Below are 72,089 nucleotides of genomic sequence, written 5' to 3'. Positions count from 1 at the left end.
GTAGCTGCTGACTCAGATTTAACAATGCTAAAAATAACAAGCAGAAAGTGAAAACAAAGCACTTATGATCTGAAAAAAAGTAGCTTGGTGTTTGTTGGATTATGGCCCATGAATCTATTTTTTTCCTCCCACTATTTTTGTTAATCCAAGAGGGCAGCTGTTGCCAAATCTCTGTCATAATCTATGTCCTTGTCTTCCTCGGGATACTGTTGACCCTACAGTTTTAAGCACTGCAGTGTTTTGTAACTAGACTGACAGCCAGACAGGCACTCAGACAGACAGATGGACTGATGGGTGCGTGTCCACAGTGTCAGCGTACACTGAATCTCCTCTGAAGGACCTGTCAGTGATTATCTACATACTGTAGGTGTTAATATGTGCTATAGTCTTATACCAGGGTGGCAAAGTGCTGTATGAATATTAATCCCAGTTATCTCAATTATCTGCTCTGTCAAGATGATTTGTGTGGAAAATGACACTACACCAACCTGAGGTGATTTGATAATAAGTGTGGACTGGGAACCCACTGAGCAAATGCTTTGACAATTTATCTAATTGACAGTCTATGACTCATTCTGTCTGGCACTTCATTTCGATTACTAAGTCAGAGTCCCTGGCAGTGTTTGGAAATGGCTAAAGGGGAAGTTCAAGATTGTTCTCTTTTTTAATCCTATTTGACAATAAACAAATGCCCTGCTTTATTAGAGTGCATACACTTGTTGCTTGCTCTTCTCTCTGCTTATATCCTTCTGCTGATATGTTTTTTCTGCTAGAAATTATGGACACTCGCTCCTGGATACTTTGAAATCACTGGGACTATGAACACACTTTTGAACACTTTTATTCCTGTTTCAGTATTACACACCTATCAACAGCCCAAGCCTTTTGCCTGAACCACGGTGACTGGAGCTAGTTAGTTAGCAAGATGCCCCCCTCCACGGATGACTTCCACAAACTTATACAAAAACTTGCAGTGCTTGAAACCAAAATCCACCAGTTAGAAGTGAATGTGGAAGTGAATGGACTGTGTGGGAATGACACCCCTTTACCATGGACTCAAAACAGTGGACAACAAGAGATTGTTAACACATGGCTAATAAGCACCAACAAGACTACTAAGAAACAGGAGGGCAGCCTGTCAGGCAATAAATCTGCAAATAGTAGTCCTCTCTGAAACTCTCTTGGTGCAGAGCCTAAGAATAAATAATTTCCCTGGGAAATGGGAGGACGAGTGATAGCCAGAACCCATGCGCCCTCAGATTTGTGACGCCACTGGCTGGCCTGCACTACCATTCAGACAGAGTGCCTCATCAACTCCTGTGCTTAGTAGGACACAGCTGCGTAGAAGAGAACTAGCAACAAACCTCCCCAACAACCAAGTGTAGAACTTGAAAACAGATTTGCACTGCTGCTGCAGGACCCTGGATCTCCGTTAGATGACCTGGAAAACCTCTCATCCTCACATAGCAGGGTAAGGAGAGTTATTCTGAAAGCAAAAGGCTACAGCTAATGACTGGGCCTCAAACACTGATTGTGGGTGATTTTGCTGTTAAAGATGTAAAAGGCATAAGCATTAAGAATATCAAAATATACTGCTTTCCCAAGGATAGGGTCTGTGACATGATGACAGAAAGAATCCCACATATTCTGGCTGCACACCCAACTGTGAAAACATCATAGTGAACATGAAACCAATGACATTGTGAAACAGCAATCAGACATACTGAAACAAGGCTTGATCTATTGATCACACTCAGCTATGGCTGGGCGGTATGGCCTAAAATCACTGTATAATTTGAAGCACGGATGGTAACTGAATATATCACGGATATACACATATTAGTTTTTCTTAAAATTACAATATAAATGGTTCTGGAGGGATAAAGAGCTGGTATGGCAACTGCATGGCAGCTATTACTGTTCTCTTAACTGTACATATTTCACATATTTAATCCGACATATTTCACATAGTACATTGGTATTTTAAGAACATTTATTGCGCAAAACTGCAATAATAAATATAAAAAAATACAAAACCGTTTTTTAGTAACTTCCATTTCTGAAAAGCACTTTTCATGCTTCCCACCACTGCTCGAAGATTCACTTGATGTTTGTGAACGATGCTGTCTTTTGCTTTCCTCATATTCCAGAACATGTTTTTATTTGAGTGATAGAAAATATTGCTTGTATTACCACCCCCTTCAACCACTGTCGTCTGACATAATTTGCAGATTAGTGTTTTCTGCTTGTTGTCTGACTTTTTAAACCCGAACCATGTCCATGTAATGGAAGTTGCAATGGACTTTTTTTTACCAACTCCTCCTCCTCTTCGTTATGTGCAGTGCCTTCAGCCATTTCTTTGTTGCCAAACAAAGCAGTATGGGCTCTCATGTTTTCCAGATGATTCGCTGGCTGGTGACGACGAATCCTGCTATGAATCTTGGGCAACTTTTTTCAGCATAGTATAGTCAAAAATCATACCATAGGGCAAATTCATACCAGTGTACTTTCTATACCATCCATCCTTACACTCAGCTCCTTGAATACTGAGGTGTTTCAGTGGCCTACCACCAGTCAGAAGAGGAGATGAGAGTCAACAAGTCAGGAGTAAGTAAAGTTGTTCACCTCTAACCTATTTTACTTCGTGCATCAGCCATCTGCTCCTTCTGCCAAGGACAAGAGACAAGAGGAATCAAAACAACGACAAGACATAACACCACATGCCAACTACCACCTGTGAGGATTCACCTTCTTCAACCCCCCAACCCCATCCAGGTCACCCTCCTCGTCTATCACCCACTCCCCTCCTGGAGTATACTGACCATACCAACCATATGAAAGAGCTGGTCATTGCAGGGACCAAACCTGCTCCTTGTCCCTCCCCTAACCCTCGGTGTTTACCTCCACCACTAGCTTTAAGTCCCCAGCCAGTTTTGACAAATTCGTCTCAGTTATGAAAATTTAACTGAAACTTTGTTAGACCAAGATAACAGGGCAGCATTTCTTAATGAGTCAACCCCTCCCAACTTCAGTTTTATGAGCAACGCTGGACTGCATTAGAAAGGTTGTTTAATAACCCTTTCAAATGCAAGCAGATATCTTATGGAAATTTATATCATCTGCATTGACTTTGACTGTGTAGTTATTTTTGTGATTTTAACATTCATGTTGACAACCCCAAGGACAGCAGCACTAAAGAACTGTGTTGTATTCTGGATCACTAAAAACTGAAAAAAAGAAGTTCGAAAAGCTGAACGCAGGTGGTGATAAACAAATATCCAGGTTCATTATGACATCTATAAAGAGAGACTTGAGAAATGCAAGGTATTCCTCCTTGTCTGATCTTTGCCAAAAACAATAATAATGCACAGTCCTTATTTGCTACTGTTGACCCCCTGACCTTCTATCCACTAAGTCATGCAATTAATTTGCCTCAACCTCTTTTCCTACAAAATTCTGAAAATAAGACAAGCTGTCAGTACATTCATATCAGGTATTGGTTCTGTATTGTGTCCACTTGAAGCCAATTCAATTAGCATAACACAATTTGATCCTATCAGCTATGAAACCTTGAAAGAAATTATGCAACATCTGAAATCCCCCTCCTGCAGCCTTGTTTTACCTACAGGCCTTTTTGAAAGTGTTTTTAACTGCATGGCATCAGATCTTCTGCAAATAGTCAATACTTCTCTCCTCTCAGGCTATTTCCCACAGGCCCTGAAAACTGCAGTTATTAAGCCACAATGAATAATATAGACACCTCACTAATGAACAACTATAGGCCCATATCAAACCACCCATTTTTAAGTAAAATCATTGAAGAGGCTGTTTTTCAACAACTAAACACCTTCCTGGCCCAAAGCAAAATTGTTTGATGTTTTTCAGTCAGGTTTTTGAGCACACCACAGCACCAGGACTGCTCTTGTTAAGGTCTTGAATGACAGCCACTTAAACACAGACAGTGGAAAAGTTTCAGTTTTAGTTTTATTAGATCTCAGTGCTGCATTCAACACGGTTGACCACAACATATAACTAGACAGACTGTTAAACTGGGTTGGGCGTTCTGGCACAGTACTAAACTGGTTTAAATTCTATCTGAAGGACAATGACTACTTTTGTGTCGACTGGTAATTAACATCTGAGCGGACAAAAATTACACGTGGAGTTGCCCAAGGTTCTATTCTGGGGCATCATCTGTTCAACATCTACATGCTCCCACCAGGTCAGATTATGGAAAAAATAAACATTACCCTAATTATGCAGATGACACACATATTTATGTAACAACATCACCAGTTGACTATGGTCCCATACATTACTTAATATTCATGCACTACTTAATATTCATGGCGCACTACTTAATATTCATTGCACTACTGTTCTGCCTGGTCCAATTCATTATTGTACATATCCATCAGTATACTTTTGTTTATAGTAATGCCATCTGTATATAATGTCCATAGTACCACTTGTAGAATATTTTCATAATATTGCTCTATCCTGCATTTATGCACATACTTATATCCTGCACTTGCTTATTGCACTTCTGGTTAGACCTAAACTGCATTTCATTGCCTTGTGCTTGTACATGTGTAATGACAATAAAGTTGAATCTAATCAAATCTAATACATAGGTGTATCGAACAAATCAATGATTGTATGTGCTAAAATTTTCTTCAATTAAACAAAGATAAAACTGACATAACTGGTTTTGGAGCAAAAGAACGATTAAAAAAGTCAGTGCTCAGCTTCCATTGTTAACCTTAAAGACCACAAACCAAGCCAGAATTCTTGGTGCAGTCATGGACTCAAACCTAAATTTCAATAGCTACATTAAGACAATTACAAAATCAGCCTACTACCACCTTGAGAATATATCAAGAATTAAAGGACTCAGGTCTCAGCGGGATTTAGAAAAACTTGACCTGACTTGCAGCTGATTCACAACACTGCTGTGAGAGTCCTCACTAAGACCAGGAGTGTGGATTGCATCATTCGAGTTCTCTGCTTGCTGTCCCCAGAGTCAAAACTAAACATGGAGAAGCAGCATTCAATGTTTATGCACCACATATCTGGAACAAACTCCCTGAAAACTTCAGCTCTAACTCTCAGTTCTTTAAAATCAGGGCTTAAGACTTTTCTGTTCGCCACTTTATTAAATTAAATGTGGGACTATTTATTCATATCGTGCACTGCACTGTCATTTTTTCTCCTGTTTTATTATATTTTCTCTTCAATTATCTTCTATTTTATTTACTCTTTTTAATATATCTTTTTGTATTGTCTTTTTATATTGCCTTTCTTTTTTGATGCCTTTTATGTCTTATGTAAAGCACTTTGAATTGCCTTGTTGTTGAAAGGTGGTATACAGATAAACTTGCCTTGCCTTGCATTGCCTTTTTGGGAATTCTGCGAGTCTCTAAACCACAGTTTTTGTGCCTTTGGTAAGCCTCCTGATAGCAGTTGTTAACCACAGTTGTGGAAGCCAGGAAGGGCAGAAAACCATTGCTCTCAAACTTAAATACAGGCCCTTTCAACCACTTCTACTCTTATTCCTAAAGTGACAACAGCTGTGGAGGTGTACTGATTGATTTCTACACACAGAGAGACTCAGACACAGCAAACTGCTCCCTAAAATGTTTGCACCATAAAAAGGATGCCTTGAAATGTAAATATGTGCTCTCAAAAAGGGGGAAAAGATGTTTCCCTGCCGCCAAAGGATTATGTGAAGGAGACACAACCTAAACAAGCACGATCTTGACATTGAAAGTTTGGTGTAGACAGAATATTGTGGTCAGGGTTGTAGGAAATCTACTTGTTTCTGCTTGCATTTTGTATCAATATGTAGTGAATATGAAGCAGCAGGAATTTAATTGACATTCTCAACCATTTAACATGTAGTTAAAATTTAGCTCAGTTTAACACTAAGCCGTTTATCTTTATCAGGCAAGAGATAATGCACAAATTAGCTTTGTGAGGGAATTAACTTGAAATCAGGAAGCAAGAGGTAAAACAAGGAACAGATACATAAAGTGACTGAATGTAAGTTTTAGAAATCAGAAAATCAGAAATTAGAAACAGGTTTATTGCCAAGTAGGTTTTCACATACAAGGAATGCAAACAAATGGTCTCATCAGTGTATGAAAGTTTGTGAATGGAGTGAATGTGATATGTATTGTGATGCGCTTGAGTCCTTGCTTTGCTTTATTTCCTTGTGTTTTGTTTTATTTAAACACAAAATCACATAATTGTACTTTATGATTGATTTGATAAGTTTTGTCTTGTCAGGTCTAGTCTACTCTGTAAAGTCCTTAGAGACATGCTGCATGATGAAGGCCCCTATAGAACAAACTTGACTTGGGTTGTTTGTTGAATTTGTATATATATGTTAGTTATAATATATAATGAGGATATGTTTAAGCCAAGAAGCTGGTTACGATTTCTGAGCACAGTCATCCTACCATCTTTATTCCTCATCGGGACTACAAACAGACATGCTTGAAGTGGCCTTATTGGATATTATGTTTTGTGTTTGTCTTTTTCAAATCTCTTTCCCCTCTCGATACAAAAATAAATCAGTAGAAATTAAATTTGCATTCTCAATGAGTGTCTGGAAAATAATGTAGCTGTGTCCTTACATTCTGCTTCAACACAGTGACCGTAGAGACTACTTATTTCTCTGGGATGCCTTGTTGGATGTGTGCCCAGGCAATGGTCATTGGCCTACTGGTTTGGCATGGGGCTCCCGTGGGCAGCAGTGCAGCTTCAAATGTGAGTCCATGGATCACAGTCAAAAAACGAACAAGGCTGCCATAGTCTTCATGGAATATCAAATTGCAGCACAGAACAGTAGATATAAGAAACAGCACAGATGATCTCTGTTTAATACAATGCTACTGTGTGATTATTTTTATTATTATCCAGCAAATGTTCCTGGTTTGTTTGTCTCAATACAGTTTGCAAGTTCTCATATCATGTTTGCTTTGATATACATTAATTTATGATACATATTTTAACAGCATGGATCAGAACACGGTGGTGTTTGAGGCAGGAGTGTTTGGGAGAAAAACTCTCCTACACAGACTTTCTTTGGCTGAAAAATTAACAAAAAATAAAAATAACCCTTCCTAGAATGCACCACCATGTTCTTATCACCTTCTCCAGGCAACAGCCATCCTAATTTTTTCCTGCTTTCATCCACCTTCTTGTAGCATTGTAATGTTGCACTGCTGTGAACTCACTAGGTCTGAAAATTAGGAATCAAGAACGAGGCGAGTCCTAATCAAAACCGTGTGGATTTTTTCTAACCTCCTGGTAGAGAGGAAAGCCTGCTACCATCAGAGGTAAGTCTGCTCTCCCCACTCAAGGTCTGGCAGCTCATTAGGTTCTATTCTCGACCATGTGTGAAAAATTGCCTGCAGGTAACCAAGTCTTTCCATTTTTATTTTTTCACTCCAGAAATTTGCACAGACAAAAAGCAATTCTGCTCACTCGTTGTACAAGCTGGTAAAACCTTGGTTGGTTGTATCTACATCGTAACAATATTTGCATGAAAGTATTCCACATTATACACAGTTCAGCTCCCATCATTCACCAGCACTCCTGCTTCCGCCTGCCTCCAAGCCCCTATTTTCTGACTCTCTAGTTAATTTATTTGTGGGGAGGCACCTTTGAATTGGGAATGATGGGAATACAGAGAGTAAATGGTTATTGTGAAAGGTGCCCAACATACCATCACTTCAGATTCACTTTGACTTAGTAGCACTAAGGCACAAAGTAGTTTAGCAAAGTACCAACAAAGGCAATGAAAAAGAAAAAGCCTGCACGCTAGCAAAACTGGATGTAAAAAATGCATAATGCAACATAAGGCATTTTGGCAAGAAACACTGAATGTAAATATAACTTTGTTAACAAGAAAACTCCACAGGGCACATTTAAATGATTTTTTTGGCCACTTGGGGGCAGCGAAACAAGCTGTAAACACAACACTGACATATTATCAACTTATAAAAGTTCTCACGGCGAATGTGCTAGCAAACAGTCTAGCAGGTTGAAGTTTCTGGCCACCTGATGAATATAAGTCCAACATTCTCTCTCCTTTTAGCTTTGTTTTAGTTTCCACCAATCTGGTGCATTAGCTTCTAAATGTTTCCTGATGTTAACCAGCTAGTCGCTAACCTTTCACGTTTTTGTATTTTGCTTCTGTTAAGGTAATATAAAGGTTGATTTGACGACCAAAATCACACTTAATGTGTTCTCTGCACTTGGATGCAATTCAGCATCATTACAGAAATACTTTACACCACTTGACTTTTCTCTTCAGATGCCAAGCAAAAGCAAAGTCTTCAAAGACTGATGTGGTTAAAGTCAGATCTAATGACAGCCCTTAAGACATCAGGTAGGGGAGTCTACTGCCATCTTGGTGTAGACTGACACGAAAAGTGGAACCTATTCATTAGGTTCATATTTTTGTCACCTGAATTTTTAAACAGGTTATGACTTCACTTAAAAGTGCAACATATTTTCTATCTGCTTTTGCTCAGTGATGATTTTGTGAATTAATTCTCTATTTAAAGGCCTAATATGTGCCAGATTTCCACTTATCATTGAATAGGTATTGTTGGTCACCTTGCCTTTATGAGCTCCTGACCCTCAAAGACTTTAATTAATATGGATTTTAGCGGAGACTTTTGTTGTCACATAATGTTCTTATGGCTTTTTCAGGCTTTTCCAGACTGCCAAGAATAGATTCTCCGGGGAAATACTGAATCCATGTAGTTTATTTGGTATTAATAGGAACAAAAAAAGTGGACTACAAAAGGAGGCTCAGCAGAACGGTAATCAACAAAGTAAAGTGTCCTTGAGTATGATGCGGAAAGAACGTGTTGTACATCTCACATGGGGCAGTAAGTACAGCAAAGACTTTGTGCTTGGGCTCAACAGAGACATGAAGCATTTCACAGCACATCTGCCTCATCCTCTGCTGCTCTGAGATTTACTACATTTGGCAAAACCAATCTGTTTCAGTGTGCATATTCCCATTATTTTCCTCTGTATTATATTCAGGGATGTTCTTTTTGGCAAGAATCCTCAGATTTAATGATAGTGAATATCATCTACCAGCATCTTCAGTCTAAAAATATCAATATCCTCCATCAAAAGCCCATATCAGCTGAACCCCACTGTGTACAGGGATGGATAAGTCCACAACAGATTTGATGTCGTTCCATTTGACTGCACTGTGCAGTCTGCATAGTGACTGCAGAGTGTTTCAGTTTACTGATTAAACTGGCTGCTGTTATGTTTCAAACATCAACTTGTCTGTCACAACAGAATCAATTGGCTCCCCTAGAAATAGCCCTGCCCTTGGTGTGCTCCAGACTGGCTAAAGCACGGCATTTAGCATGAGTGACTGTCATCCAATCGAACTCAGTCGGTGCTTTAAGTATTGACCTGCATACCCAAATCAGTCCAAGCAGCGAAAAAGTGTGAAAAAAAACAGTGTGGTACGCTTTAATAATGAACAAAAATGGACAGTTTTATTACCCGTTTCTTTTAGAAGAGTGTTTTTCTTGAGTGTAACAGTAAAGCCGAGAGGGACATGGAGCAGAGAAGACAAACAGAGGAAAATTGGTTTTTGATGTGAGGCCAGCAGGACTGCATGTGGTTTGAGAAGTTGTGAGATTTAACCACTACTTTACCTTTATCTCCTCACAAAGTTATCTCTTTGAGAGCTGTCCAAGCAGTATGCATCATCCATTGGAGCAGCACAGAGGAATGCATCACGCAATCATTGAGGATTGTATCCCCTGTGTAGCGAAGCGAGGTGCCTGATTCTCCTGGCGGGCAGACAGACAGACGTATGTACAAAAAAAAAAGAAAAAGAAATTGAATTGGAAATTCAATCACTTCCATCCTTCAGTTGTGCGTTATTATGATGGCGGATCTGTGTGGGCCCCATTCACAGGGAGCATCTAGAGAATTATCTCGCTCAGCTGGAGTCTCAGTCCCAGCAAACAGATCAAAACCTCGCCAAGACTTCCACACGCTTTCCAGTGCAATGAGATAAATACACGCTGTTCTGAAAGTTTGCTCTCATTTTTATGTTTTTTTTCTCCCTCTGACTCTGACATGCAGAATGAACACAATATTGGCAGATAAAACAACAGTTCTCTACATCTCTGTCTCGCATACACGTATGCTTTCATGCATAGACAAGGTAAACATACATACACTTTTTTCCCTAACCTCACATTCAGCACAATCAGAATCACACTGCAGAAAGGTGGAAAACTCCATACCACATACACTTGTCTGATTCTCTGCAAACTAGAACAGTGTATGAGATTCTGTAATCATTTGGTGAATTATTAACCTTTGCTTCAATGGCAGCGCACCAGAGACACTGTTTTGCACTGTTTTCTTTCCTACATACCCAAACACAAAAACACAAACAAATGTGCACACCCATGCAATGTCACAGGGGTAGGTGGACAGGATATCACACTCATCTGCACTTTGGTATTTTATGAAACATTACTTAGCTCAGAAATATAATACATTGCATAATGCACGCACACTTAACAACCCACACAGGCAAATTACCTGGAAGTGCAGTGAGCTGTGTTGGATTGTGCCACTGTGCTGTATAGCGCAGCTAGCAGCTGAGTGGTTGGTGTGAGGTTAGGTAAGGCCGGCCTTGGCTGCGGTGCGCCGCCGATCAGCCGGGATAGAGCCAGAGGCGGCGGCATGATGGGTACTGGAACAAATGCGAAGGGAAAAGAGGCTCACGGTCCCGCAGTCGCGGCTCGAGATGACTCCACATTGGCTTGACACATGGAGCCCGCATGCCGAGGAAGAAATGAGACACATGAAGGCTTTATGCTAAAACAAAGGGGGAGAGAGGGTGAGGGGAAAGGACTGAGGGTGTTGAGAGTGAAAAAGAGACAGGGAGGTGGTCTGAAATTCTGTGTGTGTTTGAGTGTGCGCATGTCAATAGAGTGGCCAGAAAGGCAGGGAACAGGCAGGCTTCAGCTGCAATGCTCCTTTAGAGCTTCTGACAGACGCTAGCAGACAAAACAAGCACTCTAAATATAGTAGCTTGTACACATATACACACAGTCATATATATGCACAAACACAACACACTCAAACACAATGTGCATGTACGTGGGTATACACACAGTACAGTGTGAAGTCCACCCACACATTCATACAATATGCTTGTGTGGTCAGATTCACACACAGCGGTAATTGTGATCGCTCAAGACCTACACTAAGTGTCAAAGGCACGATCCACTGTTCTCTCCAGCTCTCGATATTTATCCTGGGAAACGTTTGACCAGAGTCAACTTCAATCTCAAACCAAACATTTGGCCTTCCTTTCAATACAACAACGTAATGATCTGCTGCCTCTGTAAAATATTTCTCTGTTCCACAAATGGCCTCAGACTGACCCCCACAAGAGCTTTCTTTTCTGTGTCTGAACCCCCCCGCCCTTTCCCTAGTCACTGTTTGAATAAATAAATATAATTGCCAAAATAAAGCTGCCAAAATAAGCAATCATTAGATTATTTTTTAGCACATACACATAAGATAAGACTGCTGTCATGTGATGATATGCCACTTTTGATGTCTGTCATGAGTGCATACTTGACACATTTGTCTGAATTTCAATACATTTAGCAACCAAAGAGGAAATTCATTTTGAAACATACTCAAATGAATAAAAGGAGGATACAATGCTCCCGTAGGGTTGTCATTGCTTTTTAAGGCTTAATTACAACTTGTAATGCATTATGTTAATAATATATGGCCTGTGTGCATGTTCCCTGATTAAAAATCCTCCCACACTGCCTTTTGAACTGGTGGAGATTTGAAAAAGCCACTCTTAAAACGGTTCTTCACGTTAGAAATGTTGTGGAATATTTGCCCCCGTGGCTTGATCAAACAGCTTGTAGTGAATTATCAAAGTAAAAGCCCCTTCACTCAGACGCTGCTTTTCCAAGGGAGGCATTATTATTATGGAGAGAAGCCTCTTCAAACGAAAGCTTTCTAAAGATATAGAAATAGCAGGGGATGCATGAGGGGGATGTTCATCTCAAAGGAAAATTAGCGAGGAGGAAACGCAAAGGCTTGTCAGTTTGTTGAACTTACTTTACATAGAAAAGGACGGACTCAGTACTGGAGAGGATTAAAGGTACCTGTCCTTCATAAATATTTGCTTGTGCTTACTGCAGTGTTATAGAGGTACTTGTAGATTTATAAAGACAGACCTCTTGTCCTTTGTACAAGTCCTTCTGGATTTTATCTGTGCCATAAAATGTTTTAAGCAGGGCAGAAATCATTTAAGGACATTTAGACCAGATTGACAACACTGTCTGTCTCTGCTGCCCTTGCTATTGTAGCTCCATTTTTGTCATCAATTCCAAACGCTGTGTAAAACATTTCTGCAGCTGACTTTTCAGACTGGTCACACTTGAGTACTTTACCCTTCCCTGAACTCCAGTTAAGCTCCGATTGTTTACAGGCATTAAGCAAAGCTCGAGTTTCAACCTGTCCCTGCTCATTTTTCATGCCGTCTTGCATCTCACCGTCCTCTGCTGTACCCTCCAAAAAAAAAAGAAAAAGAAAAAGAATGGCAGCACAGACATTCATTGTAATGTGAGCTTGAAGTTAAATAAGTTCAATTGTGAGGGCCCGCACATGTAGCCTCCTGCTATTTTTTGAATAATGCAACTGTCAAACATTTTGGCTCGGAGCCATTACATTACTTTCTCTATTCCACTTTTCTTTTTTCATGTAGGTCTATTCCCCACTGCTCTGCCCTGTCTAACCATCTCAGACACTCCAAAGAGATGATACACACAACAAAAAGATCGCAACAAGTGGGCTTCAAAGGAATATGTGCTGAAAAAAATTGATAAATAATAAACCCGGAATATTTCCTCTCTCCACTCTTCCTGGGCATGTAGTGTGAAATATTGATGATTCTACCTGCACTTAGGGATGTGACATTTTGATTGACATCGCTAACAAGATTGTGGTGCAGCACTTATTTCCTCAGTATCATGTCTATTTCCCACAAAATTAGCTTGGAACATGGGATTATGAGAGGATTTACAAGCAGAGTGTTTACCACCAGCATTTTTAGCAATGCTAAATTTCTCTCCAGAGCTGGATACAAGGTATCCTGATGATTTAAAGGCAAAGATGTCTACTCATAAGACAGTGATATTTGAACAGCCAGCATCACTCATTTATTCAGTTATTCTGTGATTTGAAATTCACAACCACAGTATTTTATGATAGTGGCAATTTTAGCATGATTTCAAAAGCTAAACTACTATTAAAACCATCTTATAATAAGTGATCTGTATAAGCAATGTATATGTGAGTACAAATCATTTGGTAACCATGGTAACTTGTGTGTAACAGTCCAATAATAGCCCACTAACAATACTAATAAATACACAAATAAGAAGCATTAAATGCTGCATGATTTTCCCCACATGGGTCCTGACAATGTGCTCACAATGCAGGATGACAATCACAGATAATCATGCAATTTGGTTGGATCGCTGTGAAAGATGGATTGGCATCATGGATGCTGGCTTAGACTGTTTTAAATCATACTTTTAACAGAATGTGTCATTAGTGATGGCTCCTCCTCTTTACTGGCCCCACTGACCTGTGGTGTTCCGCAAGGCTCTGTCCATGGCCCCCTCTGTCTATACAACATTCACTTATGCAGATGACACTCTTCTACCATTAGCTTGTCTATCTAATATCTTGTTTTTCAGATATGAAGTGTTGGATATCCCAAACTTTTCTCCAGCTAAATGAAAATAAACCATAATAATAAAAAAATAAAAATAATTGTACTTGGTCCTCAAAAGTCCATCCCCACTCTACAGAACAGTTTTGGCTTACTGGCTGCAAATATCAAACCTGCAGCCAGAAAACTGTGTGGAGTTTTCGGCTATGAGCTTTTGTTTGACAAACAAGTCACAAGCGTCGTCCAATCATGCTGCCTCCAACTGAGGAGCATCTCAAAAATCAGGCTCCTCTCTCACGCTGATCTTGAGAAGGTAATACATGCTTTTATATCACCACTTCTTGATTATTGTAATTCTTTTGTCAGAGTTAAACAAAAAAAAGAAATCTTACGCCTTTAGAGACAAGATCATATCGGCCCTGCTCTGGCCTCTCTTCACTGTTTATACTGGTTATTATTATTATTATTATTATTTAGACTACACAATCCTTCTTGTTCTCTGAATGAAAAAAAAGACTTTCTTTTTCGTTTCAGCATCATGATCCCAAGACCTGAGACTAATTAGGCTTGTTCACAGCCCTGTAGGAATTAGGGTAAAAAAATAAATAAATAAAAGGCATGAGCTGAATACTGACAATCTGTTTTTCCTTTCCAACTTACTGTTTATGATAATTTTCTGGGACAATGGTTCACAACCTACATGAATGAATCACAATGAACTCTGACAGTTCTCTTATCATTTGAGATGATTGTGTTACTATCTACCCATGTAAGTGCATATGTTGGGGAAAAAAGAAAGTTAGACTAAATAAAATCACTGATGGAAGTGAAATGAAAAACTCTAAAGGATCAAGAGTGAAACAGACAAATGGAGGCTGACAGAGAATTGAGTCTGTGTATGAGAGATTTCCCCTGGAATCCCTTCAATGTCTGGTGACATGGGGAGTCACACATTGTAATGAGTGTCAGAAAGGTTACTGAGGGGCCTCCTTCGGCAACCTGCTCCCTGGAAGACTCTCACCTCTAATAGAGATGGAAAATGAAAAAACTAACTCTTACACACATTTAGATCTGGATTACAATGAAAAGCCCCACCCAACACACACTCACAAAGAATCTCCTACAGGCCAACTCTTGAGGACATTTAAGGATAGACAGACATTATTGGTTGAATTTCCTCCCTGGCTATTATATTAATTATTCCTGTCTAGTTGTGAACTCTCATGGTTTGAGGGTTCATGTATGCTATTTCCTGTTTTATTTTATATCCTGTAATATTCTCCTTCCCTTGTGTGTCTTGTGGTTTTACTTCCTTTCTGTTTGCTTTTCCCGCCATTTTTAAGTATCTGATCAGTTTCACCTGTGTCTCGTTGTGTCTCCTACCTGAATGTATTTAAGTCTGTGTTCCTGTGTTCAGTGTCAGATTGTTATTGTATCCATGTTGAGTGGCTTGAGCCTCATTGCCTGTGGGTTTTGATTATTCTTCTCAGTTTCATTAGTTACTGTGATTTCTGTTTGTCTGTCTGCGTACTTGGTTCCCCACCTTGACATTAACTACAACATGAACAATCTACAGGATGTGGAAATTTAAAAATGAATGTAATTTTAAAAAGGATTTCAATAACACTGAGAGCTGCACAAGAATGGATTTTTCTGTTTAAAAAAATTAAATAAAAAATAAACAAAAATATTCCGGTCTTGTCCTTAAATACCCCCAGCTATGATTCACCATATTTGACGAATTTAAGAGTCAGTTATATGCATTAGCAGGACATTTCCACTGCATACAAAAAGTAATGCATCTGAATTTAAGAGCACAATATAGAAGCCACCAACCTTAGATATTTTGCCTCACTTAAGTTTGTTTTGTGCAAGCCTTTATACCTAAAGGATAAAACTGAAATGACGACCCATATAGCCTTGACAAAATAAATTTGCCACCTCACTGGATAAGGATTGCTTTATGCAATGAAACTGCTTGATAAAGATCGCAGTCAAGGTGAAAATAAAACAGGGACCCCGTTTACACAGGTAATGCACCTGAAGCTGATCAGTCAACAACAACAACACACCTTCTGTGCAACCATGTGTGTTAATCGCTGGAGCTGCTTTTTTCCTGTCGCTAATTTCAGCATAATGTCTGCTGTCGATCAGGGGACAGACTCTGTAGTCAAGTTTTCATCCAAATGTAGCACAAATTTTAGCTGGCTTTCCAGAAAATCGTCAAAGATTTGAATCAATGCGATTTTCCGTTCCACTAGTGTTATGTGTTAATTAGGGGTTGGGCGCATAAAGAGTTGATGGTGCTAATTCTCCAGTCAGTACCATTAAACCACTGCTGAGAACAAGATGATGCAATTAACAGAGCTCAGATCAAACCACAAAATATGGAGAACGTGATGGAAATACGGCATTTGTTTGCTTCATGTATTTATTTGAGGAAGGTTACAGTCTCCTCATCGCTCCACACCAATCTGATGTTTTCATTGGCCGCCATTTTTCATCTCTCCAGTGGAGTGAATGTTTTGGTGTGTAAGTCACATGCTTCATGTACATCATATACATTAGCCAAGTCTGTTTCCATTGCACTTCATTGCATTTTATTTTTTCAAATTCTGGTGTTTCTACTCAGGTGTTTTATGTACAAATTGAAAATGCACATAAAACAGGTGGATGGAATTGCAATGTGAGTTGTTATTTCCACAGCCTGCTTACTGACAGTCACACTTGTGAGAAAAATAAAGATTACATATGTGTCTTGGAGACAGATGCATTTACACCTTTTCAACATCTAACTAGAATGCATCTCAAATGTCAGTAATCTGATTTCGGTCCCTCTAGAATGCTTTTTGGGTGTATTTACACTTAGCTTTTTTAATATCTGACTGCACTCTGATCCATAAACACAGTGTGTAAAGTGACATGGGGTCAATGTTGACTGTTGGTAGCAAATAGCAGCCCCCGGTGTCAAAGTCAGACACTTTGTACCCTCAAGCATCCACCCTGAGGTTTTACAGAACTAGAACATGATGCCATCTCCAGCTTTGAGAGAGCAATCACTCGCACCACCGCAAGAATTCACTTGTCAGGAAAACATAAACATAGGTCATTTGAACCATTTGAACAAATGACTGATGCTGTTTTTTTCCCCTGTTGATATCTCTTTGTGCAGGTTAGTGATGTCACATAGATTTTTTGGGATTTTCAAGTACATTTTTCAAGCAGTTACCTCTTCCTAGAGCTGCCAGTATGCAACATTCACTAGTGCGGCTTGAGAATGAAAAAAGCACAAAAGAGAGAATGTTCCAGAAACCAAAAGATATTCTCTTATTCTATTTTTTTTTCTTGGTAATACATGCTGCTAGAGACTAAATCGTCTAGGATCTTGAAGTGTGCTTTTGTTGGCATCTACATTCTGACCTTGTGAGACCCTAATATCACCCACTCTATATGTACATTGTATACATTGTACCTTGTGTGAAAATGGAATACATCATAGTACAGCTGAGTTTTCTCTTCACCTCTCTCCGAGATACAAAGGCACTTCCTTTTCCCACCCATATATATTTAGGTATGTGTACAAACATGTGCTTACAATCTGTATAGGGTCTCCAATCTCTGAGAAATCTCAAAGCAAACACAAATTGTGTTGCGAGAAAGTTTCCTCCAAAACACATTTTGTTCGGCATAAGAAGAGCTCTACAGTAACTCTATCTCAGAGGAGCAGGTGTGTTGAGGCAACTGTTGTGATTGTCATCTATTATAGAGAAGCCAAAAAAGTCCAAAGTTTGCAAGCACTCCTTAAGAATAGATGAAACTGGAAGCAGGACACACACACACGAGGACCCACGCACATTCATATGCACACTTCTAGTTTGGTTTTACATTCATTTTTTACACCACAATCTGTTGAGATATGTCTACAGGGTCCTATCTTTAAATAATTGATGTATTAGAAAATGGAGCATTTCTACAACTGTAAAAGTCCATTAATAAATCACGATTATGAACATACACCCATGTGTGTGTGTGTGTGTGTGCTGACATGTGTAGCTTACTTGTATTCCTGCAACAGTGCTTGGACTGTTCGTGCAGTACAGCTCCTTATTAAAAGGCCCTTTTACAAGCTTTTCATGTTGTCATCACACTCTGCTCCTCTGTGCTACAATAGATTTTTTCCCCATCCATCATCCATTATGCTTAAGTCTGGTGCGGTTACTTTCAAAATGAAATCTTTTACAAATGAATGATTGGTGCAGTCATACTGAAAGACTAACAGAAGAATGGAGCACCGAAATCAATGCAATTGGATTACTCCAACTGAGCCCCCAAGTGTCATTACTTCATTTTATAGAGCATGAGTTAAATGGGCAAATTATTGCAATATACTGATGCTAATTTTCCCAGTAATTCCACCAGCATCTTTATTTAAAGATTTGTTATAAAATTGCTGTCTCACATTCACTCTAATTACCATTTTCTCTAGAAACATGATTCTGTGTAATCCAAACTGTGATCACACATTATAGCTCTATGGGTGCTTATCCATTTGGTGAGACATTTTCATAAATAATATTACAACACTGTAGATGATATAATCCCCCATACTTTTAAAATATTTCATCATATACACACTTGTATTACTCCTAGTCCCTGCTTCTGTTTCTTTGCTTTGGTACATCATTCTCCATTTAAATTATTAGCTGCAACCTGACAATTATAACTTCAACTTCATCGAGTCCAGTGTGGCATCCATCTTCATTCACGTGGACGTATGGGCTTCCTACTGACAAGAGGTCAAAGGCAAAATGCCATTTAGGTTGACATTTCACCAACCGCTGTGATGATTTATCACTCCAGCAGTGTACAGGTCTTCATTGAAAGACAGTGAAGACAGGTGAGTGGGTAGAATTGTGATCTATGACTGTGTAGCTCTGACTAACATGGTAAATTCATGTGTTTGGGCTCTGCAGTGTTGTGTTTGTGCGGTGTTGCTCTCAAACTCGAAAGTCAGAAATTCCCACTCGTAGGCTGTAACTCCTTCCTCTGTGCGATCCAGTATACCAAACATCAAATACTTCTCTTGTTTCAGCAGCTAATTTTCTGTTGGGAGTGGCTGATCTTTTATGATATTTTCCTTAAGTCTGTTTTTACATTTAAACATTTACCACACAGGTGTTTTGTATGGAAGCAAATAATGGCCATAATAATTAGAATCTTATAAGCAACTGAGCAACTGAATACCTAGATTCAAACTTCAAGATAAAAAATCCAAATCTGAACATATGGAAAGCCAAGGATGAGCAAGTGAGCCTGCACTGAACTGATCAGAACTCATGTTACATTCCAGGTTACATTCATCTAAACATCTAATTTTCAAATGTTGATCTTTGATAACTTGGATTTTTAAGTTTGAATTTTTCATCTTGAATTTTGGCTGATTTTAATTATCAAATCTGAATTTGAGCAACTTGACTATAGTTTTTTTAAATATTGGACAGAGTTTTCTATCTGAATTTGTGAATCCTAAAAAAATAATCTTAAAATCAAGTTTTCAAATTGCACCTAAACCACATAAATTCAGATAGATGGTAAATATTTCAACGTTATAAATTAAGTTGTATTTCAATTTCAAGTCACTTATTCAGCAGACTATTTCAATCAGGAGAGACAAGTGAATAAAGTAAAGAGAGTGTTTATGTAAACAGATGATGTGAGGTGTTAATCTTGACAGAGTCTTTGGCTCTTAGACTCTTCGAGGAGGTTTTGGTGGTGGAGGGTGTCTGCACTGAGCAGCGGCAGAATAAATCCCCCCATGGAGTCCAGACACTGGTGGTGGTGATGGCTGATGACTCTGCTGAGGCTGATGGCTGAAGAGGTTGATGGAATGATGAGCTGATGGATCTGAATCATATTTAAACACGGTAGTAGGAATAGGTTAACACTGAAGGTGTGTCGCTGTGCTACTGGATAGATGAGACCAGCTGATGGAACAGCTGATGTCCTGATTTGACAGCCAGAGATAATGACAGCAAGAAATATAAGTGAGCATGTGTTAGAGGAGCGGATAGCAGGATGGTATGAGAAATGACTACAGCCCAAGCATGCAGAAGTCTAGTCTTCCTGACTGAACTTTGCCAGAGCTTCATTAATTTATATTAAATAATTTGATTTATATAATTTTACAATAAGATTCAGGTTCAGTTGCTTCTAAGACTCAAATTATTACAGCTACTATTTGCTTCCATAGCTTTGATGGGATTAATAGATTAATGGGAGCACTCCACCAATTTTACACTGTTCAGTTTTCTCACAAGGAGCACAACAGCCTGTACAAACAGCTCTGGAGGGGCTTTCTAAAGTTTGAAAGGATAACTGGTGATGCCATCAGGGTTATTTTCCATTATGTGGATTTGAGGATCCAGTGTTTTGTGGAGCTTACTGGGGACTAAAAGTCAGAATATCTCTGCCTTATATTTAAAGTTTTGACCAGTTTAAAGTTTCTTTCTTTAATGTGTCTCTCAAAAGCCCCCAAATGTATATAAGTACCATACTAAATTGCTGGAGTACTCCTTTAATGGTCATGCATTTTTTTAAATTAGTTTTGTGTCTATACACGAGCATCTACATAGCTCATATGACATTAATACAATAAAACATGTGGTATGTTAACTTCCCTATATCTACCACATTAAATCCATCCTCTGGGTCATCAACTATCCCCTAAGTAACTCAATGAATCTGTTCATTGTGTCAAAAGACCAGAAGAACCACAAAATATAATAATAGCAGATGTAGTGCATGGTACAACACACAATGTTGTCCATCAAACCTGAAATAGGCCCTCAACAGCTAATTAAGTTTGTGGGCTTCCTTGATGCTTTGTTTCTCTGCTGAAGTGATTTTATTTATTTATTTATGTATTTTGACATGCACAATAGTTGTGCCTGACAGCAGACGAAATGAGCAGGAAATTGATTAGAGACAAAATAATGGTTTTAGGAAACTAGAAAGATTTGGAAAACCTTGTTGAAATTATACTTGAAGAATGGATGCATGCTGTTGTAAATTTGTGATGAATGCGACTTAATAATGCTTCATGACAATATCAGGCAATATCAGAACAGCAACACTACATGTTCAGAGTTGTGTAGTTGCAGACTGCACTATATAGATACAGTTGGATGCTCTCGCACTGCCCACATTAGGTCATCACAGGGTGACACACCAACAAAGACGCCTGCAGTGTGACTGTCTCACAGAGCAGAACAGCATAAGGCAATACTGTGCAATCACAACAATAAAGAACAGAGTCGAGAAAAGGCACAAAGAGACAACAAACGAAACAAAGATGTGATAAAAAAACCCAGCAGGATTTTACTGCATGATATCTGAGTACAGCGTGTGAAGTGCAGTGTGATCCATCATGTTTGAAAGTCGTCATGTCCGCGTGACACCTGAGGTTGGAGTTGATGCTTCCTGCTGATTGACACCTCACCTGTAACATGCTGCCTCCGCAGCTCAAGGTGAACACTACAGCTCGTCACATTGATTTTTATCCAAGAAACACAAGGAGGCGTGCATGCAAGTCACATGCACACACACACACACACACACACACAAGGTCGTGCAGGCACATGTGTACCGATCAAACACACACGTAAAGTCAATAATTTGACTGATGTCAAACCCAGCTTTAGTCTGCTTCCCTCCCGCTCCTTTGCCCTCTGCTCCTTTTTATTTTTATTTTTTTATTGCAGCATTCCTTCAGCACCAGAACCCCTGAGTATTAATTATTTGTATTGCCTGCGCTCTGATCTACGGTCTCCTGTTAGGATTTGCATGGATGGTGCAAGGCAGGCATGTCTAATCCTTTGCCACAGATAATTCAGCATCTTTATATAATAAGGAACACAAAGAAAAGTTAAAAAAAAAAAAAAAGTTCAGTGGCGTATTAGTTGTGGTTCAGATTTTCTCCAAATGGTTAAAGATGAAGAACTCTGCAGCTGCAGAAAAAGATTGAGATCAGATTTTTAAGCTTTTTACCCTATATCAAACTTTCGGGTTTGGCAGTGGATCACTCAGAGAGAACAAAAAGATTTACTGATGAACTTACATTATTCACACACTAAGGGACACTTTGAGGCCTTAAAGTAAGGCATGAACACCCGCCTAGAGTGATGCCTCAATTAGACACAGATTTTAAATAAAATTACCATTACTGAAATCCCAAGGTCACTGTGGCTTTTGGATGAGGGATTTTAAGACCCATTTTATCTGTGAATCTTTGAGTTCTGTCGTTTGAAGCCTAATAGATGGTGCTGAGGATTCGGAGGGTAGGTGTAATTAAATGCTCCCATACTACTAATAACTGTTACCAGGCATAAATGTGTTAAAACAAAGTGAAAAGAATTGAATGATGAATTATTAGTAAGAATTTTCATTGCCAGTACTGACCTTATATCCATTACAAAAAGCTGATTGTCATGCGCGGAGTGTCTTGTTTGGTCTTGGAGATTTTGCCACAATTTATCTTCTTAGTCTTGTTTCTACTTTGAAAATGAAAAATGAACACTTTTTATTCACCTTTTGGGCAAAGAGGAGGGGGAAAAAGGATGAAAATCACGGTGGAATGACGAGGAGTTTAAAGATGAAATCTCAGACTGATCACCTTGGCCTTTTTGTAAGGGAACTATAATTTCAGCCAGTGGTGTATAGTAAAATCATAAATCAATAATTGTCTGGATTTTGCCTCAGTGTCTATGTCACTGTTATCCTGCTGTGCTTTGCTATCTGTAGCTGACGGACAGGCTTTTCACAGCATGGGGGCTAGTCGACTGGATGCACAACACAATGGAAGACTGCGTTCACATGTTGTAAATCCCACCTTGTGCTAAAAGGTGACTGTAGAGCTCAAGGAAAGGAATCACTACATTTACTCCCACTACTTTGTTGTATACAGTAATTTTACTTTGCATTCATTACTGTGTCAACATATAGTAGGCTCTAAGTAAACACTGCATTCATCTAAGTAGATATTTACATCTTCAAATTTCCTTGAAACAGACAGTTCTTTCATTTCATGAGATCATGTTAGCACTCTTTCCAACCTTCAGTCCTATGTACCGTTATGTTGTAGAAACTCGCCCCCAGATGTGCCTTTGCTTGCCTGGAATCAAACTCCACCAGGCCCTACTCAATAAATTCTCCCCCACTCTTAGACTTTCTCAAGTAGGAAGTACTGCAGCTACTCCCCAGGCATCACAGTTAATGAGAAAGTTCTCTTAATCTTAGCTTTAGTTTTACTTGCCTGCTTAAATAGGGGTATAAACAACAAAGAAAAAGTGGATTTTTTCAATTATATTCTTTCAATAATTCAAAGGAGGCTTTGTCTTAGTAGTTGAACCTGTCTGGCTGGGGATCATATCCCATCTGAATGTCCTCGCTGCTATCTGTCTTCCCTGTGCAGTCCTTCTGATTCTCTTTGTTCTCACTGAGGAATTGTGGGTGTTTTTGAATGCAGCTAAATGAAGCATATCTCTCATCAACAGCGCCAGTCTCTTAGTGGCTCTCATTCTTCCACTATGGGGGCTTTAATTAAATTCAACCAAATGCTTTCCAGGAGGGATGCAAAATGGATCCAAGCTGTGACCAAGCAAATTAATCCAAGAATTGTGTGTCGCTGTCCATGGTGCTGTATCAAGAATTGTGTGTCACTGTACAAGGTGCTAAATCCTCTGAATCTATAAAATGCTATCCATTGCATTTTAGGATTGTTTGCAGAAAGTAGTCTGTGGAAAAGCAAATGGCAGACAGTAAATATAGTGCACTATAACATAAGGTAGGAGTGATTTTGGAGATTTCTAAGAAATGTGCATCACACTCCAATCAGACGCTGAATTAAAGAAAGTATGTTACTGGCCTTCTTCCTATAGCAAGGACTTAAGTCACTGTCCATGGTTCTGATTTAACACTTGTGTGTCTTAATCCATGGCTTTGTCTGAAATGACTCCCTCATTCACTGGGTTACTACTAAATTGACATTTTGGACATAATATTAATCATTATTGTTTTGCGTTATCACTGAGAGCTGTACAGTCACACATGTCACATCTATTAAATGTGACACATTGCATTGTAGAACTGTTAGCAGAAAGTAGAGAGTGCACTACTTTTTTGTTCCACTTTGGGATTTTTTGAGGTCACTCAAATAAAATGGCAGAGTGTAAATATAGTGCACTTCATGGTAAATAGGGGGTCATTTCAGACACAAACACTATCTATGGTTCTGTATGAATTGTCACTATCCTTAGTTCTGAATCAGCTATATGTGTCACTGTCCATGGTGCTGAATCAAGAATTGTTTGTTACTTCCCATGGTTCGGAGTCAGCTACATTTGTCTCTGTCCATGGTTCTGAATCAAGACTTTGTGTCACTGTCCATGGTACTGAATCAAAGAAAGCATGTTTGACATTGAGAAAACATCCTGATTCAGAACTTGGGCAGTTACATTTACTGTTCATGGAGTTAACTCAAGACTTGTGTGTCACTTGCCATGGGTCTGATAAAAGGATTGAGTGTCACTGTTCATTCATCTTAATGAAAAATTGTATATCACTGTCCATCTCCCTGAATCAAGGATAGTGAGTTTCTGTCACTGCCTCCATGGTGCTGAATCAGCATGGCCATATGGACAAAGTGTTTGACAGAGCAGTTGGAAATATTTTTGAAAAACTGTCTCGCAATTGCACATATGCTTTATTTTTCAAACTTCTTTCCATTTGTGTTTAAACGACAATTCACATATTCTACAAATTATAGATAATTATGGAGGACAGAGTTACATTCAGTATCTCTGTATTTCTGGTGGTCATCTGGTATTCAGCAGGAGGTGGCAGAGTATATTTTGAGAATAACCTTTCCACTTGATTATTCAGACATATTCATTTATTCTGCCAATTATTGTGATGTAGCCACGGGTGCTGTCTGGAATGTCAATATATTGCTCTTACCTTGTAACTTCTCCTTAACCTGATTCATTAAATATCTATACCACTGAGGACACTGCAGACTTCCAAGGACAAGATTAGATGGAATATTACAACAAATGTTGGTGTGCTGCCTGTTCAGTACCTCCAGTGGCTGAAATTAATTAATGCAACCAAAACTCTATTATACAGCTATTTTTTTGTTCTGGTGTTGTTTTGTTCACTCAATTGTCCCAGCAGTTCATCTTCAGTTTTTGTCTCTTTGGTTGTGTTTATAAGGCTGTGTAATTTGGTGTCGCATTGACCTCCCCTTTTTGGAAGTTCAGTTGCTGATGGTTACTATTTATTTTATTATTTTTCCTTTTGTTAACGAGAAACCACTCAGTAGCACTTTGTTGTCTTTTTCTTTTCTTTTGTTACAGGTGCTATTAAATTCTTATTCGTTTCTTTCATTGCTCATTCATGTGAGATTAAACTAAGAGTAAAGTAGTTTCTCTCTTGTATCATCCCCGGATTGCTAATAATAAAAATAATAGTAAATATCACAATAATGATAATAATAAAAAAGGCTATAAAATGAAAATCATTATAGTCAAGTCTTACCAATTATGTAGTAAAACAAATCTATTTGAATCTGAAGCAATAATACAAGACATCCAAGCATTAATATTTTGCACTAAAAATGTTTTTTCTAACATTACAAGAGGCTAAAATATTCTACAGAGCAGGTATATGGTGTATAGAACAACCCTTCAGCTGCCTAACTAGCTGTACCACACAGTTCACATGAAAACTGAAAGACTGGCCACAACACAGCATGCCTGCATTAGTTTTGGTAGACTGAGTGCACAATGAAATGAGGATTAAAAACTTTGGAAATAAGCCCAGAAACCATTCAAACAGAGGACAACCTGCTTTTCTACTGTCATACACTAGATGACCAAGAGAAAATGACTGAATGGCTTCCGAGTAAAGTACCTAATTTCATGAGATTGCTGAAACCTAAAAAGATTCGACATTTTGTACTGCATACCTGGAGGCTACATAAACACAATGAGCTATGATTGAGATTTACCACTTTAATAAAGCTGCATTTGTGGCATAATTCAGAATATAAATGATAAAATGAAAGCCATTGCATGCAACAGTGATGTATTTGTTGGCATCACAGAGCACAAATTAAAGTTACAATACATACAAAGGGAAATGGGTCAGTGAGTTAATTTCCTCTGTCCTCTAAAAAGCACATGGCCTTGTTTGAATATCATATAAAAATAAATAAAACAAATGTATTAGTATGAGCATCTTCCATCTAAATAGATATGTTTTTAAACCAAATGGTTGTCTACCCTTCCATTGTGGAAGAGTGGCAAGATGAAGTCAATCTTTTCAAAACATTTCCTCTTGAGAACACTGCAACAGCGCTGCAGTAATTCACTCTTGCATGAAGCGGCATACGGTAAAAAAACATGAGACTACTTATGACAGATACATATGTCGCTGCCATTGCTCAGACCCAATGATTACCACTCCACTACAGGCTTCAGGCTCTAAACTGGTCACATAAATGCCACAATGACACACACACAGAGAGAGAGAGAGAGAGAGAGAGATTGCTGTATATTATCATGTGCTGGCGAGACCATTAAACTGTCCCAGTGATCCACAGTGTGTATATACATGTGTTTGAATGGGCAGAGTTGGTGTTATACATATAAAACAGTAAAATCCTGGGTGGCATGTGAAGGGGCTAAACACAGCAAGTCTTTTATTGCAAGTTGGTATTTATGTTCAACCCGACTTGTTTAGAGCCTATTGATTTTGCAGAATGATGATGTTGTTTGATGAAAACGGAGGTTTAATTGAATGTTCATTCACCAAAAGATCCATTAAGGCCTGTTGCATGTACTGCTAATAGTTATGAGAGTAAATGAAGAAATAATCACCATGATAGAAACTCAAACAAAAGTGAGATCATTAGAAATCCTTTTAAAAGTTTTGTTTATTTATTTATTTTGGTGACACGTAGATCTTTATATTATTTTAGAAGTAAATTTTTCCTGATTTCACTTTGAGACTTGATTGCATAGCTTGTGTCACACTATACATTTTTCCAGTTTAGGTGATTAAGTGCACATACAGTACCTGAAACTTTAATATTATTTGGATAAAAAGGGGAAATCTACAGTATCTTATTTAGGGAAGTTGTGTCTTTTTCTGTTGCATTCCTTCTTTGTGATTTATGCTGATGAAACCAATGAATTCTTACATGACATTTTCAACTAGTGCAGCTTTAAACCTCCCCTTATCGTAGTCCAAACCTTGACATCACCACAGACCTGTATGTCAAATTTCAAAGACATATTAATCTTTCTTTTCAGGTGTGGCTGGGAAAATGAAAGTAACTGTCACTTATCAAAATCATCAATGGAATCCAGGAGGAGGACTAACTGTACATCGCTGTCATCAGAGAAAAAAAAAAAAGATACTGTGAGGGTATAACAAAATTAATTTAAGACTGATTTTAAGAGCTCTGATCACTAACCAGGGGCCCAGATCTGTCAAGCCTCTCAAAACGAGGGCTCTGATCTTTGAGGGAAGAAGGAGGACGGGTGGACAGAGTTGACATGACCCTCAAAACAGGAAGTATGACACATTAGTGGAGCTGCATCTGAAGTACTTCTGTTCACACAGTGTAATTTGGTATCTATTTCGACTCACATTCCATTGCTATAATCGTATGAGTAAGCATTACACCTGAGGTGCATTCAGGGCTGTAGTCAAGGCAACGAGTTGAAGACAAGTCCAAATCCGAGCACAGTCCAAGTCTAAAATCAGGTTTAGACCTTGAAACCAGCAGAAATATTACATGTTAGATAAGTCCCACTGAGATTGAGCTCATATTTCCAAGGTATACAATTACAAAATAAGGTAAGGTATATAAAAAGGCATTATTAATAAATAAAAGAACATTGTTGAGTCCTCTCACAAGGCTTTCAACTAGTGTTGAAGCGTGAAGCATTTTCTTTTCTTCTGACCTCATTAAAACCAAGTATAAGGAAAAGTATTGAAGTGGTAATCCTTCTTTTTGCCACAAATTGGGCTTGCACATTTGATGAAGGTGTAATAACAAGGATTGAAGTTCATTTCTGTATTCTGTCACCAAATAAGGGAAAAATTCACATTGTATAAGTTAAATGGGCTATGTGTGAAGAAATATACATGTTCCTTTTCTTTGGAATATACAAACAAGGAATATACATACATTTGCTGTATAGCAAATGTAAATCCATTGTATTTAACCATGTTTTACAGCTGGAGTGTCTGAGACCCCAAACCAGATTTTTCCGTTAAAATGTACCCTCAAGTTTCTCTCAGGACCATTGGATTTAATGTGTGATGGGACCAGGAAATGACCTTCTATGGTAGTTTAAAGTAGTGTAAATGGAATTTGGTAAAGGGATGATGTTTCCTGTGCGAAGAGTACAGCTATGACTACTTATGTCTACTCTGACAGACTGGGGGAAATGATAACATGTTTAAGACATCTATGTATCTGCAAACAATCATTTAAAAAAACAAAACAAAACAAAAAAAACAGTGGTGCTACAACCCTGAGGTCATGCATTCATAATTCATACATCAACATTAATAATGTACTCATGTCATATGCATCATCTGCATTTCTTCAGAGAGCACCCAGCCCTGGCACTGAGGCTGTCAGGATCATCAAACCCTCAGATGGAAAACAAATATCATGTTGGACAGGATCTTGTCAGGGATCACAGATCACCTCTCCAAAGCCGTGAGCTTCACAGAGGAAAGAAAAAGTGCTTGGCTTTTAGGTCACAGTGAGTAGATGTTGGATGAGATCTTATTACTGACATGTGACAAAATCTCCAACGATTTGAGTCTTAATGAAGACATGAAGTATACCCAAGTGTTTTTATCATATCTTCTGAACACTGTGATTTTGACCCTTGCACTCTTCACTTGTGATTGCTTGTAACAGTACTTGTAAAGAAGATGTAAATGTCAAAGAATAAGTTATACAGTTATTCAGTTTATGTTTGACATTCATTTCTTTTCTCCATACGTACACATTTCTTATTGTAATACAGGCTGCAAGGTTAACCCTATCTTTAGGTGCATTGTGGGCATTTTCTGTCTCCAACCAACCAATCCAGACAAACATCCACTAAGCACTTGTCCTATCTGCTTGTCTCTGGCTCTTAGACTTCTATTTATCATAAATGGCTTGTGGAACTAAGGAGCACTTCTTTTCATATGATTTCCTGCCAATTACCATGAGATCAGGGCTGCTCACTGACTCCTGCTGAATATCTGTTCCAAGTGGGGAGAGAAGAAAAAACCCCACTGATTCAATAGTGATGGACTGGCTGCCATAGTAAAAAGCCTCAGTTGCATTAATTGTGGCATCTTAAAACACAGGACCCAGGCTCTGCCACTTAAAAGAATCGTCGTTTGTCTCACACTAAATCAAGTGTGGATTTTTGGGGCTGGGTTTGACCTGATTGGGGAATGGGGGGGCATGGGTAAAAATACAGAGGCTGACTTTGCTTCATTGCCAGACCCTTAAAAGCGAACACATCACTTGCTGAATACCAGAAAACAAGGTCCCTCAAACAAGATTCAGGCCAGGCTTTTTATATGTAAATTTTTTACCAGATATAGAAAAGGAAAAAAAATATGTTTGGGAAGCAGACAATATGTTGTTGGCTGACTGAGCATGAGAGATGGCAATGCTTTAAAAAACAATTAAGGAATGAAAGCATGGAAATAAACTTCTCCCTTCATAGCATAGTCTTTATCAGGGGGGGGTTTCTATTCTTGATCAAGTGATTTTTCACTTTTGTTTAGTTCATTATTTCACATACAATGGGATCACTATGAGGTTGTAAGACATTTCCCTTCATCTGGACATTAACTAGTCCATAACTGTAACTCCACACTTTTTCCCACATGTGCACACATAGGTACAAAACAGAAAAAAACAACTAATCCCAGAACCATCAAAAAAGCAGAAACAAGGGGGAGAAATATTTAAAAGCTCAATCTAATACATATTATTGCTCATTGAACCAAAATACATGCTGAGGGGCACAAATTCTAAGGTTCCTTGCAATACCCCTGAATAATCTCTCATAAGGAAATATTGATACTAATGTATCACACCACACTAATGTAGTAGTTGGTGGATATACAGTAAATCAAACTAAACATAGGATTGACATTATACCAAACTTTGCACCAAGTCTGGTTATCTAGATGAACACCACCATCCTGTTCCCAGCTATGTTAACATTTATTGTAGTCTTTTCATTCATAAGCAATTGGTCATATGTGTAGGTAATCACTTTCTTATCAAGCGTTGACGCTTTCATAATAAGATCATCAAGACTATTCAACTTTCTGCCACTTTAATAATGCAGTTGACTTCAAATAACTCCTGATTTGTAGGTAGCGATGAAAGAGCATTTGAGGAATATGAAACTCTTCCTGTAAATATTGAAAAGATTTGAATGCATCATAAAATTTTATGATGCCAGCAGCCTTCCAGTCCCTAAACCCCATATTTAAAGTTAGGATTATTAACAGAAGGTGCAAAGGATGAATATACGCTGATTCCAAAGAATGCAATTCAATGTCTAAAATTGTCTTTCATCTTAGCTTGCAAACTAACAAAAGGAAGGTCTGACATTGATACATTATTAATACCTATTTATATACTTTCCATTTCCAACACGAGAGAACTGACTATTAACACTTTTTCTTTTATTGCTTTTTAAAGCGCTTTACTGCTACAGGACACAGCAGTGATAGAGACAATGTCACAAGGCATCAGATGGGGTTGAATGGAGTTTGTGGATAGACGCGTATAGATTTACAGTCAAACATTCTGCTGATTCCCAATGCAGCCTCGCTGCTCAATACATCGGGAGCAGTGCTGCTGCCTCTGCCAATAGCTGTATCGACTTCCAGTCTGCACTTGACCCATCTTTTTCTGTTCATGACACATCTGCAAGACCTTTTCTGCATAATTAAAAAAAAAGGTGTTACAAAGGGATTCAAAAAAAGAGGACCATTTGAATGTCCCTTTTCCCTTTCAGCCACACATGAAATCATTTTTCTCATTGGATGTATTATCCAGTTATTTTATACATGATTACAGATTATCAGTCAGTGATATCATACCTTCTCTGTTACTCATTAACCTACATCTCAGTTGGCTAAAATGATGATTTGGCACCCTGTTCCTGTGTGTTATAAAATATAAAAAATGAAAAGTTTGGCAGGATGTCACATAACACTTCCTCAGTTCACCTAATCTACTTGCTGATCAAACGTTATTTACTCCCAAAGCATGAATCGCCACAAGCCATGCTTCATTTTGAATGCGTTCTGCGCACACTGAGCTGAACATTCTGATGTGAAAACAAGCTTAACATGGCTCCTGACCTTTCTGTAATTACCCATAGAGTATTTCAGTCTCCTGCCTTTCAAGCCCTGGGAGAGAGTACTTCTCCCGAAGATGAGCGTGCACATCTGGAGGAAAGCGGAGCAAAACTGATGTGACATGTGTTTTTTTAATAAAAAAATTAAATCTCAGTGGGGGATTCGGATGCCAAAGGCAAAGATCATATCTGCTGTTTGATGAGACGATTTGCTGAAAACTGCTCACAGGAGAGGTTTTAGATTTAGCAGCAAGGTTTGTTGTTTCTATCCTGGCTGCAAATACAGGTCATGTGCTCACCAAATGTCTTAATCATTTGAGAGAGAAGAAAAATAAGTCTTCAAATGCAGGCCCGAGAGAAGGTCAAGCTGATTTTCCAGCAAAAAAATCTAGTGGCCTGATAAAATCCCAGGATTCTTTTATATGTCTCCCTCAGGAAGGATTTAAAGTCAAAAGTGTCTTAAAATTATCTCAGATTTGACATAAAATAACAGCTTGTTGATAATTACATTTACTCCAGGTGGCAAAAAACATGTGTCAAACCATGACTAGCATGTCACTTAGCGCCACATACCACTAGTGACTGCCAATAATGGCTGTTTAGAAATATCTGCCAGAGTTTCAGAATGGGAAAGGGAAATTACAAGCAATATTGTAGCACAACATTGCTGCCTGATTGAATGCTATTGATTGGTTTTAGTGTTGGTTTTTCCCTATGGCGACTGCACCATGCAAAAGATTACAAAAAGTGTTCGAAAAAGCAATCACTATTAAACTATCTGAATTGTTGGATTCCATGAAGCTTATAATTATCTCAAAGACAGAGCATAACAGTCACTCCAGCATGTCAATAACAATGTTAAAGTAATCTTATAGAGCCAGAAAATTGACAAAACCATCAGGACAAAAACAACATATTAGAAAAAAAGAATAACAACACTAAATACATACCTCAAATCTGAACCAGAAAACTATTAACTTTCTTTCACTAAAAGCTGGCAATTATAATCCACACTCACACATGTTTGTTTCACTATCCCTGTGGGGGACAGTCATTGACAATGCTTTCCCTAGCCCCTTACCCTAACCATAACAACTAAATGCCTAACCTTAACCCTTACCCAAACCTAATTGTAACATGTACCCTAAAACCAAGTCTTAACCCCAAAACGCAGTCTCTATCCATGGGGACCTCAATTTTTGTCCCCACGGTGACACAAGTCCCTGTGGGTGTCCTGAATGGGTGCATTCAGGTTAAAGTCCCCATCAGGATATAAGAACATGACACACACACACACACACACACACACACACACACACACACACACACACACACACACTTTGTTGCAGAGAGTGTCAAGGAGGGTAGAAGGAGAATCAAGGGATTGGACCCAAAATGCAGACACTGAGGCAGAGCAGGTGCAGTTCAGTAATTTATTCAAGAAACACAAAAGGCTTACACTGATTTCAGGCAGTGGTAAAAAAACCCCCAAACAAACAGGGAAGCAGTCCACAAAGTCAAACAAGTTCAAAGAGGCAGACAAATAACATACAAATATCAAAGGCGAGGTCCAAGGGAAGCAGAATCCAAAACACCAGGAGAATAAATGCCGGGACGCTTGACCAAAAGACAAAGACGGTCTGACAAAGAGACAGGGGAAAGGAGATAACAAGACACAGGTGAAACTAATCAGGGTGGAGCAAACAATCAAAACTGGCTGAAAAGCAAACAAAGACAGGAAGTAAAACTACCAGACACATGAGGGGAAAAGAGCATTTCAAAATAAAACATAAATACTATACATAAACCCTCAAACCATGACACTCTTATACACATTTTATTTTTACCAAGATGCAGTCCATTGCCTGCATATATTTAAGTTATTGTGCAACATCTTGGTTGCAAGCAGCTTCTATGACAATGTAGCCTCTTAAGATGATATGTAAATGTGCAATTCAAATTTTGGATAGGAAGATGATAAGATCTCACCACTGCTATGTTCTAAAGAAACTAAATATGTTAAAAGAGCATTGCACAGATTTAACATTGCACTTATATAACACTGTATGACACCATATGGTCTTTTTTATTCCACACGTTCTTCTTCCTTGTGAAAACCTGGTGCCTACATTACCCACAATGCAACTCGACTGCTGACAGTTCAGTAGGAGATTCAGGTGTGTTATGCTATTAGCGGCTAATGTAGCCTTGAGCCTAAATACATACCAACTTCACCTTGCCTGCACGTGCTGCTCAGACTCAAGTCAAGTCCTGTATTCATTTTACTTGAATAGAAGTGGAAAAATAGCAGTAAAATATACTTAAAGCACCAAAAGTGAAAGTACTCATTATGCAGAATAACCCATTTCAAATCATAAAATATGTATAGAATTATAATTACTGATGCACTACTGGGTCAGCATCAAAATCATAGATTATAATTTGCATTAATAATCTGAATCTGTAAAGTAACTAAAACTGTAAAATAACTGTAGTGGAGTAAAACATACAATATTTCCCACTGAAATGTAGTGAAGTACAAGTTTAAAGCAGCATAAAATGGAAATATTTAAGTCTAAGTACCTCAAAAATGTACTTGAGTACAGTACTTGAGTAAATGTACTTGGTTACATTCCACCACTGATTATTCTTGTGGTTTTAGCCCTTTGGTCGTATGTCACATGCCATGAAGACAATGCAAATATCCTGTGTGTGCTCTGTTTAATGCTGTGGAATTACACTCCTTACTATGGAGACAAAGTCATCTAATAAAAAGAGACAGATGCAGATGAAAAAAAAGTTTAGAGGGACAGAGAGAGACGAAGTGAAAAAAGAGAAAACAAAGCAGACAGACAAGTCAACAGGTAGGCAGACAACAGCAAAAAAAAAAATCAGACAGATAGACAGGCAGGCAGGTAGGTGCGTAGGGACAAATCATAACTGGTCAGTGGACCATAATGGGAATGCTTTACAGCCATATGTAGGTGGTCCTAATGATGTTTTGCTTATTGCGAGCACCGCTGATGCTTTGCTGGAATCTCCTGACTCCCCTAGATTGGTCTCTTATTGCACTTGTGCCAGTGTGTGTGTGTCTGGGTTGTAATATTTAACTTAGCATCCCATTTTCTCTTAATTCCAACTGAGCACTGCAGATGGAGGAGGAGGAGGAGGGAGGGGGGCTGGTGGATAACTACCTCAACTCTCCTGTGCGCACCCCGGTGTTATACTTTCAAACAATGCAATGGAACTATGGAACATAATACAAATCGATAAGAAGAAGGAGATAAGAATCTGTTCAAACCACTTCCCTTTTCTTTTTTCTTACAGTTGTAAATCTATTTTTGCAGAGGGTTTCATATTTGAAAAAAAATGAAAGAAAAACGTCACGCACACATGCGCATATAGGGTGCCACACTGACGCATCGTTTGTTGTATAGTCAACTGTTTTTTTGCTGGACTGAGGCATGCCTGTAGCGGATTATTGTTTTTACCGCATTCAACAGTGTTTTCAAAGCAAGGGGCGAAAGTCAAGGCTGGAACAGTGGAGGCTTGTAGCACAAACGGAGAGAGATCCGCTGAAGGAATGCCGTTTATCCTTTAAGAATAGGGGGGTAATTTCACGCTTTGAACTGAGGTATCACGATCCTAATGTGAAATCTCACCAGTGTTCTCGACGATGCCGACTTGGACACTTTTACTATGGGGCTGCAAGCTTTAAGAGTGAAAACACGAATTTACAGCAGGAGCCTGATTTGGTGGCAGAAACCTCTTTTTGCGCCTTTGGAGGGAAATAACCTACACATCGAAAAGTGTGATTTAAAAAAAAAAAATCTGGCCCCTATATGTGGATTGATTTTTTTTCCCCCCCTGCTCTCTCTTCTCAGCATTCCCTCAGTCAGTCGACGGATTTTTGCCATTACAGCTCAGTAGAGGGTGTCAGATTATTCTTAGAGCACCGCGCTAGGATGAACACTGTCTCCGCGTTCCTCTTTTTGTGATTCCCGAATCGCCACAAAAAGGGGGAGAACGAGCGAGGCAAGACGCCCAAGGATGTAACTGGGGACGCGGTTTTTTTTTTGCAGCGGTGGGATCGCCTCTAACGCTCCAGCGCAGGGTGTGAATTCAGCACCGGGGGGAGAGGGGACAGTTCCCGACGCCGCAACACGCAGCACGACTGGGGGAGAAGAAGGCACGGATTTGTTCCATTTTTTTTTCTTCCCCCCCCCGCCAAGGTCAGTCTTAGACGAACTGAAAAAAGCCAAAAGATGTTTTGGACTCCACTGTCGCTCGTTGTTTTTGATTTTCATCATAAACACGCGGAGGCTCTGAGGATTCAGTCCGTGTGAAAGAGACGTTTATGTGGTCATTTTCAAACTGGAAGTCGGGACACAAGTGCAGGTTGCAGCATGCATCTGTTATAAAAGACTGCCTTATCTTCTTCCTAAATGTCTATATCTCATTTTTTTCCCCTTCTTATTGATGTAGACTAAATTCACAGCTCGTATGTCTTGAAACCGGGAATGAATTGTTCACGTTGAAAAATGCTGCTTTGGATTGTTCTGCTGAATGCGGCTCTTTGTGTTGCTAGTGGAAATGTTACAAGGGACGTTTGTAAGGAGCAGATATGCTCTTGCAACGAGATAGAGGGAGATCTGCACATAGACTGCGAAAAAAGGAGCTTCACCACTCTGCAGCATTTGACTGGCCCGAGCTCGCAGTTTTATCACTTGCTGTTGCACGGGAATTCTCTATCCAGGCTATTTCCCAACGAGTTCGCCAACTTTTACAATGCTGTGAGCCTGCATTTGGAAAACAATGGCTTGCACGACATTGTCCCCGGCGCCTTTCTGGGGTTGCAGCTGGTGAAAAGGCTTCACATCAATAACAATAAGATAAGATCATTCAGGAAGAGTACATTTCTGGGGTTAGACGACTTGGAATATCTCCAAGCTGATTTTAATCTATTGAGAGACATTGACCCCGCCGTTTTCAGGGACCTAAATAAACTTGAAGTGTTAATACTTAACGACAACCTCATCAGCGCGCTACCTATAAACGTGTTTCAACATGTGCCCATTACGCATCTCGACCTGCGGGGAAACCGAATCAAAACGTTGCCTTATGAGGGGATCCTTGAGCAAATACCGGGCATTGCGGAGGTTTTGTTGGAGGACAACCCGTGGGACTGTAACTGCGACCTGGTTTCTCTTAAGGAATGGCTGGAGAACATTCCGCATAACGCGCTCATTGGGAGGGTGATATGCGAGGCTCCCACCAGGCTGCAAGGGAGCGACTTAAACGAGACGTCAGAAGCGGATCTGTGCCCCTCACAGAGCGGCGGCGTGGACACCAGCCTGGTCGCCCCTCCCACCCAGGAGGAGATCTCGGAGACCGCGGCCCATGGCCCGCGTCCCACGCCTTACAAGCCCAATGGAGACGCCAGCGGGCCCCCGACGCCTGGCGGCCACGGACCCAAGAGCCGCTCCAAGTCTCGTGAGAACTGGCAGCTGAAAACTAAGCCCACTCCGGTGCTGACAGGTGTGAACGGGGACAGAGAGCAGCTGCACAACGTGACGTGCCCCCAGCCGTGCAACTGCAAGCTGGTCGGCTCCAGACAAGGGCTGGGGGTCAACTGCGAGGGTAAAAAGATCGAGAGCTTATCCAACCTCAAACCTAAGCCCTTGGCCGCGCACGAATTGAACATGAGAGATAACAACATACACGCAGTGAAGAAGAACCAGCTGCTTGGCTACTCCAGCCTCAACCTGCTTGATCTGGGTGGGAACAACATCAAGGTGATTGACAACAGCACTTTCCAAAACCAGAGTGAGCTGAGATGGCTGTATATGGATAAGAACTATCTGGATACGCTGATAGCAGAGATGTTTGTGGGCCTTGTGAATCTGGAATATCTCAGTTTGGAATACAACGACATCCAGCTGATAGTGGCAGGTGCATTCGGCCCCATGCCAAATCTGAGGGTTCTGTTCCTCAATAACAACTTGCTTAAATCTTTACCCGTGGATGCTTTCCTTGGGATTTCTTTATCCAAAATTAGTCTGCATAATAATTATTTCCCCTATCTCCCTGTGGCTGGCGTGTTAGACCAGCTCAATTCAATCATACAGATCGATTTGCACGGGAATCCGTGGGATTGCTCGTGCAACATCGTGCCCTTCAAGCAGTGGACGGAGAAACTCGGGGCCGATGTGATAGTGAGTGATCTCAAGTGCGAGTCCCCTGAAGAGTTTTGGAAACGAGATTTCCGCTACGTCCGGAACGACCTCATGTGCCCCAAACTCTATGACAGAACCTCCCCCACCTCCCTGGCCAAAAACAGCACTTTCACCCTGGACTCGGGGACGCGCTCAAACTCTTATTTGGAGCCGAACAGGGTCTCCATCTCAGTGCTCGTCCCCGGGTTGCTGTTGGTGTTTGTCACGTCCGCTTTCACTGTTGTAGGAATGATTGTGTTTATTTTGCGGAATCGAAAGAGATCAAAGCGGAGGGACGGGAACTCTTCCGCCTCGGAGATCAATTCCTTACAGACAGTGTGTGACTCGTCTTATTGGCACAGCGGGCCTTATAACGCAGACGGGAGCGCGCACCGGGGCTTCGACTGCAGCACGCACCTCTCCACGACAAATGATGCGTAAAAGGAACTCTGCTATAGTCTAGTACTATAAGCCTAAACCAGACTGGATTACAAACAGTCACACAGACAGACTGACATACACAAATGACTAAAACAGCAAGAATCATCCGCTTCTGTTCGTCACAGACGAACACAGACTTGTTTAGGTCTTGTTTTCTCCAGTTGAACCAAGTAAGTCAGTCTGCTGCTGCACAGGCCCCACTCTGTAATATATATGTATATGCCAAGCCCCCCCTGGCTAAAACCCCTCCCTCCCTCCTCCTCCCAGTTCTGCTATTTGCCGCAATCGGACTACGGATCTGTACGAGACAGAAAAGAGGGAGAAAAAGGAGCGAGGGAGAGGGCGTGTGTGTGTGCGCGCGCGCGTGTGTGTGTGTGTGAGAGAGAGAGAGAGAGAGAGAGAGAGAGAGAGAGAGAGAGAGAGAGCACGAGAGCGAGGACCGAGGACCCGGCGAATGGTGCACGAACGCATGATTGTAAATGTAAATACTCGGACCGATGTATCATAATCTGCATGATGATATTTCGCATGGTTTCAACACACACACGACGGCGAGGAACCATAACCACCATAACCAACAAAGAAGCCAACTCGAACCTTTTCATGTTATATCAATATGACGACAATATATAGATATTAAGAATTATATATGACTATTACAAAGTGCCATTTCTCTATTTTTTGTGAACCTGCAGTTAGGATTTGTATTTGTTGTTTTAAACTTGTTTGGAGAAAAGAGAAAAAAAATCAATAACAGATTATGATGACTATCGGAAAGGAGTGATGGAAGTGAAGCTGTCAATGCATGTTATTTTCTGTTTGTTATCATTTGATTGTCGATAAATATTGGGGTTATTTATACCGTACTAGATGGTGCAGATTAAATCCATGTCTGCACATTCATCATCTCCTTTATGAATGTAAACTGTGTTATTTTATGGTGTGCCAATTGTTGACTTTCAGATATTCAGACATGCAGATGAGCATGACCAATTAACGTCACTCAGATGCTTATGCTGCAAAGTTAATGTAGCTAAAATAACAGTTCCGTGGTTTTGTGTGTCAATGAATATAGCCTGCTTTGGGTGAGAGGAAGAAAAAAACTGTCAAAAAAGTCATTTAAATGGGGGGTTTATACCATCATATTTTTTCAAAAACTGAGCAAAGAAGTGTTTTCAATTGAGCTATGTAGGTATAATTCGATCTATGTAAACAGCGCAGGTAGACTGATATAGAATAGAATGCTTTTTTTAATGTCAGAAAAAAAGTATTCCTCCACAAAAAAAAAGCTTATGGCTATGATTCACTTTCATCATATTGTGAGCTTTTGTAAAGCCATCTAATCTTGTCCAAATAAGAGAACTGAAACTCACTGTATTTACAACAAAAATGTGCTTGAACTAGGCTGTTTTGGGGGTGATTCTTGCTTTCTAACAAATGGCGTGATGCTATGGAAAGAACTCAGCATGTGGCCAGATCAAAGAGATACTAGAGGTGTCTCCTTCACTGGGGGTGGGGTGGACACACACACACACACACACACACACACACACACACACACACACACATAATTTGATAATGCAAGATGCCTTTTTCAATTCAACATTTTGAACTTGAGATACTCTTCTTGGGGGTCGCATGGTTTTTGTGGGCTCATGAAAACAATGCCATGACTAAACACCTGTTTTGCAGAGCTCAGCTGTCAGGTCTGCTGCTTAGCCTATACTGCTTTAACTGAACGTGGGTTTGGGAAAAAACAACAACGAAAAAGCATTAAAACGTCGGGGCATACTTCCAGTATTCCAAAATTTCTCAATTCCTGAAATTCTCTGCAGTGTCTGAAACAGATGCAAGGAATGTGCAATTAGCATTTTTCATTTTTAAAAATTATAATGTAATATTCCAGTGCTGATGACGTTTTTTTGACTTTGCCAATTGATTTTCTTTAAGAAACCCTCTCTAAGATGTCTAATTTAGACAAGACTTCAGCATAATTCGGCAAAAATCTACTTAAGATGCCATGGCCATGATGAGCGTGTACAGAGTTGATGTGAGATGGGCTTACACCCCCTAACTCCCCCTCCCCTGCCCCTATCTCCCCACGGCAGTAGGCCTACAGTATCTCTCCCAATATACAGACTAGCGCTGTCCATGGTGCTGAATCACTTCCCCTGCTGTCTTTGTCTGCTTGCCCCTTGCCCGTGTGTACGTTTGTGTGTGCAGGCCCGTGTGTGCGTGTGCGCAGACATGCAGCCCCCGCACGTGTGCGTTTGTGTGAGGACAAATGAGAGAGAGAGAGAGAGAGAGAGAGAGAGAGAGAGAGCAGTTGCGTGACCATTTGCATGTATGTGTATATACCCTTACTTTCCCTACTGTCACCCCTCACGCTTCCTCTTCCCAAATATGTAACCACGCGCAGCTTGACCTTGGAGACTAACATCTCAGCAGATCAGTGACAAACACTCATCATCATCACCTCCCTACATTTTCGTCCAGTCGCCTTGCTTCCCCCTCAAGTCCTGTTCCCCTGCTTTTCTGTCCAATCACAAGGGGGGGAGGATTGGGGTAACTATGTGTCTCTTCTGTGGAGTATTACTGTGCCACAGCCCACTGATGATTTGTCATAATTTTCAAATGCTGTGTTTCAAAGTAACATTTATATGCTTTGCGATATTTGACCTGCTTCTATTTTGTTAAATAAAGTGTGGTTGAGGTTGAGTAAAAAACAATGTTTGCTTTTAGGCATTTTCATTGGATTTGACTGAGCTGGTGTAATGAGACATATGACAGGTTTGATTTATCATCTATTCATATTGTTTTACATTGTATAGCATTATCATAATTTCACATTATATTATCTTTAGAGTATTTAATCATTATTCTTGGATGTTAGTTCCTTGGTACCCTGGAGAGAAAATGACACATTTAGACTCTTGCTGCAGTGCTGGCTGTATTATTATACAATGCCCAACACTACATCATGAATGTATTATTTCCTTTTTGGGGTATGTAAACCCAAAATACAAGATGGCTGATGTCTGAGTATCCAAAATATTTAACAATAATTCTAAGTGGTGTATAAGACATCTTACAGAACAATATTGCATAATCATACTGCTCTGGGGTTTAATCCTACTGCTGTTATCCATTGTATAAATATGTGGACTCCTATTACATATAATGGAAAAATGCAAATGTTATATGTTGTGCAGCAGTGCTATACCTTCCATTTTTGTTATTGTATTGGATAATAGATCTTCACGACATTATACTTCCTCTGCTTGAATCCATTAGAGATTGTTTTCTGTCAGGTGTTCCTGTGCTGTAGTCGTGTGTGACTCAGTATCTAACAGTAGGAACCATTCATTAATGCAATGGAAAATAGCTGTTGGAAACACAGCGGAGTGGAGTAGCCTCTTTTACACGCTGGGCACACAGCACTACAACACTGTTGTGGCCCAGCAGGCCTGCCGTAGTTCATGTGATAGTCCCCCCCGAGGAGCTGGCAGTTGATGCAACACTTCCAGCAGGGATAACATCATCTGCGCACCTCATACACTCAGCTTTGGTGTAACTCTTAATGGTCTCGCTTTGGTTTAAGTCAGGGCCATTTAATCCTGAGGGTATGGAAAATAGTTTGTGTATGTGTTCTGGTGTTTTGGAAGCTGTGCTTTTGTTAGCTTCAGGGTTACTTCTCGGGGGAAAAAATGTACCGATTGCTGGTTTGGCTGGTTAGTCATCAGTTGGGATTCCCATTACAGCTTGAACACCCACTACTAACATTATCTCTTGTTTTTGTTCTACCTCGGGCACATCTGCATTGTTTATTGTATTGCATTTGGTTTTGCTGAAACCTTATTCTTTTACGGTAATAACTTTGATAAATGGCGACAAGATCCCAAGCATGTATCATCTGAAACAAATTGAACTGGAAATGATACTATCTGTCATTCAGTATATTTGTCATCTTGCTCGTCATGTCTCGGATTCATGCAGAGCTACAACTGACTGCGTGATGATAGAAAAAATCAATCAAAAAAAAAAAACCGGAAACACCAGTCTTTCCCTTTAATTTGCACTAAAGCATCCGTAGCTAGCTTTTATCTGACTCCCAATGGTCAGATTCAGTGTGTTTGCTCTTGTTGAGGTTTTGTAAAAATCCCCAAAAGATTTTAAGCTTGGGTATTAGCCTTTGATGTCAGCTTTGATGAAAGTCCCATGTGTTGCACTGAAGAGTTGCCAGTAGTCCTGCACTTCCAAACTCTGTAGCCACTGCAACCCTTGCTGCTGGTTTTAGTCCATGAGGGTGTGTAGTAGTGATTATCTGGCAGTATCCCCAGAGATTTCTTGGTGTTACTCCCAGATATTATTATTAGCCCATCCACTGCAAAGCACATCCTGTAAGTATCAGTGGTTGGGTTTTATTAGCAGTTATGTTCTTTGTGAGCCACAATAGTTATGGTATACCCCTTTGCGCTTGGAATCAGTGACAGCGATTGAGGTTTGCTATTAGCTTGAATGCACACAACTGCAAATGTTTTACATGAAAGGAAACACAGCAGACATTAGCTTGAGTAATCATTGTGCTTGTTAATATACCTTTCAGTATGCGAACATATCCTAAAAACACGCCTCCAATATAATTACATCAACAAAGCGAAATCTTTAGAGGGTAAAACTGTGTTTGTGCTGGATGGGATTTTGCCTGCAGCCTTGCTCAATGTACTTTTTCAATACAATCACTGTAAGTCATTTTCAGAGTGACTAATCAGTCTTATATTGTTGTATATTTGGCGTTATGACAACTAAACTAGAGCTGGAGTATAGGGTGGAGCTTTAGATCACAGCCTGGCTGCAACAAAGCAGCAATACCTTTAAATAACTCAAGGAAAAGTTGCATACTTTTGAAGCAGTGATATGCTCTGGAGTTCAAACGTGGGCAGATGAATCAATCAAACCACAAGGAGTTCAAATATTTCAACCCTTACTCATATTCCATGTCTGCCAGACAGACTATAGAGCAAATGTCCTGAGTAATTGAAATTGAAAGTCAACTCATGATTGACCCAGATCTGGTGTCAACCCACTGCACGCTGGTCTACGTCAAACCACCGAGCGGGGCCTTTAATCAAAATGAGTAAATGGCCTACCGAGTGTTTCCTCCAGCTCTAAGTAATCCTCTTCTTCCAGCCCCCACTTATCGATTATCTCATTGATTTCATTTAGAGGCCACACGCGTGCCCATCCCTCACTGGCATTCCAGGCATTATGTGGCTCTACCTGATCTGATTACACTGCTCAAATGGGAGCTACAACCGCAACACAAAATGGAGTTTGTTTGCAGTCACGAAGTAAAGATGTGTGAGATTTGTTCAGGGGAAAATGGGCTGCATCGGATTTTCTAACAGACTCCTCCATTTAAGGTTAACTTCATTATTTCAGCACGCCTCCCCTGTACAAGTAAGTCGGGGATGTATGTCCACACAAACTCTACAGCTGGACACCAAGGCTGTGAGAAATTAAAATTTCCTGAAGCTATCTTGGTCTGAACCCAAGGAAACCTGCCCTCATTGCTTTTTAAAATTATCTGGCCAACAGCTTGTGACTGGGCCAAGGGGAGTTTGGCCTATTGAGTGCTCAATAAGAGCCTCTCCAAGTCCAGACACATTATATATGCCTGCCCTTTACACATTGGTATATTTGTATAGCCAAGGTGGTGTTGATGCTGTACAATGATGCTCTATTTAAAGAGTCGGTTTGTAGATTGGAGAGCTTGAACACGTGCTGATGCTTCATCCAGACACTCTCATTTGTCACGGACATAATTTCGGCCTAAACAAATGGACAAAGCAAACTCTGTTAACCAAGAAGCTCAAGAAAAATCTGTCTGGCTTTTTCCTCTTCTAATCCTCCCGTATGAACACTGGTTGAAAGAAAACCCAGCGGACATTACATACAGAAACTGTTTTATACAAAGATGCTTTCTTCTGTATTGTTAGTCAATGCCAAACCGCCATCTTTTCAAATGAGTCAGACCAGAACACATGCCTTTACAAAACGTGACAACTTTGTGATCTGTGTGAGATATAGGAGCACACATGGTAATCTAATACAATATGAGAAATCCACCGTATTTTAACATTGAAAAACAGATTTAACCCTTTTGCTTTGTGGACATTGGCCTCTTACAGATTCCACTGATGTATGTGTAAAATAATAATAATTGCAAAGTCAACAAATTGTTTTATCTTCAAATTTGTTTTCTTTTCGTCTGAACTCATTAAAACCCAATATGTACAGTACAGTAGAAGAGTATTAAAGTAGTGATCCTTCCCTTTGCCACAAACTGGGCTTGCACATTTGAAGACGTTGAGAAGTTTTTATGAGGGCTATGCATGAAAAAATATATATTCTTTTTGTTTACCGAAAACTAATTTACAGACAAAGAAATGTAGAGTATGTTATCCTACATAGTGACTTTACTTGTGGCTAATTAGATCCCATAGAGGTCTTACTAATGAATGAATCTGATATAAAACTCAGTAACACAAATCCAAAAACATATTTGGGATTTGGGAGGGTATTCCTGCATAAAAAGTACTATCAACACAAATCACAGATTTAGAGCATGTAAAAATCCATTGTATTTAACAGCTGGGATCTCTTAGACCCCAAATAGAAGTGATGCAACATTTTCTGTAGCAAACTTCTGAAACATATAATCAATTCAAAATCATGTTCATTCAAGGAATTTTCATAAAATTAGAAAATTTCATAGTGATAAAACAATGTCAAGGATATACTCTCAAATGTAATAAGGCTTATTTTAAATACACTATAAAAATTTGTAATTGTTATTTAAGCCAAAGAATATATATTCTTTCTGCGATTCATTACAAAGAAAGAAAGTCTTTACTCAGTGTAATTAGATAAGATTGTCAATTTCAAGTTTAAATTGTCTAGTTATCACTTTCACAACTTAAAATCACGAGTTCAGTCCAATTGATCGTTTACTTAACATTGTTAAGTTGTTAGCATATATTTCCCTGAATGCATTAAGGTTTACTAGAAATCCTTCTTTATTCTAATATGAAGAAAGTTACATGATGGAGGCACTTCAGACACTCCCTGCTGTGCGTCATAAATGCTAGTGGTACAGCAAAAGCTGCAATGATTAAATTGAGTTTAACAGTAAAGTAACAGAAGTTAAATTGCCTAACTCAAAATTTAATTGAAGTTTGTTGCCTTGAAATTTTGCACTTTCTCAACTAAAAAAATGTGTTTTTGGTGAATTTGGTTGGAGGGTTGGGGTGTCATTATTTGATTCCTATAATATAAAATAAATAGTGAATTTTGTCAGTTTGGTTAGAGAGTTGTGTTCTCCTGACAGTAACAAGGCTTCAACAATACCAAACAGCAATATGAACATATTTCAGATATGGGTAGGAAGCTGAACCCCATTATCTGTGATTTCCAAATGGTACTCCAGGTTAGCTTCACACAAGCTCCCATAACTGTTTCCTGTCTGGACTAATTCAAAGTTTCATGAATTGCAAAGCAGCGCAATTACACTTGACAGATATGCCAGATCCTTTGTCACCAAAGCTGTGTCATTTGAAGGATACTTTGAGTTATTTGTTTTGCAAAAGGAGTATAATGAAGTGTTTTGGAATAACCTTTCAGACATGCTAATTACAGTGAGCCTGTTCAAATTGCATTAACCTAACCTTCAGCCAGATTTGCATGCTCAGTGGCTTCAGCTACTTGGAGGTAACTTTGAAATATCAACCCAAAGCAGAGTGAAAACATGAAAGATGGAACAAATTTGCATTGCCATATACTGTGCTGTGCAGAGAGAGTTTCACTACCATAAGACAGACACACAGCAGGCTTTGATATGTAAAGTGTCAACATTGACCAGTGTCTATATGTTCACAGAATGAACACATATGGGCTTAAAGTCTGGCCTATAGGAGGCTCTCACACACTGAGGCTTTTAAATCCCCATTGTGCCCCCAAACTTCAATTAAATATTCCCTGTAAATATTTTACAGTTCAGCCACAGATGAGCTTTACAGCAATATGTAAAGGTTTATGAGTCAAGAAACTATGTCATAACTAATGTTACATGAGCAAACTTTCTTGGCATCTAAATGGTGCTTTAGAAACTGGATAGTGAATGAAATCTTCCATTCAAGTTACATTTTTCCACATGAAAACACAAGCTGAATGACACAAACTTGCCACGGAAAAAGGTCATCCTTATTTCATTTTTTTCCCCCCCTTACTACATTGTTTGCCCTCCTTCTGACTCACTCTGCGCCATTTAGATGGCTATGTTTTGATTTGTCACTCTTTGATGACTGTCAAATCGATAGGCTCTTGAAGACAGGGTTGGGGGAGAAATTGACTTCCTTGACTCCCACTCTATTTAGCCTGACAGTTTGAGGCAGCTCACAACAAACACATCATCATCCCCACCAACAACAACACAAAAAAAAAAAAAAATGAGAGAAAAATACAACTGCTCACATCAGTTACTAAGCGTTTCCAACAATTATGTGCGTGTCAGACAAATTGTCCACATGTGTCTTCATTCCTTTTTGTTATAGATAGTTATAGCTGTATTTTTGTGTGAGTATGAAAAAACAAAACGTGTGACAAGATTTGCATCTTTGCTTTCGTTGGTTGCTGCCACTGCTTTCCAAGAGAAGTTCTGCTTTCCCATCTTCTTATTGCCTGAAGGTTTTTTTTTTTTTTTTTTTTTTTTAAAAACAAGAGCATATTCTTCCTCTCTCTCACTGTCTCTCTTATAGTTAGTTTAAGACAGAATGTTGAGTTGTTGCTTAGCACCTCAGGCTGCAAGGCGCTGGCATTGTGCTCATGCACAGGAGATAAGGGAATAAAGGTTTGTTGCAGCACGTGATGAGCGACTGGGCAATTGTTTCAGAAAATGTTACTGGCAATTAATCCATTGTTTGGTGTGGTGGAATTTATTTCATGGCTATTTTTGCTGCCAACTGCTTTTTGGCACGTTTAGCTGTTAAATAATATTTTCCAGATTTGTTTTAAAAATGTTCCTCACCAGAATCAACATTTACAGATTATTATTTTTTTAGACATGGTAGAAATGTTGCCCTTGACCTAACCTCCCAAGTGCCCACCCACACACAACAATACAAACACATATCTCCCGTACACACAGATGCACATGCCCAGTTACAAATGCATGCTGGATAAATGTTGTCCTTAACCTGGCGTACTACAACCGCTCAGCAAATGCCAGCTGGGTCAACAGATGCCCTGGGCGTTCTAGCCCGCTCTCATACAAAGAACACTGGAGCTGTCGCTTCATCTACGGACACACAAACACACACATAAACATGCACACGCGCACACATGCATAACCACATGCCTGCGCATTTTGAGCCGTAGTGCAGCAGCCTACAAGCAGATTATGAGGTTTTATCTTGCTTTGTGTTTGGGGCACTGAAATTGCAGCAAGCAAAGGGGTGGCAGGTCAAAATTAGTGGGCTTTGGGATGTGGCTCTGCTGCTGGATAAATCCACTTGATTTAAAAGTGGGGGAAAAATGCATTACACAGTATGAAACCAATGCTGTAATTGCAAAATGTAACATGAGCACAGTGGAGGCATGCTACTGTTTACAGGCAAAAATCACTTAGCTATCAGAAGGTACACTTTACAGAAACAAAGATGATAATACCTCCTTTTTAGATAGATGTGCACTATTTAAGAAATTATACAATGGAGTTTTTACAGGTTTGAAAGACCCAAGGCCACAAAGCTCAGCTCATAAATGTCCGTGTATTCTTCAAACAAGTGTTTGCTGATCTCTGCCTCTTTCCTAATGGTTTTCTCCATCTGTATGATGGTTAGATACAAATACTGGCTTTGTCCCAGTTCTCCTTATCACCGATTCCTTGTTTTGAGTTGTTCTTACGTTGGGAAGTCCTCCAAAAAGATAGCTACAAGGCGTAGTGGTAAAAACAGCTCCACTATGGGATGAGACACCGCTCATGAGATGTGACTCATATCATCAGAAGCCAGCAGTGGGAAGGAAACCACATATAAAGGCTGATGACGAGGACGTGGAGAGCCAACTTTTAATGTTTAATGTTGCATTCCCACCCTCTGGTCAGCATTTTTTTTAGTTTTTTAGCTATTTGCAAAGTGGCACGGGTAGCGCTTAGTGCCAAATGCAGTGCTGAAAAAGTTCAGTTTGGGGGGAGAGGCGCAGGTAGTTTTGATTTAGGACATGGCTGTATTTTGCATGAACCTGCAATTATAAAGGGGAGGGTGAAGAGAAGAAATTAGACACAGACACTCAAAAAAATCCATGGCATTTAAGGTTTAATATATGATATTTTTCTGTTATTACACTGTTAAAGGGTGGATTTTAGTCATATAATTATAATAACATACTGTGTTATCTTTTCCCTATGTTTGTCTGTTCTCCATTTATATTGTTGATAAAGTTCTGACAAAAAACATGGCTTGTCTGACAGGAGTTGTGGTTAGCGGTCTGGTGAGCTGAGCCACCCAGTGATTGTGTTTAACAAATACGAGCAATCGGAGAAGGCCTTTGGGAATAGCTGTCGCCAGTTCTGAGTGAGACACAGGAAGGCCTGGGGGGAGGAGGGAGGGGGGAGAGTGGAGGGGAGGGGTGATTGCATTTATTGATGGAGGACAGGGAACAGGAAGAATGGACAGATGGCAAATGATAGGGAGAGAAAGCGAGGTTAAAATAGACTAATCCAGAGTTGATTTTCAAAGCACTTCAAACTGTATATCATTCTAGTGTTCCCTCCATATTTGTATTTCAACACTGTGGTGGCAGGAAGTGGGAAGCAATATCATATAGGAGGCAAAGGGAGCATCTGTTAGGCGCTGTGTGTCAGAATACATCTAAGACTGAATTAAGTTTGTGGAATCTGTGAGAAACGTATAGAACCAAAACAGACTTGATGGCTAATATAAAGTTGCAGTGTAGACTGTAGACTTTTTTTTCTTAATGTTTCATTGATAATACAAATCTGCTCCCAGACCTAGCAAAGTCAATTCCTTTCTACCCCATTTACACCTGGCATTGAAATGCAATCTGTATCTGGATAAGGAAAAACGCATGTTAATGCCAGGTGTAAATGCACGTAGAACACATTGGGATCGGAATGAGATAGGATCAGCCAAACCACATTTGGAAGTGGTGCAATCTGTACAATTCTTAATAAAAAGATCTGCCCAGCAAGTTGAATGGTCACCTAACTCCGCCTCTTCCTGCTAACTTAAGCGAGTAGTAGCAGTAGTTAGCAAGTCTCCTCTTGCAATAAGTGATTTAGAAATGAATGTCGTCCATTCGTGGCATACCTACCCTTGACTTGGGAAACGCCATGTTTGTTGACAAGTCGTCAGCCCCACCTAACTAATTTGCTTATTGAGATCTAATCCAGGCAGAATCGAGATAACAAAAACACTTATTAATATCAAGTGTAAATGCAAAGACCCATGGACTGGATGTCATTATTCCAATAAAATATACAGATCACATGTTAATACAAGATGTAAATAGGCCCTTTGTTAAGTGGAAAAAAAACTCAAGGTCCACTTGTAGCTTTTTTGAAAAACTTTCAACTGAATCTCATGGTCTTCATCATATAGTGATTATTATTCATTATTCATTATTAATCATGACAGCTATTGATTGATTTGCATGGGATGAGAATGAGATGGGAACAGTCTAGAAAAGCATTATCATTTTCTAAACTAATAAAACAGTGGTTTAGTTTAGTCAACTTAAATTGAGGTAATGGTTTACACTAAATGCTTTCAAGATGAATCAACATAATTCCATTCATCTGACTGGAACTGAATTTTTTAATAAGGCAACCCAATTTACTAGGGTTGGGTTCTGTTATTTGAACTGCAATAGGCCGATCCTTTTTTCTTTAGATGTGACCACATCCTGTCTAAGAGTGCAGTATTGTATTTTCATGTTACTGTACTATGCTTTGCAAGCTCTGGCCTGTTAATGAAGAGCAATTTGAAGTTCAGTGTCCTGACTAAGAACAATAGGGAATAGTCAAGGGTTTTGGCCACCAGTTCTTCAACTGGTGTCCAATTCAGGTAACCGACCATTCACACAACATCACTTAAGGTCTAACCACTTATTCAGTGATTAATAACTAACTTAATAACTAATTGTATGACAATAATGTGATTGTGGAAACAGTGATTACTTTATAGGACACAATGTAACACATAATAACGTCACGCCTACCTGGGGACACTACAGTATAAACTATACGTTTTAGGTTGACTTCCATAAGAGTTCTTAACAGATGTCCATCACCAGCTTAATTTGATTAAAAACAAACTCTAAAATGAATCATTTTAGACTACATGAATAAATAAATAATTTTAGGCTGATGTGAACATTTGAATGTTTTTCCCAGTTGGCAACCTCCATTTAAAGTAAACCCAAAATGGTGTAATTGCAGCATACTGTATTTGAAGTGTTATTGTTTTCAAGTGGTGGATGTTTCAGTTTTGACCAGAAGTCTTAAAAGAAACTGTCAGGAAGGCAGAAACAAAAAAACCCTGGAAAATCTGTGAGGGGCAGCACTTCAGGGCTGAGTCACCATGGTGCTCGCCACAGTGTTCCCTGAGATGGACAGCAGGTTGGGTGCTGATTACCATGGAGCATATCCTCATGTCCCATGCCCTCTCCCCGGAAAAAAAAATCAATCTATAACCTGTCACTGTCTCTCCCTTGATGACTGGATGATGGATGACTGCATCTTCTCTAACAACACCAAAACACTCCCTGTGTGGGAGGCCTTTTGCACAGGGGCAAGGTAAGAACTTTGTGTGTGTCTGTGTGTGTGGGCAATTAGTGTCTCTATTTGTTTCACTTTAACTGGCAGCTGACATTGTGCCCTCACATGTTTTCATATAACACTTGGCTTGAGGATCAATCCTTTGTATCTAAAAAAATGCATTGGTGTCTGGAGGGAGGGTCCTTGCAGTGATTTTTTTTTTTTGACAGCGTTCCCTCTTTTTACCTTGAATGCTGTAGCTGCTCTATACGCCCCAAACTATTGCTCAACTTATAAGCCTTACAAATGATCTGTCTCAGTCTGTGTGATCTCCACAATATCCACAGTTGCTGATGCGATGCATTTCAAATCAGAAAATCACCCCACAAAAATCAGAGATGATGAAAGCCTTCAGCGCTGCACAGTTGGCAGAGAGGATGGAAGGGAAGGGAAGGTGGGGTGCTGCCTCCCACTCCTTCTCTTTGGGGCTCCGCTGGGTCTCTAGGCTTCATCTCTTTCTCCTCTTATCCTTTCTTCATTTCTGCCTCTCTTACTTGCTCTGTTGCTTTTCCTCTCTCAACCCTTTTCTCGTTCTCCCTCACCCACTCTTTATCCCTCCTTATCCGGTTCTCGGTCTCTCCCAGGGGCTTAATTTATGGTTGTGGAGCTACAGAAACATAGGGATGGCAACCCACGCTCTCCTCTGCTTTATTAGCTTGCTAGCTTGTTGGCTGGCTCACTGACTGGCTGGGTGTATAGAGTATGTGTTCATGTGTATGTACTGTATGTACGCTGTCTCTAAGCAAAAATGTTTTTCTTCTCTCCCTTTTTCCAGTCTCATTATTTTTCCTGTCAGACACGTGCGGCTGCTTGTAGGCCTCTTGTTACAGTCGTAGTAAACATCTGCCCATTTCATGTATGGGCTGCTTACTATTGTTAGTAAAGATGCATTCAAAGATAAATATTATTTGTTGGGGTATATTAGTGCTCTTCAGTGAGCATTAAAGGGCAGAAATTGGTTAATGCCCATATTAACTTGGAAAAAAATGAACACTTCATGTTCGACAACACACAATAATGTAATAACTCCCCTTAATATAATAACTGCCAATAATGTAATAATTTTCTGCTCTTAATGTAATTAAGGTTGATAATGTAAAAAACTGTAAAATATATAGTATATAACATGACCTACAAAGATAACTTTGGTAACATATCTTTCAGTTTTATTAATGATAATAAAGGACGGTTTATGGTCCCTTTTTTAAAGAACTAAGTCATTTAATGTTACTGATGTGGAATAGTGTTGTGTGGCTCGGTCCGAGCCACTTTGTTTGTTTCCCATTTACAGAGCCAGGGCTGTGTACAAACACCAGAAGTTTTTTCAGCACACACACTGAACGGACAGCTAGCGGACCGTGAGGAGATATTTGCTGAATTTGACAAACAAAGATGTGTATTGGATTAGAATCGCATACCACACCTTTAATGACAATAAAGTTGAATTGAAGAAAAGTTTGCAGACAAAGGAATACAGCCTAATGTCAGAATCACGTGACTGGATAACTTGTCAATCAACTGCCATCTAGTGGTCAATAATGGGGACTGCCAAATAAAATACACGTCTTCTAGAATGAACTATAGATATAATTAGCTTCAGTTTTAGACTCTTTGTCAAGCTTGTCATGACTGTATTCAAATAGCCAGGGATGTAAATAAAGCATTCTGATTTGGTAATACATTTTCATGTAAGCTTTTCAGAGTCAGGTTTGGTATATATACATAGAGGGAGATTGTGCTGAATAGCTATAATAGTGTGGTTGAAACAGTTATTTAAATACATCTGATTAAAGATGAAATTTTTAATGAAAAGAAATGGTGGTATTGTAGTATGGTTTGTATTTGAGGATAAAGCATCTTCAAAGAGATAGATTTTATGTTATATGACATAAGAGTAATTGTCCGTGTTTGCAAACATGTGTGCTCACACTTAATTTGGCACTCAAATGGTCAAGGAGTAGAAGGCAGGGCTGGAGATAATTCTAACCATCAAGTACCACAAACAAATAAATAGTAATAATTCCTAGAGAGTAGTTGTGTGTGTGTGTGTTGTCAGGTTTTTGAGCAGTTATTTGAAAGAAGCAACAGTAAGGGCAAGTGTCATGGAAATGTGACACTTTTTAGCCAATAAATAAAATTCAAATTAAAAATCAAATAAAGTAAGTATATTATTACTCCAGTTATTACATTTTTATTTTTTTAACCTAGCCATTAATGAGTAGTCAGAAAGACTAGAAAGGCGCTATATAAGTACAGTTCTTTTACCATTTACATTATGCGCAAAAAGTTATAACGTTATTGGTTCAGAAATTTTATTACATTATTGCCCAGTTACATTTTTGACTTTTATTACATTAAGAACAGAAAATATTATTAAAGTTATTGGCAGTTATTACATTATTGGCTGCTACAAAGCCTGGACCTGGGACTGTTTATTACTGGTTGAGGAAGGCAAATATAAAGATATGCTGAGGATCAGCAATTTTTCTTTAATGAATTTCTGGACCTGGACATGAAGATCTGTTTCATGATCATCTTGATTGTTGTTGTGTAGTCTCTTGTGAAGCCTACACTACAGGGGCCGGGGACTGTGTGTTGCAGGAAAAATCAATCAAATCAACTCTATATACTGAAAAAGGTATTCATTCAAGGGATTCAAGAGTGCTTCAAAATATTGAATATACAAATGCCAGTAATGAATAATGATTCAATCTCTATTTGAATGAATAAAATAGAAAATACATTTCATGCATTTTAATACATCCACAATATTGATTTACTTCTTTACTTGCTTTGTTGATTATATTTTTTTGTAGCTCTGAATTAGTAGCCTGGTCCTAGACCTTTTCAAATGCCACCCATATCTACATTCCTTTAAGTGATTCAGGTAGGTCTGGTGTTGTTTCCTTAATTGTAAAAACAGCCAATCAGAGCTTAGTAGGGTGGATTAAGAATGGGGACGTCATCTTTGTGTGTCAGGGTCTGAAAAAATGACGACGGTGGCTTTTAAAGCCCCGAAAACTCAGTTTCAAAACTTCCTAGTATTTCTGTATAACAATAAATATCCAAGACTGAATAAGCAACACTTAAAGTTAAACCTACTTTTGCCTAATATTTTTGGCCACTGGTGGCAGCAGAAACAAGTTGTAAACACAACATTTACATATCATCACCTTTTAAGTAGAAACTTGTTAACAAATAGTTGCTTATTTACACATCCAGCCATTTCAGAGCAACCTTTTCTTTAATTTGGAGTTGTGTTTCTGGCCCCTGGTGAATGTGAGTTAAATATTCACTCTCTTTTAGCTCTGCCTTTGGTCTCTACCAACGCCTGAGGGAAATATCTGACTCTTTAGGGCCGGACAGCTAAACAGTGAGCTCAAACTTGCTATAAAGCTCAGGGGAGCGAGGGGAGCTGTAAATCGGGGTGATAATTCTCTGTAAGTTGTTTTCACATTGTCATTTAGTACATTGTTACTATAAAAAATATAGATCATAGCTGCTTTAAAGTTCAGGAAAAAAGAAAACACACCTTCATTATTATTTATTTAAGATTTAACACTAAAAAAGTCAGCTCATAATGACAAGTGTCATTGGCAAAAAAACAAAAACACATTCATCTCTCATTAAAAATGACCAAAACTGTTGTAGCTTTGGCAGAACATTTTGTGTTCATGTGTGCCTTTTAAATAAGCATATGTTTTCATATATTGACTGCTCCTACCAACAGCTACTTCAGCTCCTGTATCAGCGTGATGAATACAACACCTGCTACTGATTGGTTAGGACGAAATAACAGCCACTCCCACAAGGAAAATGGCTGACATCACACAATTTCAGAGTGAATACCAAAGTGAAACTCAATTAAGTCTGATTGTCAGGATACTGGATTAGCCCTCTTTACACAAAGAAAAATGCAGTAAGCAAATCTGATGTTTATGGCTGTTGGTCAAATCCACATCTGGCAAATCTGGCTCATAATCCTGAGATTTTTCTTGGCTGACCCACCCAGTCCTGAAATCTTATAGGGGCATGTGAAAGCAGAGCTGACAAGTGATGGAAGCCATGGATGGGTGTCTCTGCCCTCCTTTTCTTTGTCTCCTGGTTGATGAAAACAATACAGGCAAGGACATCCAGATGAAAATTAATTGAAACTAGTGCAGGTCTCAGCAAAGCCTCAAGCCGAGGTCCTGAAATGATGAAGGGGACTTACAAAGTGACTCACATCTAAGTTGCTGGAAAGGTTTTGATTTCATACCGTCAGTCGCACATCCCACTGCCAGATGTATTATATAAAAGGTGGTGGGTGTGCTGTATATCATATGAACCTCATTCATGAATGAGCACTTATTATGCATGACATGGGAGAAATGGAGTAAGGCAGGCAGTGCAAGTCAATGAAAATAACGTGTGACCGAACAGAACAGTGGTGAAAATAAAAATAGTAACATGTATTGTGTTGATTACAGGTGTTCGTTGTGAGTTTAACCAGCTTACTTGATTAAGAATTCCCTATAATATTTGTTTTTTGTTGAATCTGCAGCCATTTTCAGCCCGGCATCTCCCTTTAATACTTTAGTCAAGTATTTGACTTATTTTGATTCAGAGCTACAAATCTCTTCCCATCGCGAGAATGCTTTAAAAGATATTTTCCACTGTGGCTTTTTAGCTGCACAGGGTTTTTGAAAACCCACACGTTACTGATGCCTTGTGCTTAAAGATTAAGATGAACTAGACAAGACGAGGTTTCAGCAATGCCCTCTGCTCTGGTTTGTTTGAAAGCTAGCACAAGGATGGCAGTTTGAGACTGAATGATGGTGAGGAGCAAAATCTGAATTCAGGATGAGTGTCAGGTTAATATTCTCCTGCTTTCTGCCACGACTATAATTCATTCTCGAATCGCTGCACGAAAAGAGACATGAAAGCCTTTTCCTTCCCTCTTCTCTGTTCTCATCAGTCAAAGCCTCGCACGCATCCTCTCGATTACCATCGCTCATCTTTTCTCTTTTGTTTCTCCCCTCGTGTCCCCATTCAATCCATTTTCATTTCCCCCTCCGTTCCCTTTACAGCTGCTTTCATTTCAACCCGATCTCTCAATCTTCCCCAACCTCTATTCTACACCCCTCTCAGTCTTTTCACCAGCTCTCTGACAAGCTCTGTCTCACTTCCTCCACCTGTCTGTCATCTTTCTCCCTTTTCTTTCAATCTTTCATTCTTTATTTTTCCCTCTGACTGCTCCCCTTCCCAGACTTTCACTGGCACATTTTGTCTGTTTCTTTCTCTTTCTTTCTCAACACTCACTCGCTTTCACTCTGTCAAATGCACTCGCTCTCCATCCATTCTTAGCAAAGCCCTCTATAGACCAATTAAGTTCTCCAACTTGATGTCTTTTCCAACCCTATACACTTGGGCCAACTGGACAGTTCAAGTGGTTCAAGGGCGGATACAGACACACACACACTCACACACACGGTAGATATAATAATGTGGTATTTGCGAATCTGCACCTCACTCTGAGCTGTTCACTCACCCACCAAAGAACCTTATCTATACACCCTCTCAGGCAAGGGACCTCATTTATAATAACGCATTTGGACTCATCTTCCCCTGAGCTCCCTGAGATCCCAGGGTCGCTTCCACAAAAAGTGCTTGCTTTTTCAATTCAAAACAATGTAAACAAGCTGTGAGTGCTTTGTATTAGTGTACTGTGCAGTGGAAGAATTGCAAAATGAAAAGGTTTGAGTTGAGAAAAGGGGCCCTAACACAGCAGAAATTGTTGTTGGTGGGAAAAAAAAGAATAAAACTCTCCGGGCGTATTACACAACACACCAGGGTACTGTCACATTTGCGTGCAGCTCATTTCTCTTGCAATACTAGCACTGACACAAAGAAACATTTGTGTGTCGGCCCTGCACATAGTGTCAGACTCCAAAGTTTTTCAAGTGATATTCAAGGCTTAAAAATAAATAACAACTTCGGAAAAATTCATCACTGTGCATGCACACTGGTATGGTAATGTGATCTTAAGAGGAAAATAATGGGTCTAACTTGAAATAATAACAAATAAACCAACTTACGTGGAGATTTCACTGTAAGTAATGAATCCCTGCGGTATGTTAAAGCTTTATAGTAAAAAAAAGGCACCCACAAAAATAGTAAAAAGTATTTGTCTTTCTTATAAACTCGTCACATTGCTGGGAAAAACTGTCGCAAAAGCTCCGCAAAAAGCACCTGATTGACAGTTCAAGCACTGAAGTTCTGCCTGTTACTGAACAGTCTCTCCACAGTCAGACAACTACCTGCTGAACACAGATGACAGGCTACCTACCATCCAAAATGTCAGAATGAGCTCACGTTAGCAAGGAGGAAGCTGCATGTCAATTAGCATTACTAGATAAAACGAAGTCATTCAGAGATGCTCAATAGATCTTGATTGCGGTGAAAAACCAAAGCAGTAGCTTTATAAAAAAGTCATATTAAAGATGTCACCATGTCAAAAAAAAAGGATTTGTCAAATTTAAACTGGCATTCTGAATTAAAAGGGCCATCAGTATATTTACACTGAAAGCTAGCAATTACAATGGGGCCATTAGCAGATTGAAGGTGAAAATGGGTGAGATATGGGTTAGCTCTGTACTCCACCACATTAGCTTTGAAATGAAACAATGACTATGAGGTTACAGTGCAGGCTTTCAGCTTCAATTTCAGGGCGTTTACATCCACATTAGATGAACAATCTAGGAATAGTAGCCCTTTTTATACACTGCCCCCCAATTTTACAGGATAGAAACTGGGCAAGTTAATGAAAGCTTTAATAAAGTCATCTTATTCAATACTAGGTGTCAAATCTGTTGCAGGCAATGATTGGTTTAAGTTTGCAACCCATAGGCATCAACAGCTCTATCAGGTCTATTCTGCAGCCATCTTCACTTCCTGCATGTTTTGAGTTCTTTTTTCTTCCCTCAGTCTGGTCTTCAGCATGTAAAGCTCAGTTGGATTGAGATGAGGTTCACTGTTTGGCTATAAAAACATCTTGCTTGAAATATTGTCCTGCTTCAGTTCTGGATGATTTGGTGACACCTGTGGTTTCCGATGGTAACTCAAAGTGCATCATAATGATAGAGGTCCACAAATTGTGTGTATACACTGGCTTTTCTTCTCCATTTCATGTTCAGAACATGTATGCGCGGTTTCCTGTGAATACCTCATTCTTCAGTACACAATCTGAGTCCTGCACATGAAAGGCGGACTCCAGCAGTAAAAATAAGAACTACTAAATAGAGAAGCAATTAGAGAAAGGCTGGTATTTTCTGTATTTTTCTTATTGTCAACAAATCACATGAAAAGACCAAAACCAACAATATGTTGGTCAACACTTTCTGACTTCCCTAGTTCCCTGTGGAACTCAGCCCTTAACCCACTGGTTCCTACTGAAGACATACATCTTTAAAAAAGGGTCACAAATATATAGTTTCATAAAAAACAAATGTATTAAATAATTTCCTAAAACAGCTGGGCACTGTAGTTTTTGGCAAACATTACTCACAAGAGTAAATAGTGTGGTTTAAAACACATTTGGAGCGCTACTAAGTATTCCTGGCAGCAGGACGGTGTATATGTGGGATTGACTCAAATAAACTACAGTGCCCACGTTCAACACAATAAAGGAACAGGTGCAATGGTGCAACTCAATGATGTGCTTTTAAGTTTGGACAACAATGGCGCTCTATGGCACAGAGGAATAAGATATATCACAGACAATACTTTTTAGTACGATCAGTTAATTGTTGGTTTTGGTCTTTGAAGGGGATTTGCTGACAATAAGAAAAATACAGAATATGGCCAGGCTTATCCTTTCACTTCAAATCCAGTGTTCTGGTGTTGAGCCAAAACAAAACAAACCTCAAACATAGCCCTAATGCTTTCTGACTGACTATTGCCAGAAGTTATTGTAGAACCCTCTGGAAATGTGATACTGCAGGCCCAAAACAATGAAACATCAGTGATGGTATGTGTCCAATTGATAATCCAAGTCTTTTGCACCATTGTCTTTCCTCAAACATCCAAGCCAGAGCTGCTCATAGGCACTTACCCGAGACAACACCAGAAACATACTGTACAATATCATCACATTTTGCGCACAGACAGACGTCTGCAACAATAACAAACAGCTACTTGCTATGAGCTACGAGATCCGGAAAATATCACCCAGAAGCTGGCAAACTTGTAATTTGGAAAGTCGGACAGTGAATGAAACACCAAAGCTAATCTCTTTCAAATGCCTTAAGTGACAAATAAGCCAAATCTATATTTAGTTTGAGAGTTTTAATTCCAGGCCCCGGTGTGATGTCACATCATCGATTTTATTTCCGTGCCTTTCAGAGCAGACAAAGCTCCCAGAGATATTGTTTGTTTGTTTCTTTACTTTGGACCTTTTTTTGTTTTGTTTTGCTTCGTCATGGTTGAAAGAAAAAATAAGACACAGATACAGAGGAAGGATGAAGGAGATGATAAGACTTGGAGTAAGATGGTTATACAGAGAGGCACATGATATGGGCAAAAACACACACACAGGCCATCAGCCTAATTACTAGTGACAGGGAGGGAGCTAAGGGAAACAGCTACAGCCATGGCCACTTCCACTGTGGTGCACCGCTGGCAATATGCCCTATTTATGCATTTAACACACACACATGCAAACACACAAGCACACGTGTGTATATATACACATCCACACACACACAAATTAGCACATATTGACACACACACACACACACACACACACACACACACACACACACACACACACATTAGTGTGCAGAAACAAGCACAAAACACACAAACATGTGTACATGCATACAGAAGTGTACATACAACAACACACTTGCAAATAAAGACACAAAAAGGGAAAACGAAATTACAAAGTTGTTAGTGTTATCATTTACAGTGATTCAGCACCATGGACAGAACCGCATATGCAGTAATAGAGATAAAACATAGACACATTTGCTCTCTCTCTCTCTCTTTTCCATGAACACATACAGACACACACACATTGGAATGATGCCAAGTCCTGGGGCACAGGCCTTCTGAATCTTTTAATTGGATGTGTGTTTTGACAGGCTAATCTCAAGAACAGGACACTGTCTGCCCACCAGAGTCTTTCTATATTCATGTGAAGACCACAGAAACGCATTAATGACCTAAGTGACATATTTATTTAGCTAATTGTCTGCCATATCTGTTCATATTTGTGTGTCTTTCTTCTTCAAATATATACATACAGGACTCCCTACGCAAATGGAACTCTTCAGCAACCTAATGGAGCCATTAGGTTGTCAGCTGCTATTATAGTTCATAGTTCAAACCACTAGTGCTGAAACCAGTTGCACCTGTATTTCTTCATTTATGCAGTTATTTATTTACAATGTTTATTTCAAACTTTTATTTTGTTGTGTACTGTTTTTCATTGTTCATTAATGCTTGTCTTTAAAAGACATTTCTAATGTAATGCAAATACAACCACTATTCAGAAAGTTTGATTCCAATTTTAATGCAGATACCAGTTCATCTGGCCTCTCCAGGTTTATGATGGTGATGGCTACTTCACATGACATTGGAAATATTTACAAAAATGCTTGATTGGATTTATGGACAACCACGTCTGACCTGTCCAAAGACAGATGCAATATAAGCTGTGATGTAGCAAATACTCAAGAGGTGGTTAAACTATACTGAAAACAACTATATAACTTGTAATTTAAATCAAATTTTTAATGACATAATAAATCATTTTTTACAATTTATTTTTATTTGATCTTAAATACATAAAATGATTGTTTTCCTGTAATGTCCTTGGTTGTATTTGTTTGTTTTGAGGGTTTAATGTGGGGGTGGTGCTGATGGCAGGTTATGGAGGTAATGAAACGTTGCCATGGCGAGAATGGAGTTGAAATAATGGGGGCATGGTGTGTGATGGGACATGCAACATATATGTTGATTTATGGATATGTGAAATATTTTTGTGGAACCTTGAAATTGTGTATGATATGTACCTTGGTGGTGCTGGAAGCTTGGTGATGTAGACCCCTCACAGGTCATACAAAATAGCTAATATGATAGCTTCCTCCATTTTGGGCTCAAGACATTCAGCTACTGGTCAACAACAAAAATACTTGTGTCAAACTGACACTTGCTGATCATAGCAACTCCATCAAAATCAATGGAAATTCCATTATAACTGCTCTTCTTCTACTTTATAAAGACATCTTGAAATAAACAAGTCTACAGACATGCTAGTGGCTCTGTGAGACTGTACTGTGAGGCTTTGAGCTAAATGCTAAATGACAATGCTAACATGTGGATGTTTAGCAGGTATGTTCACCATCTCAGCTTAGTGTGTTAGCATACTAACATTTGCTTTGCAGGTATTTGGTCATAAACCAAAATATTGGACAAATTGCAATTTTGACCTGCTGGTGGCAATAGAGGGGATCACCAAAGTCATTAGGAGTCATCCTCTGGAGAACATGAGTGTCTGTACAAAATTCCATGGCGATCCAGCCAATATTTGTTGACATATTTTAGTGTGGACCAAAGTGGTGAACCAGCCAACCATGCCATATCTTGAGCTGCGCCGCTAGCGTGTCTAAAAAGTAAGTGAAGTGGGGTCACGTGAAATCACCCATAGCTGCATTTCACTACAAAACAAATATTGAGAATAAAGAGAAGGCAGCAGAATGTGCATGTAAACAATGGCAAAGGCAAACCTTCTGGTCTTCAACACTGTGACACTCACACAAACAATTTATTTCCTAGCAATAGCTTCACAGACTTTGAACTAGAGCACATCTGAAAGCATTCATGTGGAAAGTGCAGGCAATAAGGCTTTGTTGGGCTGGCACATATGATCCTCCATGCTGCCTGATGTAACACTGGAATAGCAAGTGACGTCCTTCCACTGCATCAAGCTACTAATACGAAAAGGTTTTATAGACAGCCTGCACAGGTTGTACCATAATAGCTGCACTCAACATGCCTGTACCAGCATGCATGCAAATTAAAGCTAAACACCCTAAAATGGATCAGTGTGTTTTATGGGGATTTTCTGTTCAATTTTCTGCACTTTGTGCTCTTCTCTTTGTACGCTCAATCTAGCTGTAGCTCATGCTAATTAGCCGTTCTTCTTCATTTTCTTCTATTAATATAAAACAGCTATAGCTGGAAACCACCTTCCTCTATGCCAGACCATTTTCCAGGTAAATTCCTTGAATCGCAAAAGTCAAATCTTTCATGTACTAGCTAGAATAAATATGACTGACAGAGCAACAAAAAAGGCTTTAATTGAAAAGAAAACAGAGAAAATTTGTAGTTCAATTTGCTGTTCTTCTCCGTGTGTTGCGTTCTTCTACGTGCACACACATTCCAGATATTCCTGTATCAGCTGAAAAAGTATAGTTTTAGGGTGTAGTTACTCTTTAGGAAGACATGGTGCTGCTGCGCAACTTGTCTGACTGTCATTATTGAATAGCAATGCAGTGCACACCTCCAACAAAATTAAAAGGAACAAGAAAGTGAGGGAGTGAAAGAAAGAGAGGGGCCGGAGAGAAAGACTCACAAATTACTGCTCCTGCTTTCATGACATCGGAGAGGGGTTTATTTGTTTCACTTCCATTGTCAGAGATGGAGAAGAAAAAAGATCGAGTGAGAGCGGGAGATAAGGGACCAACTGTGGGGAGAAGATGTACTCTGTACAACGATTGAATAAATGTGGGGAGATTTGGACAAGGATTTCTCCTTCCGTTCCTTGTTGCATTAATTCAAAAGCTTTGCTCTGTTTACCAAGAATGCGCTGACATTTTCTCCTTGCAGCCTTTGTCGTGCTGTCACGCAATCACATCCTTGGATGTAACACAGTAATTATTAAAAGTCAATATTGAAAAGATCATCATGCAAATTGGTGTGTGCATTGGGGGTGATGATGCTATGCAAATTCTATTAGCATAATTTGGCCTATTTGCTCCAAATACATATCGGTTGGGTGTCAATCATTTGATTTTGACGAACTGTAATGGTTCACCTTGAAACCTTTTAATGGCCTTGCCAGTCAATCTTATTCCAAACCATTTAACAATCACACATGCCACAGGCAAGTTAGCCCACTTTCCATGTGCAGTCAAATGCAATATATAGGGTTGGTGATCATGGTAAAAGGTCTTGACATTTTTAAGCTTTTGTTACTAAAACAGTTTGAAATGTGTGGATTTGCGTCAAACTGAAATACAACTGCGCTACAGGCAAATTGTCTAAGTGCTTTTTCCTTTTTCCCCCCTCTCTCTTTTATCTCAAACCCCCATAGTCCTCTCTGGCACTATTGGGAAGTTGGCAGCTACTCTCTCACCCTGGGGAAAATACTTGCGAGGACAATTCCAATCTCCCAGCAGGTGGGAAAACAACGCTTTTATCTGACTGAAATTGGTCAATTAGCCCCAAATAAAGCCAAATATTTCTCCCCTTCCTCCAGGGCTTATAGATGAAGAAGTGAAAAGAAGAGAAGCAAACAGACCTTGATTTTGCTCATTTAGGACATGCGATGATTTTTAATTACCCAATGGAAGGAGTCTTTTATTGAGCTACATGGCTTCACACTGTCACCTGTCCTCTCTAATTGCGTGTCTTCACTCCTAAGGGGAGTTGGAGGGGAATGTAATTACGTTCAGATCAATAGTCAAGCGTCGACAATGACACAGTAACGATTCATATTATATGCAGATTGATTCATTTCCGGACATTGTTTATTTTAATTTAATGAAAATCTACAATCTTGAGAGAGGAAATTTTCTCACATTCAGAGAACAAGGCTATAAAGACAATTATATGGGCAGGTTTAATTGTCTAGGAACTATATAGACTGATTAAAAACCACAGTAAGAGCAACTTACTGTGGATTTGGGGTAATTTTGGGGCCATGTTGGATACTTACCAAGACAGTTAATTTCATTATTTCAAAGGCTTTACAAACAGGGCCTTAGTAGTGCTTGAGAAAAGCATTCTTAGTAAAAGAATACTGTAAGTAAAAGAGACAGAGGAAGACAAAGAATCTAAAGCCATGCTTGCAGCTTGTGAGGCTGCAGTGCTCATTGTAATGAAAACAAAATGGTTTTGGACTGGACTAATTGAAATGTTGACCTGATGATTATGCTAGATGAAAAGAAACAATGAATGTATGCACCAATTGATCACCGATCACTGAATTTATTAGGATTCATCCTCTGGGGAGTATGAATGTCTGCACCAAAATTAGTGCCAATCCACCTTGTAGATGCAGAGATATTTAATTGGATAAGTGAAAATAAGTCATTAGGGTTCATCTTCTGGGGACCATGAATGTCAGAAGTGCTGAAGTGCATTTTAGCAGTGATACAACTGCTTAGCTTAGGAAAAAAGTGAACAAACTACATAGTCAGGGACTACGAATCTTTAAAGTGAACTGAACAACATGATTTGTTTGAAGTAATTCATTATTTCCACCTCTAATCCAATAATTGTTAAAATATTTCAATCTGGACCAAAGTGGTGGATCAGACGACCAACCTTGCCATTGCCATCCATTGAGCCACACAGCTACTTTGGCTAAAATCTTTCTCAAGAGTAAAATTCTGCAAAATCCTGGTATTTTGTTTTGATGTATTCAGTTATTAATAGTTTTTTGTGTGGTCAGGCTACATGACTCTAGCTCTGAGGGAATATGCAACATAACACAGGTGGATCAGTATAGATACCATACTTTCAACATTTATTTCTTTCAACTCTGTCCCACAGAGTGAAGGTGAAAGAGAATATTTGATAGATGGGCCATCGACTTGGAAGGCCACTGAGGATATGTAAGACTGTCTACCAGTGACTTTAAAGTGCAAATAATGTACAGAAATACTTTCTGTACAGCAGACAGCTGTCTCCCCGATGTGACGTAGCTAACGCTGAATGCTTGTCAGCTTTTACTGACACCACCAGTGCGTATTCAAAGCAGATATCTATAGTAAAATGCCACACTCGAAAACAATGAAAAAGTCCTTCGAGTGGCTGAGTCATTTCACGATGACACTAGGATAGATGAAAGGAGAAAAAAAAGGAGGGAAATAAACAGCAAGTGACAGAAACAGAAAGGAAACAGAAGACATGTCGAAGGAGTGAAACAATGGGACATGTCAGAAAATAGATGAAAGTTGCCTTGCGTGACTTCAGGTTTTTATGAAGTGCGTACACCAGAGACGGTGACAACACTCCCGATGCCCAAAAGGAGACGTAATTTAGGAAAAGGCAGAGGTCCTCTCTCAACAGTGAGTTGTTGGCCGGTCACCATGTCCCAGCAGATGACTGGTAAAAGTGTGTTTGTCAGAATGGGTTTTTCTGTCCAGGACCATTTCAGCCAAGCGTCCATTACTGAATCCCTGAATTCATGCAACATTAAACTGGCAGTAACCCAGCTGGTCACTTTCTCCATCTGAATGAGACACCAGAGTGAAAACCCTTTGAGGAAATGTACTCTGGGAAGGTGCTGCATGATAAATGAAGCAATATTATTTGGCGTGTACCAATGTTTGGCCAAAACAGGGAGTTTGATTTCATTAACATTTTTCAACAGCACTAAAATGCCTCTGGTGGACTATACTCTGTTTAAGGTGCATTTAAAGGGCATTTAAAATGGTTCAGGGAAACACTGAACAAAGGTGTCCTCAACCCAAAAAAGATTGAGTACAATCACAAGGAGCTTTCATAAACAGGTCTTGTGTAAAAGATGTGTTATATGGAACATAATGTCATGGTATTTGTCTGTGGTTTTACACAAAAAAATCATACTTAGAATACAGGTTTTACTTCCTTCCTAATGACTTAGACAAGTGGTTTATGAGGGCTTGTGTGTATCTGTGCCATGTTTGCACATCTTTGTTTTGCTTTGTTTTCCAGTCTCCGTCTTCTGCCGAGGCTAAATCATAGTTATCACGCTCCTCTTGTCATGAGTGGAGAGCAAAACCACTAGCTATCGATGGAGGCACCAAGGACAGAGGTGGGAGTCGGGAGCTCCAGCCTCTCTTTATCCTTTCCCCCGCCTCTTGAATGGAGGGCATTCAAAAGAGTGGAGTGTTTGGAACCCCAGCCTCTTTTACATGGAGCCTTTTATTCCATCAACAATCAGAATAAGAGCTCAGTGAGAATAGAAATGCCCCAAACACCTCTGACTGTCTCATTTGGAAAGACATTTGACTCAGCTTGAAAGCGCTGGTGTAAACCTTTTACTTTTCTACTGTTCTGCCCTGGATATTTAGGGGTTCAAGCCCCAAAGAGGCTGAAAGTTTCCTTCAAATCGACTGGTAGGGGGTGCTACAAGAGCTAAAAATGTGCGTGGCATAACACGAATCAGACTATGAATCAGAAATGGTTTGTTTTCTTCATTCTCTTTGTGAAAATGCAAAAAGGGGAGATTTCACTGCTTTTGTCACATCTAGGCCACATTTGACCAGGTCCAGTTCAAAAGCTTTAAACTTCTAATGGTCTGTGTTGGCTTGAACCCCGGAGTTGCTGCTTGCGGCTATATTTCAACTTATAATTCTGTTTTAATTTTTAGTAATCAGTGATGATATACTGTATGATTAAAAGAGGTATAAAGATTTACATAGAGGTATAAGGTTTTACAATGGAACATAAGGGAAGCCTTTATTTTCTTTCCTTCCTTATTGTCAAACACTTCTCCCCCTGGCCATTGCTTGTAAGATTTTGTTTTCACCAGTTGTTGACTTATTAAATGAAGAAAACAAAAAAGCTGCAATAAGTGTATGTTACACCACTAATGCATTGCCCATACTCTTCTCAGTTAAAACAAAATACATAATGGCATCCAGTAAACACTTAAAATAACCAACATGGGGCCTCCTGTTTGCCTAAATTTGCTTGATCTATAATTGCTAAGACTCTACAATGTATCTTAATGCAACCAAGAGAAAGAAAATGACTTCTAAGGTCAAATTAGAGGTTCATTGTTCGAGTTCCATCATAATTATACAACACAAATAAGAGCTTTCAAATGTTACGCTGCTCTGAGTAAAAATGTTGTTTTCTCAGCCAAAGTACAAAGACTCCACACTGACAATGTAGGACACTCACTGTTTTTCATTCTGAATATTTCTATACCTCTGATCTCCGTTTGTCTGTGGCTATCTTCGCTCCCAGTTGTTTACTTCAGTTTTATTTATTTGATTAAATTTCTTTTATATCACCGCTGCTCCTCATGCTCATTTTAAACTGTTTTTAACACTTTAGATCGTGATATTATCACGTATATTATCAAGAAATCTTCAAGTAGCTAAAGCATTGACCTTTTTGTTGAGTTATGGACTGTTTGGACTGTCTTTACACAGGCCACATGTACTAAAAATATATCTGTATGGGTCCATAAAATAAATAAATACAAACAGTGACAGTGTGAGGCTAGGAATCTAAAAACACTGGTCCCTGGAGAGAAGCTGCTATGTGTATACGGGGGCCACCACTTGTACAGGTGGGGGAGCTTGGCAAATAAAATCCAAGCTGTTAGTCACAGTTAACTGAGATACTCTCACTGTTTTGTTTTTGTGCAGTAAGCTGAAGTCAGACAAAAGATTTATAAAGGGCAAGGGGTTTCTAAGTTGTTATTTTGTTCATCTGAACTTAATTTTTGTCCACCACCTTTAAAATGCACACGAATACTATTCGTTTGCAGTTATGGTTGTCAGAATCTGAAAGTTCTTTTTGCAAATATTTGCATAGCTGCTTGAGAAAAGTGACACTTGTACCTTACTATGACAAAAATGTCATTATGACACAGCTAATAAGCCGGAGCACAGCAATAAAGTAGAGTGAATATGTTTTTCTTAACAACAAACTGATGACATGGAACTCTGTCACGTCATCAGCAACAGTCTCTCAATTAGTACCTTTACATGCACACTAGTGTCCCTGTTTTAGGTCTTATCCTGGTTATAATCACATTTGGGATACGATATGGAACACTAACACTGTTATATCATATTGTTATAAACACATAATGAAATACAAATACCAACACACTCTGGCCAGTCCCCATGACTATTATAACAGTGAGAAGACCAGCTGATCTCGGTCCTGTGTGGGAGAAGTGATCTAATAGCTGTGTAAATAGTGATCAGTGTTTGTCAGTCCTTCACGCTGTACATTATATTATAAACATTGTCATATATTTGCTAAATTGTAAGCGGAAGATGTTCACAAGCTGTCAATGCCAAACATTCACACTTCCGGTGCAGACAGTTAAAAGTCAAAACAAGAGAGTTGGAGCACTTCCTTGTTGTTGGAATGCATATAACACATGTAGGTGTCCTATAGTATTTTGTATAGTATCAATCCTCTATTGATACTATACAAAGTACTATAGTCAGTGTGGAACTGTTGTGGCAGGAAGGTCTGGAAAGGATTTAGACAGACTCTCTTCAGCTTCAGCATTAACAAAATACTCAAGTTTTCAAACAACAGCAGCACTGTAGAGGTGTGGTTGCTTGTTCTGGTTTTGGAACATTAGTAACCACCTGCTTATTCATGTTATGCAGTGGTATGTGCAAATAAACAGCATGGGTCACAAAATAAGTGGTTTCCACAAGTTTCTATTAATGATATGCCAGCATCAGCTCACCTGCAGACACCTCTTAGGATCAGGTGTTTAATGTAGGGATTTAATCCAGAGATTTTACAGTATCTTGGCAAGGGAGGTGACCATAGAGGAAAAGGCCTTCTTGACTGGTGCCAGAGCAGGCTTGCTTCCATGCCTTCCAGGAAGTCACTTCACTCTTCACTGCAGATCCTGGCATAAACCTGCAATATGTCATTTCCCGTAAGTATGGTCAATCAATGGTCTGATAAACAGCCTTATGTTGTTCCACAACAACCGATGGAGAAGCTGCAGCAGCAATTAGGAGACTGTGTTGGCATGATTGAACTTTTTAGTTCAGCGTGTTGCTCTTTTGTTGTCACCATCTTCAAATAGGATGGTTCCATAGTTTGGTGTGGTTCCACACAAAGGGAGACTCATAATGTGTATGCATACCCCATGCCATGGATCAATGACTAGCACAAGTGGATTATGGCCGCTTTGTGGATCACCACACTAGACTTGTGCAGTGGGTACTGGCAAGATCCAGTGTTGGTATTCATGCAGGCCAAACAAGCACACCAGCTGGACAATGTACAGAGATGCACTGGGAGGCAGAGAGGTAAAGCTAAAGATAATAGTGAGATCTATCCAGAGCTGTCCTCAGAAGCAAAGTCAAAAGGAGGTACTTTATCCTCTAAGACTGGCTGGCTGGTGCTGGCAGTTTGTGCCTCACTTTGTGAACACCAAAAGAGAACAGAAGGAGTGACCAAGAGAGAACCAGAACAATCCTTTCACCTGGACTCAAATCAAAACACTGATGCCATCACTGTGTTCTTCCCCAGTCATCCACATCCCTGACCTCAGCAGCACATTTGTGGATATCTTGGTTGTCTTAGAGATCACCTCTTTACTACAGCACTTGTTGATGCTACCCTTTTGTAGCCAGCACTATTCGGAGCCTAGAACTACTGTAAGTGAAAACACACTATAAGTGTCCGTACCTTCAATCGATAGGCCAACCTTCACAAGTCCTTTTCTTGCAATTAGGAATCAGTAGTGGTATGTGTAAAACAATGTTCTGGGTTGTAGAATGCAGTTGCAACCTTGCGTTTGTGGATCTGCCAGCAAACATTGACTTTTGTGACATTACCAACCTTTGACAAAAAAAATTCTGTCTTTGCTGGTTGTTTGGATCTAGTGAGGGGGCAGCCAGGATGCCTTTTGCATGAGAAAATACAGCTCTTGAGAAGCTTCAAAAGCTCTTCATTTCTCGCTCTTTGAGAACCAAAATGTGGTAGATTCGCAGAAACATATGAATTCTGAGATTAAGTCAACACCAGCTACTACCATGCCAGTCTAACTGATGTTTCTCCTCAGTGTGTGTGTGTGTGTGTGTACATGTGCGTGGCTCTGGTTGCTATGGTTATGCCTTTCTCTGGATCTGCAGGCGGATAAATAATGCACACTAATGCTGGCATGGTGACAGCACTGCAGCAAGCTGTTGCTCACCTCAGCTTTGTTCTGGAAACACTCCCAAATACAGATATAAATATGCTAATGTGCATATGCTGCAACATGGATGCATGCATCTCTCTTTATACACAAAGCTTGAAAGCATACTTATCATATAGATATAAAAAAAATACCACAAGCACACACTATGTATTTTTTTATATAATCTCTGGAACTGATTGAACAAAAGCTTAACAGAGCTGCCAGGCTGTCAAGCCTGTTCCAATAGAGTGAGATATCAACGTTTGTTTTGACACAACCCTGTCTAATGAAGCAGGTGAATGTACTTTGATGGACTGATGTCAATACCTTCCCCACTGTGGGATGCATTCAAAGGTCTCTATCAGAGTTTGCCTTTTCAGAAATTACCAGAAACACCAAATGTGTGATTTGACGTCAAATGATGGAGGAGCAAACGGCATAAATGCAGCACACTGTTATCTTTATGTATGTGTTCCTAGGGGGAATATAGATAGAGTCTGGTATCCTTTGTGCTGTCACTCACAAAGTGTCCACTGACAAGATGTTCATTTGCATATTTTTTCTTTGGTCTACCTTCTTTTCCCACCAGTCGACATTTCACAGTCCAAGGGAGAAATCTTTTTGTACAAGAGGCAAAAACCAAATGTCCTTCTGGGTAATGTAGGAAATCACTAACTCAAAAAGGTAGACAAGTCAAGTTGATGAAAAGTGTGTGCAATAAAAATGTAACTTACTGGTGTTAACACCTGAACACTGCATTCTTTCACGCTGGAAAAGCAAATATTTGCATTGAAAACCCTGAATTTAACAATATTTGTCATAGTACATATATACATTTTACATTCTGTATCGATATGTATTAAACATTTTATTTTTCTCACATTTCGGTTTACTCCCAATACTGAGCTGTTCTCAGGTCCGTCTTGAAGCAAAGAAAATAAATATGAATGCAGGTGACAGGAGAAGAATGTGGCACATTTTTCTCAGCTTTGAAATTGATGCTAAAGGAAACATATACAGAGACAATTCATTTTTCCATCTCCATATGGAAACAGGTGGAGGGTGAACGACAAAGAAGTGGTATGTAGAATAATCTATGATTTGAAAAATGTATTACTCACTCATGCAATATCTGGGTAGAAGAGTTCCTTTTATAGAAGTGATAACAAAGGGCTTATAGATGTGATATGGAGAATAAAGTACAAGGGACAGGCGACAAAAGGGAGACACAAAAGAGAGAGAGATGGAGAGTTCTTTATGTTCTTTAGTGAATGCTTGGATGAGTCTTTGTTCATAAATCTGTCTTGATATATGGAGAAAAAACATTGTATTTCTACTGCAAAAAGATAGCAGTGCTATTTTTACTGTGTATTTGTTCATGTCAGAGTCTAGGCTCACGTTATAGATGACATTGCTTGGGAATCAAAGCTTCCTGCCCAAAAGGAAATAGATAAATGAATAAATAATGATGTCTGATTTTTCAATGTCTTAACCCTTTTTTTGTAAAAGAACTAAAATCATATTTCCCTCCAATCTTAAAACTTGTAATAAATCACCTTTTATACTCCGTATGGACAAGAAATTAATCCAAAACATCATGGTTCCATTATAACCGTGGAATGGTTATAATGGAACAGGCTGCGGAGAGGTCTCGCACGGACATTTTTATAAGAACTTGCATTATGGACTTTTATAACCTTCTAACCAAATACACAAAAAATTGCCGCAAGGAGGCAATAACAGCGGGGAGAGCATGGGCAGGTTGGTTCCTGAGAAAAACAGAAAATAGAAAAGTGCAATAAGCCACAATTATCAGAGTCCTCTGTTGCCAGTCAAAGTAAATCAAATTTATCTAGACTGCCTGCAAACATTGTTTGAGAATGAGGAGAGCTAAGGTGAGAATATTGGAGAAAGGCTCAAGATCCACCTGTAAAATGACCAAGCCACTGAATAAAAAAAAAGAGTGGAAACTTTTAAACAGCTGCTTTAAAGGATAAGTCTGGTAATATTCTATATTTTTCTTATTATCAACACCACCAATTAATTGATCCTACTAACTAAGTATCGTCTATCTAGCCAAAGCCTGATATATTTCATTCCTGTGCGCCATTGTTGTCAAAAACACATCTGTGAGCCACACTGT

At 39.4% G+C, this 72,089-nt stretch overlaps 1 protein-coding gene across 1 annotated transcript; it reads left to right on the top strand.

Moving 5' to 3' along the window:
* The first annotated feature begins 34,632 nt into the window (after positions 1 to 34,632).
* LOC122872211 (SLIT and NTRK-like protein 1) lies at positions 34,633 to 39,303 on the top strand. Its single transcript, XM_044188133.1, has one exon. The coding sequence runs from the start codon at positions 35,784 to 35,786 to the stop codon at positions 37,896 to 37,898; it is 2,115 nt and encodes a 704-aa protein (XP_044044068.1). The 5' UTR covers positions 34,633 to 35,783; the 3' UTR covers positions 37,899 to 39,303.
* Positions 39,304 to 72,089: the final 32,786 nt, after the last annotated feature.

This window comes from Siniperca chuatsi, linkage group LG24 (assembly GCF_020085105.1).
Source record: "Siniperca chuatsi isolate FFG_IHB_CAS linkage group LG24, ASM2008510v1, whole genome shotgun sequence".
NCBI classification, from domain to species: Eukaryota; Metazoa; Chordata; class Actinopteri; order Centrarchiformes; family Sinipercidae; genus Siniperca; species Siniperca chuatsi.
The sequence above is the reverse complement of the archived record's forward strand: the minus strand, read 5'-3'. Positions and strand labels throughout refer to the sequence as shown.

What these genes read in the sequence shown, in the direction of transcription:
- LOC122872211 (XM_044188133.1), top strand. Translation starts at nt 35,784, where the DNA reads ATGCTGCTTTGGATTGTTCTGCTGAATGCGGCTCTTTGTGTTGCTAGT.